The 71613-nt window shown below is 46.0% G+C and overlaps 1 protein-coding gene and 1 long non-coding RNA gene across 2 annotated transcripts; one reads left to right on the top strand and one right to left on the bottom strand.

Annotated features, from left to right (window-relative positions):
* The first annotated feature begins 12435 nt into the window (after window positions 1–12435).
* On the top strand, window positions 12436–66313 carry SLC22A4 (solute carrier family 22 member 4). The gene is made up of 11 exons (XM_055143858.1): window positions 12436–12733; window positions 13304–13813; window positions 34903–35006; window positions 36586–36740; window positions 43471–43642; window positions 48208–48334; window positions 54993–55093; window positions 56976–57190; window positions 58952–59134; window positions 62008–62143; window positions 65296–66313. The coding sequence occupies exons 1-11, from the start codon at window positions 12674–12676 to the stop codon at window positions 65369–65371; spliced, it is 1839 nt and encodes a 612-aa protein (XP_054999833.1). The 5' UTR covers window positions 12436–12673; the 3' UTR covers window positions 65372–66313.
* LOC129406076 (uncharacterized) lies at window positions 58995–66354 on the bottom strand. Its single transcript, XR_008630788.1, has 3 exons — window positions 66258–66354; window positions 59244–59352; window positions 58995–59130 (listed from the first exon to the last, which is right to left on the bottom strand). It is a non-coding gene; the product is annotated as an uncharacterized LOC129406076 (long non-coding RNA).
* Window positions 66355–71613: the final 5259 nt, after the last annotated feature.

Below are 71613 nucleotides of genomic sequence, written 5' to 3'. Positions count from 1 at the left end.
GGGAGAGAGACAGAGACAGTGACAGAGAGACAGAGACAGAGAAAGAGACAGAGAAAGAGAGACAGAGACAAAGACAGAGACCGAGAGAGAGCACACTCACTGGGATGGCACAATATGCAGAACATCCCAAATCCTCTTCATTACCTTCTCTCCAACTCACGCACCTCTCTGTTTCATCTCAGAGATAACCCCACCTAACCATCCATGGAATTCCCAAACTAGCTATTCTCCTACCTCCTCTCCCTCTCTCATCTCCACCTCCAGTTGTTACAGCCCTGTCCTTGCCAGTTCTTAATCATTCTAGAATCAATCCATCTATTTCTTGGCCACCACCACCATCATCTTTTTCCGTGCCTGAAGCTGTCTCCTCCCCGTTTCTCCTATGTCCACCCTAGCCCCTCACTCACATTCTCCTCTTGGCCACAAGAAGGGTCTTTCTGAAACCCAAATCTCATAGATTTTTCTCTGACCTCCATGATGTCAGAATCAAATCTAAAGGCTTTTAATTAAAATTGTTTAAGGTCAAGAATGATCAGGCCTCTTCCAACCTGCCCAGTCTCATCCTTTGCCTGAAACCACTGGTTTAGTGCTCACATGGGCAAAAGTTTATATTCGATTACTCAGGAGCAGGAGGTGGTGTGTGGACATGCTTAGCCCACATAGTTCATTCCAGGTTCTTCAGCACTCAGGGAAATGCTTGGCCTAGATCAGGTCAGACGTAACTTCAGCACAGATATTTTGGGTCTGTTACGTTTCCTTCACAGGAAAGAATTTCAGGAGGAAGCAAAATAGTGAAGCAAGATAGTTTTTATTGAAAGTTTTTTAGAAAGACATGAGGGAAGAGAAAGAGAGAAATGTGTGTTCAATAGAGAACACAGATTTCTTCAGAGTGTGATATAGGTGGACCCCACGGGTGGCTCATGTGAGTCGGGAGGAGAGAAAGACGGTCACTTTCTCCTGATCCGCCTCTGCCACCTGGGACCCAGAGTTAATGGGTTCTTGTCTTGCCTCGCAGAAAAGAATTTCAGGAGTAGTAGACAAGCGGTGAAGTAAAACAGATTTTATTTGGAGGTTTTGAAGGGAAGGAGGGAGAGAGTGGAGAGTAACACACTCAAGAGAGAACCCAGGCTTCTTCAAGGGTGGAGAGAGCTACCACATCCCAGAATTAGATGTCAAAGCATGAAAGTACACATCTCCAGAGGGGAGATGCGGGCGACACATGTGCTCGGCCACACGGGTGCAAGCAGCACATGGGCTCGGGCAGCATATGCGCACCCTTCCTTTGTTCAAGTTTGGCTTTTATAAGTTCTTCTTGGTTTGTCTTGATCCGGAACATTCTGGAGTCTTCTTGCGGCTGAATCACTAAAGTTAATCGGATTAAGGGAGAGGTCTGAGGATTTGAAGAACTTCTTGGAGAGGGGTCCAATCTCCTCAGGGTCTGCTGCTGAAGATCTTATCAGGTCTGTTTTCTGTATCCAGAGTGGATCAGCCTTAGAATTCTTGTTTACCTAAGTTTCATTGCTGAGGGCCTTTCCCTGTCTATCTGCCTACATCAAGTGGAAATAGGCAAGCAAAGAAACAACAGAGTACAGTGGGTAGAGTCCTTGTATTGCACATGGCCAATCAGAGTTCAAACTCTGGCACCCACCCCACATGGTCCCCCAAGCACAGCCAAGAGTGATTCTGATGTAGGCAGGTAGACAGGGAAAGGCCCTCGGCAATGAAACTTAGGTCAACAGAATTCTGGGAGGAAAATCCTAAGACTGATCCACCCTGTGGATACAGAAAACAGACCTGATAAGACCTTCAGCAGACCCTGAGGAGATTGGATCCCTCCTTATGAAGTTTCTCAAACCTTTGGACCGCTCCCTTAATCTGATTAAAATGTGATCCAGTCTGTAGAAGACTCCAGAACTTCCGGACTAAGACAAACTGTGAAGAGCCTATAAAAGCCACCTTGAACAAAGGAAGGGTGTGCATATACTGCTCAGGCTCATGTGCTGCTTGCGCCCATGTGGCCAAGTACATGCGGTGCCTGAGCACATGTGTCACCCACATCTCCCCTCTTGAGATGTGTACTTTTTCTTTTTTATTGAATCACCATGAAAAAAGTTACAAAGCTTTTAGGTTGAAGTCTCAGTTGCTCAATGATCAGACCCCCATCCCTTCACCAGTGCACATGTTCCACCACCAAGAACCCCAGTATACCCCCCTCCCACTCACCCACCCCCACCTGTGTGGCTAATGATCTTCACATTATTCTCTCTATACTTTGAATACATTCCATATTTCAACAGAAAACTATTATTATTTAGAATTTTCCCCCAACAATCAAACCTGCTGAAAAGGCATCATTTGGTAATTTGTTTTCCATTACTGAGAATGAAGAATATATGAGCTTTTGGATGAGGTTTGGATTTCTGGTATTTTAGCTCAGTTCACAGTTTCATGTGCGGCTGCTCCAGATCTTGTCTGGGCGGAGAGTGTGCCATAACACCCCCATCCCAAGATCTCCTGCACACCACATCACTGCAAGCTCGGACCTCTGGGTAGTGGGTTCTAGAAGATTTTGGTCGCCACATGGGTGCTGCAGCTGCCGCCACCTCCATCGAAAGAAAAGGTCGAGAGAGAAAAACCTTTCTTTCCCCTCCCGGGGCAGCATGGGGTTGTAGCTCAGTTCACAGTCTAGATGCATTTCTATAAGAAGCCACTGGTGCCAAAAGTGGTTAGTAGCCCTCCAGGATCATAGTCTATAAGAAGCAGAGGAGCCGTTTCGTTTGTGACTGCTCCGGATCTTGTCCTTAAGATATGTACTTTTATGCTTTCCTATCTAATGCTGGGACGTGTGTAGGGACTTTCTCTGCCCTTGGAGGAGAAGCCCACATATTCTCTCTCTCTCTCTCTCTCTCTCTCTCTCTCTCTCTCTCTCTCTCTCTCTCTCTCTCTCCTCACTCTCTCCCCCTCCATACCTCCAAAAACCCTCCAAATAAAATCTATTTTACTTCACTGCTTGTCTACTCCTGAAATTCTTTTCTGTGAGCAAGACAAGAACCCAGTAACCCTGGGTCCTAGGTAGCAGAGGTGGATCAGGAAAAAGTGACCGTCTTTCTCTCCTCCCGACTCACGTAAGCCACCCGTGGGGTCCACCGACATCAGTTCCTGAGTGCAGAGCCAGGAGTAACCCCTGACCATCACTGGGTATGACCTGAAAATACATACACACACACACACACACACACACTTACGCACACGCACACACACACACACACTTATATATGGAGAAGAGAGAGAGAGATCAAAGAAACATTGAGACAAGCAAGCAAGATATGTGTTCACAGGAGAACGACTTGAAGAGTATGCCTTGAATGGTTTTTGGAAGAAGCTTTTACACAATTCTTCCAAATAAATTTTTTTTCTTGGAGTTTTGCATATACAAAAGTTAATCTGGGGAGCTGGAACAGCAGGTTTGGTGCTTGCCTTGATGCCACCAATCTGGGTTTGATCCCCAGCATTCTATATAGTCCCATGAGCCTGAGCCTGCCAGGTGTTGGGGTCTCAGCAGCCAGCCTGAGACCCTGGCCAAATCCCCTGCCCCTAGAAACAGGAGCAGGCTCTATTCACAGGGTTCCAGGGCCCTGTGCCAGCCCTCCACCCAGAAAGGTACTCTGGTTGAGGAGATAATGGGGTGAAGGACCTGACAGTCATCACTTACCTGAGCTAACACACCCAGCCTTGAGAGCAGGAAATAAAAATCATTAGCTAACATCTATAATGAACTCGAGGTGATAACCAGGTGTGCGCTATATGTATGTAAGCTGCTTTGAAGTCCATGTATAAATATCTTGTGTGAGAGCTAATAAAATGAGAGACGCTTGACCTCCAGCTCTCCCCCCTCTGCATGATTCTTTCTCGGTGGCGGTGGGGAGTCCACGGTGCGCAGAGGGGCTGGACAGAGGCTTCTCCCTCTCCCATTCCCTCTCCCATAGGGAGTAAGTCCGGTGGTTTGGGGGATCATACCCCAGTTTGCCAGGGTCGACTGGCCAGGACCCTGACACCAGGAATGATCCCTGAGCACAGAGCCAGGTGAAACCTCTCAGCACCACTGTGTATTAAAAAAAAAAAAAAGTTCATCCTGCTTTGTCATAAGAAAGCTTTGCATTGTTCATGGTCCTTTCATAGTCTCATGGATTTTCCTGTAGCTTCTCCTTTTCTATGGAGTCCACCTTTCTCTGGGTGGGTCTTTGTCTGCATCTGGGTGATGCCTCAGTTTCTTTTCTCCAAATAACTCAGGATTTGTATGTGTCAAAGGGATGTGATCTTCATGCCTGTGAGCTACTTCAGGGCTAGAAAATCTCTTATCTTTCTTTTTTGCTCTAAAGTACTTTGCCAGGTCCCTACTACCTATCTGTATCACTGTATCACTGTCATCTCGTTGTTCATTGATTTGCTCAAGTGGGTGCTAGTAACATCTCCATTCATCCCTGTCGTGTGGTAGTGTAGCCTGATGGCGTATTGGGGGCTTTTTCAGGATCAGGGGAATGAGGACTGTCGTTGTTACTGTTTTTGGCATATCGAGAACACCATGGTAGCTTGCCAGGCTCTGCTGTGCAGGCAGGATACTCTCAGGAGCTTGCTAGGCTCTCTGAGAGGGATGGAGGCTTTTGGGGCTGTCTCGCTTTTACAGTTGTTCCCAGTCTACCAAATGTAAGCTTTTGGTTGACTGGCATGTTGTAACGATCTGCACACTGACAAACATGCACCTGCCTGCGTCTCTGGGCAGCACCTGGGACATCTATGGCCTCACGTTGATCTCCTTGGGGTTTACAGAGTGCTCCTGGAGGTTGTTGAGCAGCTGACAGGGCAGGACCCTATCACGAAGGGTTTGTGCCAAATCAAACACCTGCGCTGAGTCCCGGGTCACCCAGTGGTTGGGTGACAGCAACACAGTGGATGAGTCACTGCGCACACTGCTGTCACAGCTCTGTGTTCGACGGCGACGCTGCGACGCTGCGACTCAGCCCAGCCAGGGCAGGCAGTAATGCTGCAGCTGCCGCAGCGGTTTCTCCATGCCCCACCGACACCATTCTGTTCAAATCTTGCAAAACAGCCGGTGATGTCCATCGGGAATCATGCAGAGTTCCAGCAGGGATCACACATAGAGTTCCATGCCTGGCATGCTGAGCCACACATTGTCTAAGGCGAGATGGTGAACCGGGTTTGGGACAGTGCGAGAGATTGGGAGGCATGGGCACCATTTTGCATCCAATCAAATATGGTGTGGTAATTATGGAAAATTAGTAGGGAGTGTCTTATGATGTATCATGCGGCCACAAAAGCAGCTGTGTCATTTAGGAATATGTTCATTCATATGTGAAGCTCGGCCCAAACGTGTGGGAAGCGGCCTGGAGCGTGTCAGCGGTTGGGTTGTGGAGGTTGTCTGCCGGGGCTGGGTCCCTTGGAGCAGGGAGGGCTCTCATCTGCCCCCTTCTGGGGCGCCCTGAGTGAAAACAGCCTGGTGCAGAGTCTGGTGGCATGGTTATGGGGACTTCATTTTATGCTCCTTTCCAGGAGAAGCAGCCGTGAGTTCTGGAGGGTGGCTGATGAGGAAATTATCTGGCGCCAGCTGGAGGTGTCTTATGGGCGTGACCTATCTACCTTCAACAAAAGGCTTACTTCTGCCACATAAGAACAACTAGCTTTTCCAAGATGTCCTAGTCTCAGCAGAGGTCTGGATTACATACAATAACCTGCTCCATGCTCATGCATGTGCCATCTAAAGTGAGAGACAGTAAACATTTTGTCAAGTTCTTTCTGATGTCTACTTTATCTACATGGTGCAGAAACTGGTACCCACCACCAGAATTCTTGGGGAGCCATGACTCAGGCAAGAAATTTCTCTTTGAAAAACAAGGAAAATGAATTCTAACTTGTGTCCAGGTTTTCCAGAAACATCACCTTCCCTCACAAGAAAAAAAATTTCATGAGATGAAATAGAGGAAAATATAGTCTCTAAGTAAAACTATTTTTCTTCACTATTTCATATTCTCATGTTCTCTAAGTAAAACTGAGAGAAAAGATTTTTCTAGAGGGAAGACAACCTTGGATGTACATTGAGATGCAGGTGAATCACATACCTCATAGAGAGCATACCATAAAGTAAAAGTTGAGAGATGTGGGGAATCTCCAAGATGAAGAATGTGCACTGCTTATCTTTATAAAGTCGGTTTGGATTTGACTTTTTTTTTTATTTTTTTATTTTTTTTTTGCTTTTTGGGTCACACCCAGCGATGCTCAGGGGTTACTCCTGGCTCTGCACTCAGGAATTACTCCTGGCAGTGCTTGGGGGACCATATGGGATGCCGGGGATCGAACCCGGGTCGGCCGCGTGCAAGGCAAACGCCCTACCCGCTGTGCTATCACTCCGGCCCCCTGGATTTGACTTTTAAAAACTTGGAGGACAAGGTAACTTATAACGCTGTTAATGATGGGATTTCATGCATACAGTGTTCCCACACCACACCCTCCACCAGTGTCTGCTTCCCTCCACACACTGCCTCAGGGCCCCCTCCCATCCACACCCAACCAACCCTTGTTAGTGCAGTTCCAAAGGCCAGTTCTCAGATTCTGTTGCCTTTGGCCATTTGGGTCTTTTCTGACTGCCCCCAGAGTCTGTTATTAGGACATTGTCAAGGGAAAAAGTCTCAAATACTTTTTGTTTGGGGACCACATCAGACTGTGCTCAGGGCTTACTTTTGGTTATTTCTCAGAGATCATGCCTGGTGGACTTGGGGGACCATATACTATGCAGGAGATTGAACCTGGACTAGCATTTTACTGGCTGCACTATCTCTCCTGCCCCATCCTAGATGATCTTTATGATATTATTATCATAACCTCTAGATACTCCTTTCAGGTTCTCCTTTTCAGAGAGTCCATTCTTCTCTGAGTGGTACCTCATCTTCTCTATCTCCAGAGAGCTCAGTATTTGCATCTCAAGGGGATGTGGTCTTCAAGTCTATGGATTGCTTCAGGGCTAGAGACTAGGAAGATTCCAGAGAAGTTCATTACCAGGGGACACTATCTATCTATCTATCTGCAATAGAACCTATGGATAAATGGTGACTCCTAAAACTTAGTCTGAGACCTTCCCCCACCCCACCATATCACCCTAAGGTCCTACACCCGTCAACAATAATATACTGTCTTCTTGTTCCTTTTCTTCTATTTCAATCTCTAAAATCTTTGATTCCTATTGTACATTCCTAAATATAAGGCAACCTGTGAGTTAGAGATACAAAGAAAGGAATTCTAGAGCTGAAACATTTACCTAATAGGAATATGGCAATGGTAACAATGCCAGTCATGCTGCAACCTCACCATGGTTCTTATCCATGCCAGACAGAAGTGAGACACAAGTAGAAAGTAAAATCTTGACATGTATGATTTATAACCAGAGGCCATTTTACCCTCCCTACCCCCACCCTAGAAGACAACATCAATGTCTGGATACATATTTGGAGGGAGAGGGAGGGTTCCCAAGCAAAGAGCCCAGGGACAATTTCTAGTAATATCTGGCCAATGGAGCTAGGCAGTTTAATGCTTGGCCCATATCTGGGGGCCACTGGGGTCACACCTGGTGGTGTTGAAACTCTAATTCACATTCTTTTGCAGGTAAGACACATGCTGAAGCTAGAACTTACCTTGTCTTATTTTGCTGTGGTTTTTTTTCCACATTTATTTGCTATTTTTTTCACATTTATTTGGTTCAAGAGTTGAACCCAGGGCCTCACACATGCAAAACAAATGTTCACTGAGATACATTCCCCAATCCTGAGAGATTGCTCTTTCTCTCACAACTAAGGAATGAGGCCAGGATTATTGCTAAACACTAAAATGTATAGGAGGGCCCTCCACTACAAAGAATCATCATTCCAAACTTCAGTAGTTGCAAGAACTTTGATTATGGCACTTAGAATATTCAAGGATGGTGGAATTGACTGACTTCCATTAAGTGCTCCAAAAACCTTAAAAAAAAGACCCAGGTCAACTAACTTAAATGAAGTCAGAGCTCACTAGGGAAGGCAGGCCTCCCTGAAAGCTTTCAGTCTCACTTCCTGTAGCCAATGGGCAAGCTGTGGTGGAAATAAGGTCCAAGATGGAACTGATTCGATTATAAGCATGGGATAGGCATCAAAAAGGTTACACAAGCAATTTAGAAAGGTCTAGGCCAAAGTTGTGGCCCTGACGGAAAATGCACAGCTCCCTAGACCACAGATTAAGGACATTCGGGGACAGGAATGATCTAGTACAGAGGCCTTGGATTTTCCTAAAGTCAGAAGTAGCAGAGTAATAACTGCTCTGTCCCCTGTTTTGTAGGGAGCAGTCTCTCCAAAAGAGAACCCTGGTGTGAGGCAAGTATCTCCAAACTAATGTCTAGCCTACCCATCATTGCCTCTAGTGCAATAACTGGATCTAGGTCTCAGCACTACCTCTGTGGGGAAATACAGTCCCTGATCCACAAGGAAACAGCATGCCATTAGAAAATGATAAGACCTGTGTTCTGTTAAACATGCTGGGGTGAGAGAATATTTGACTTTTTATCATCCAAGAAAAGTGAACTTGTTACCAGATTACCTCCCCAAGGCAAGTCCACTCCCTTACTGAGGCAATACAAAATGCAGTCTGTGGAGATGGCAGAGGCTGGATGGTGATACTTAACAGAGATAAAGTGGATATAATTACAAAATCAACATAGCAACAACTGTGTCATACTATGGTGAAGGTAGATATGTCTAATAGACAATGGTGTTCCAAGGAGTTAAGTAAATTGGCACTGTTCCAGAGGAAAACCACCCCAGTCTTTGTCAATGTGTTAAATTAGAAGTAAACCCACACCCTAGAAATTGCAGTGATTAGCACCAACATCAAAGATTTCTCCCTCCATATTCTTCAGTAAAATCTAAACCTGTTTGCTTTTATGTGAGGTAAATAGCAGTACGCATTTCTTACTGTCCCTAGGCTATGTTAATTATCCTATAACCACATAATATTTAGTGACTTCAACTGCCATGATATTCCAGAGAACATAATAATGGCCCACTGCATTAATTAATAAAAAATGCTAGTGTAATCTACTGAGAAGGAATAAGTTCTCTTGATGTCCCTGTCAGACACACATAACAGAGGATAAAAGGAAAAAAGCACGATGAGTCAAAGCTTTCCATTTGGAGACGTTTCTTACCTTTTTGTTCTCAAATGAATTCAATGTCATGAGTGAAACATAAAATAGTAAAGTGAATCCATAAAACCACTATCATAACCAATATTTTTTGGCTTTTTCGGTCACACTCTGTGATGCTCAGGGCTTACTCCTGGCTCTGCACTCAAGAATTACTCCTTGCTGGGCTCGGTGGGCCATATAGGATGCCAGAGATTGAACCCAGGTCTGCAGTGTGCAAGGCAAACATAGATGCCCCGCCCACCGTATTATTGCTCCAGCCTCATGACCACTTTTTTAAATCTATATGCTCGGGGGCTGGAGTGATAGCACAGCGGGTAGGGCGTTTGCCTTGCACGCGGCCGACCCGGGTTCGATTCCCAGCATCCCATATGGTCCCCTGAGCACCGCCAGGGGTAATTCCTGAGTGCATGAGCCAGGAGTGACCCCTGTGCATCGCCGGGTGTGACCCAAAAAGCAAAAAAAAAAAAAATCTATATGCTCATTCACTTTTTCCATCCCATATATATTTTTTCTTTTTGGGTCACACCCAGTGATACACAGGGGTCACTCCTGGCTCTGCACTCACGAATTACCCCTGGTGGTGCTCAGGGGACTACATGGGATGCTGTGAATCACACCTGGGTCTGCGTGCAAGGACATGCCCTACCCGCTGTGCTATCACTTCAGCCCCCCAATCCCATATTCTTATGAAGCAGACTTGTGACATTATTAGGAATACAATAGTCCAGGAATATGCCAGTTCAATATGCCCTTATAAGGTAAAAGCTAGTTGTTGTACTCTGAGAACCTTCTATCACTAATAAAAAGACACAGCTTGGTGAGAATATCACCCTGACCATTAATGGGCATCTTGGAAGACTTTCCGTTTTGAGTGAAGCCCAGAGCAAGGGAGAGCTCTATAATTTACACAACCATGATACAATATTTGATTCTTATTACCCAGCAGGTTTGAAAGGGCTACAGAGGATACTAGATAGTCACTGATGGTCACTGATTCAAGATCATGCCTGAGTGCAGACAACTATTTGCCTTTTGTAAAGCAGCCATTTGGCTGCAGTAAAAATAGTGCCTGGCAATGAGGCATCAGATGACTTGAGATGCCCAGTATAATCCCGGTCTTGTTAGATTCCTGCAAGTCATAAGCTTAAGCAGACACACCAGCAGGTCATTGTAATGTATGTGTGGAATGAGGGTCAGAATTGAGTGAGTCTACAGGGCTCAAATAAGTTCATGATGAATGGTTTTCAAGTGCCAGTCCATAGATGGATAGGTGCTAACTACCTAAGTCTAAAAGGTAAAAAACAGCCAGTTTAGACTCCTATGACAACTACCTCATCATTCTCAATGCAAACCTATTGTCTTATCAGGACAATTCTCCTTAACCAACAGAGGAAGAAAACATTCAGCCCTCACTCAGAGATGACTTGATACTAGCAAAGAAACAGATAATTACTGCAACATGGCCCCAGATAGGACCAACCCTACATAACAAAGGTGAGGAGCTAACCCCCAATGGGTCCAAGTGTAAGTAATGCTCTTGTCATACATTTTTATTTTGGTTTGGGGGCCAAACTGTGTGGTGGCCAGGGCTTACTTCTAACTTTGCACTCAAAGGTCACTCGTGGCAGTATTTGGGGAACCCTATATGGTGCTGGAAATAGAAATTAGATTGGCCACATGAGAGGTAAGCACCTTAATCACTGTACTACCTCTCTAGTCTTGCAGTTTAGTTTTAGAACTCACCAGTTCTTAGGGCCTATGCCCAGTTCTCTGCTTGCTCAGAGGACTCAGGAAGGCAGAAGATTCAAGGTTTGGATTTAGAGGCCAAGACAAAGGCAAATTGTTTAGTTGAGTGCCACCTGCTTGACTCTCTCATATGTGCAACCTGAAGTGCAGCGGATTTAACTAATTACAACAAATTAAGCTCCATTCAGAAATGAGTCTCCTCATTCCAGAGGGTTCTTGAGAGGCTCCCAGTAGAATCAAATCCCAATCACTCACTGGTAGCAATAAGGGTCAATAATAATCAAATTCCAATCACTCACTGATAGACAAGGTGAAGTAAGTAAAATATATGGGGCATTTGCCTCTGGTACATTTAATGGGGAGAGGGATGTTAAGAAATTCAGTAAGATAAATATGGGGGTAGTGATGTAGAACAGTGGTAAAGCACATGCCTTGCAGGTATAAGGCCCTGGGTTCAATCCCTGGAACACACATACCTTAACAAAATATTTTTAGAAATCAAAAGCAATGTAAAAATCCATGATGTACAAAAATATTAAAACTTACAGGAAAGATCAGATCAGCATTGCTAATACCTTCTTCGGCCTTCAACTCTAAGCTGTGTCTGATGCTGGTGAGCGCACATGACCTGATCAGTGTGGTCTGTCTGTGTAGGCCTTACACTCTGGCCCTGCTCACAGTTCTTGTTATGCTCACAGTTCTTGTTATTCACGCCTTTCTCTGAGATCACTACTCAAAATAGACTATGCCACAAAGCTTCCTTCCTTGTGTTTGGTTATTGAGGAAGAAGGGCAGGGGAGATGAAATCCAAGTTACAAAGTGACTATATGATATGACAAATATTGTTCAGGACATATACGTCCTTTAGAAAGGAAAGTGCTATTAACAATTTTAGTGCAATGCTAGGCAAAAAATCAGCTGTCTGGGCACACCAGGACAAGCGGGCTGGTTACACACAAGGAAACGAAGGTTCCAAGGAGTGAAAAGCCAGTGGTTCCAAGGAGTGAAAAGTCATTGTAAATAGGTCAGTGGTAGCGCACTTGCCTTTTACACTTGTGAGGCCCTGGATTCCATCCTGGCACTGAAACAAAGGGAATTTTTTTTTTTAAAAAAGGATTCATCTATGCAAGAAATTAGGATCAATTAATCATAAGGCTCTGAATGGAGGGTACAAAACAAATGAGACAGAAATATCCCTCAGCCTCCTGGATTCCCAACAGCAAACACACTTTTACAAAATCTCCAAAGACGTGGAGCCCTTCAGCCTGTCATTGTCCTCTGCCTCACAAAGGCGACTCCCAGGACAGCCCCGGGCCAGATCACAGGACAGCAAGCTGGACCCTGCTCCTGTCACTCTGTCAGATCTGGCACCAAGCTGGACCTCCTCTCTCTTCCTCCCTCCCGCCCTCCCTCTGTTCCTGGACTGGAGCTGTTGGTTCTGCAAAACCGGAGGCCTCGCAGTCCAAGAAGATTCTGGCAGCCGGGCCCAATAAAAAGCCGTGGGAGACGTACGACGAGCAAAGACACCCGAATCAGAACCCGGGGAGCCGGGACAGCAGCGCCTCCATTTCTGAGCTCCCACCATGGCGCCAGGCACCGAGGGACCCTGAGACCAGCCGGCGTCTGCAGCTTCCCCGTCCCCAGCCCACCCCACCCCCATCTCCCCGCGTTCCGAGTCCAGCTCTGATGCAGCGGCGCGACCCTGCGCATCCACTTCGGGGGGTGAGCGAGCCTTCCCTTCTTCAGGTGAGGAGACGCATCCAGTGAAGGGGTCGCCGCCCGGCTGTCACAGCCCCGCGGCCGCCCAGGCTTCCCGGGATCGCGGACTCCCCCGCGGCCCTGCCACCCCGCCCGAGGCCGGCAGACTCGGGGAAACCTCTGGCCGGGGCAGGGCTTCGGGCGACCTCCCGAAGACCTTGGTCTCCGACCTCGGCTCCTCCCTTTCGCCCGCTCTCGGGGTGCGGCCCACACGGCGGCCGGATTCTGAACACTCAACCCTTCCGGGTCGCGGGGCACGGGAGGGCGCGGTCCCCGGCCTTCACCCCGCACGCACACCGGCCACACCACCCGGCTCCGGGATCCCGCTTCCCCGCCGGGGGCGCTCGGGGGGGGCGGGGCGAGGCGGGCAGGGGCGTGGCCACCCTTAGCCCCGCCCCCACGGCACCCCGCGCTCGCTTCCCCAGCCCCGCCGGCAGGGGGTGTGGTCCCGAGCTGCCCCGGCGGCCTCCCGCGCCTCGTCCCGATACCGGGAACGCTCGAAGTCAGTCTCTTCTCCGCTCGGAACGGCCCCCGACTTCGCGCCCCAACTTCCCTCAGGCTGCCTGGCTCCGGGAGAAGGTGCTGACACCCTCAGAGAACCCCCGAGACCGTGCCGCCGCGTCCCCGATCGCTCTTGTCCGCGCTGGTCGCGCGCCGCGGGCGGCTGACGGCGGCATGCGGGACTACGACGAGGTGACCGCCTTCCTGGGCGAGTGGGGGCCCTTCCAGCGCCTCATCTTCTTCCTGCTCAGCGCCAGCATCATCCCCAACGGCTTCAACGGGATGTCAGTCGTGTTCCTGGCGGGGACCCCGGAGCACCGCTGCCGAGTGCCGGCCACCGCGAACCTGAGCGACGCGTGGCGCAACCACAGTATCCCGCTGCAGGTGCGGGACGGCCGCGAGGTGCCCCACAGCTGCCGCCGCTATCAGCTCGCGGCCATCGCCAACTTCTCGGCGCTCGGGCTGGAGCCGGGGCGCGATGTGGACCTGGAGCGGCTGGAGCAGGAGGGCTGCCTGGATGGCTGGGAGTACAGCCAGGACGTCTACCTGTCCACCATCGTCACCGAGGTGGGTGTGCGAGCGACCTTCACCTGCGTTAACACCCCCACCCCCCACCCCGCCGCCTCCTAGAGTCAGCGCCCGGGTCGTCTGCCCCCCTCACCTCGCCGGCAAGTCTGCAACTGACTGACGCGGCTGCAGCCCAGGAAAGGGGGACCCAGAAATAGGCTCCTTCCTGCTTAGCCCTGTCCATTGTAGAGGGGATGGAGAAGGGATTGTGGTCACCAACGGCCTTTTCCTCTCCGAGTTTCACAACACATGAAGTTGTTTGCCAAGAGCCAGGATGCTGCCTGGAGTGAGTAGCCCTAGTCAGGTTCCTGCCTCGGGCTGGGGCTTAGGAGGAGGGTGTGGGAGAAGGTGCTGAACCCAAGTGCGTGCACAGAGCTCCCTGGGCTTCTGCGTGTCTGGCCTGTTCTCCGGGCACAGAAATCTGGAAGCATCACGGGATTTGCTCCCCATCTCACGGTAAGGCGTGGTCCTACCCCAAGCTCTGTCCAATTTTTCTGAAAAGGAGCTGAGGGCCTCCTGCTGCCCATCACCAGGTGCAGAGAGCTAAGGAGATGAAATGGACCCTCTGGCGTAGAGAACCCCCATACTGGGTGGGCAGGGACTCCCAGCCTGTACCGTTAGCACCTTAGCATCCTTTGTGGCTTGGTGGCCCGTTTTCAAAGTCTCAGGAATCTTGATACACCATTATTTGCTCCGTGCATGTCCTGCTTCATGTCCTCACCCCAGGACATACCCCTTAGCAGGGTAGTGTCACAGACCTACCTGCCACTGAGCAGGCAGGTGGGAGTCCCTAGCATCTGGCTCATCTGACTCTGCCTGGTTTCTTCCAAGAAAAAAAACGAAGGCAGCCACTATTACTCATGTATCCCCTCCCCTTAGCACAGTGAGGCCTGTTGTGAGATACCAGGTCACACCTCATCTGGACACTAAGGTTGCAGTCATCTGGGCTTTGGGTTCTGCCTTCCGAGCCCAAATGCCACCAGGCCATATCACAGAGAGAACTAATAGCAACTCAAGTTGGCAAGAAGGTTCTGGAGCCTGAATTCAAATCCTAGCTGCTTGCTGCATGACTTATGCAAATGTATTACCCTCCTTGGAAGAATGACAAGGTTAGAAAATGCTTCAAGGAGAGGAGGCAACAGCATTTGAACTAAGTTAGGAATATGAGTAGGACTTGCCCAGGCAAGGAGTGTAGCAAATTCTGGGGATGGAATCTCCACAGATGGAATTGGGTGGAGTTCAGGGGATGGTTGGTGAGGGGAGAAATTCTTACAGAACAAGTTCCCAGGGAGTCTGGTAGGTAGGTTGAGGACAGTGAGCAACTAGTAAAGTATTCTAAGCCAGGGGTAATAGAGCCAGATTGTGTTGTTAGTTTTCTAAGAAGAAGCAAGACCAGTGAATAAGCATGAGTTGGAGTGGTGGGTATGGAATCTATAGGACCAGAGAAAGTGCCATAAACACCTCTGGATAACCCCAGCGACAGTCCTATTCCTGTTTGGGACTCTGAGATGTCTATGCTTGTCTGTGCTTCTCTAGCTTTGACCCTCTAACAGAAACTCTTGGATGTTTGCCTATGTTCTCCCTTCCCCTCACCTTGCCATCCCTCTCACTGTCTAGTTGGGGAGGGGTCAGCTTATCCCCTCCTCAATCCTGTCTTCAGTGTCTGAGATGGAGGCTAGACCCATTGGCAGTAGTCAATGCTGAAAATGGGTTCATTTGCCCTTCTGGCTGGTTCAATACCGCCCCCCCCCCATTTTTAACACTGTGGTTTATGAAGTTGTTAATGGTGATATTACAGGCATTCACTATTTCAACACCAATCCCACCACCACTGTCACCTTCTCTCAACCATTGTCTCCATTTTCCCAACCACCCTTTAAGCCTGAACCTGTGGGAAGCTCACAATAATTTATTTTATATTGCTTGTTACCAATAAATGACAAAGGGAATGATCAAAAAATATTTCCGTGGAAGAAAATTTGTGAAAATTGTTGTTTCTCAACATGGGGGTATTAAGTCCTTGTCTGAGAATTTACTAAGCTATTGTTGCAAGTTAAGCCTTCTGTGTTAATGTTTTTGTTAGTTGAGATTGGTTGGATTCTACATTACGTCCTCTCTGGTATGCTATCCTGGGATGTCAGTGTTATAGAGTTTGGAGATGTCTCTCCAAAACATTCCGAATATTTTGAAAATGTCTAGCCAGAGGCATGGCAGTGGCTTTAGGATGTGGGAAAGGCTTCTGGAGCTTTGGTGGGGCAGATGCTGGCCCGCCTCCCTCCCAAGATCACCCCAGAGGTCTCAGCCAGGTAAGATATTGTGTTGAAGAAATGACTGGTTTTGATTCATTTAGGGTGTGAGGGGTGAGTTGTTGGGCCTCCAACTCCATGGCTTCTTGGTTGGGTCTCTTCATCAAGGTCCCTAGGGATCGATCACAAATACACGTATGTGAGCTCTTCTCCCAGTATCCTCTCTCTTTCTTGTTTTCTTTTTGGATGAGACAGATGGGCAGTGGTGGTTGGTAGGTAGGAGGGTCTCCACATCAGGATGAGAGGGCAGGGTGGTTCTCCTTCTGGGGAACAGGTGACACAAGGAGGAATTTTTGAATGAGAATACCAGTGGGGTCAGACTCCATTCTGACCCCACTGTAACTGCATGGCTGACTTGAGCCTCGGATTCCTTATCTTAACCTGGGGAGACAAGCTATAATAAGGTTCTTAACATAAGTAGTCATCAAGGAAGCATAAATCAAGACCACAATGAGATATTGCATTCCCATTAGGAAGGATAAATAACCAGAAAACAATGATTTGCAAGGATGTGGAGAAATTGGAATCCTAGTATCCATATGCATCATTTCTTGATGGGAACATAAGCTGATGCAGTCATTATAAAAAGCAGTGTGGCAATTCCTAAAAACAAAAATGAAAACCAAAAAATCCTGACCTAGATTTCTAGGTCTTCTAGGTATATATCTAAACAAATTGGAAGTAGGACTTTTAAATGTTTGTACCCTTTTGTTTAATAACATTATTATTATTATTATTATTATTATTATTATTATTATTATTATTCCCATGAGCTAAAAGGGGAAAACAAACAAATGCCCATGACATGAAAAAAATGTGGGCTACATACACAAAATGGAATATTAATCATCCTTAAAAAGAAAGAAAATTCTGACACATGCTGCAGCACAGATGAACCTTAAGAACATGATGTGAAATAAATTAAGTGAATTACAGAAAGATAAAACTGTGGGGTTTACTCATATATAAAGAGTTGTCAAACTCATAGAAACAAAGTAGAATGATAAATTGCTTGGGACTGGGAGGAGGGTAAATGACTTGTTTTATGGGTATAAAGTTTAGTTTTGCAAGATGAAACGAGTGCTGGAGATTGCACAATGTGAATATATTTAACTCCGCTAAACTGTATGCTTAAAACCATTCAGATGAACCAATATGTGAGCACTATAACCAAGTGTGCACAACCCCTAGTCATTATAATGGTGATTACAGGGAGGGAAGAGAAAGATTAGTTTTCTGCCATGCTTGCTTTACTAGTTTTTTTAATCAAGAGCATGGTGCCACTATTTGTTTGTTTTGTTTTGAGACTAAACTCAACTGTTCACAGGGCTTACTCCTGACTCTTCACTTAGGAATCACTCCTGGCAGTGCTCAGGGAATTATAAGGGGCGCCAGGGATTGAATCCAGATTTGCCACAAACACCCTACCCACTGAACTATCTCTCTGGATCTGTTGCCATGTATCTGAACTGTTGGGAAAACTCAGCAAGCTCAGGTGTCACAATATTCCCCCGTCAGCAGCAGTGGTGACCATGGGCGGCGGTACTGTGAGAGTTGAGAGAGTGGTCTGTCGTAAGGTCTGGTACTGATCACTATAATGGGTGATACTGGAGGCTAAACCTCTTTCCCCTTGGTGGAAATTCAGGGTGCACTGAATAAAACACATGGTTAAATCCATGTTGACTTCGCCTGTGAAATGGCTGGATCCTATTGGATCCAGCTCGGGGGCCCTGATCAGATTCTCTGCATCCCGTCTGACATGATACAAGGAGATAGGTGCATGCATACGCAGAATTTTATCTACTTTTCATCCCTGTGCAGGAGCTCCCAGTGGGCAAATGCTCCTGAACACCTGAACTGACCACCAATTCCTCTTTAGGGTCCCCAAGATCTGCCAGGTACTGGGATGGCATATTCTGTTCTGGAAATAGATAATCAGGTACAGGTTTGCGGTATGAGTTGTGCCTTGTGTGGGCCTTGTGTCCACATGCCTATAATTTTTTTCTTGCCTTGGCAACTGTTGTGAAGTCAATTTGGCTCTTCTTAAACAATGACAAAGAATCATACTTTAAAAAAGCCCTGACAATAATTTTTTTGGTAGAGGTGTAATGCCCAGTAGTGCTCAGGGCTTACTCATGGTTCTATGCTCCCCTGAGCAGTGCTCAGTGAGGGAGGACCAGGAGTGAGGTGCTGGGAAGATCATATTTGGTGCCAGGGATCAAACCCAGATCAGCCGGTTGCAAAGCAAGTATCCTACCTGCTGTACTATCTCTCCAGCCCATGTTTGACAATAATTTTTGTGTTAGATAAAGTTGTAAATAGTACTGAGCATTCACTTAAAGCCTTTACCCAATGTATAGAGTCACCATACATTTATCTAAACCAGGAAATTTGCACAGAGTATATTATTATGAACTAAACTACAGAATTCAATGCATTTAGCTAATTTTTACACTAATGTTATTTTTGGTTTTGGTTACAGTCCCAAATCCTGCCTTGATTTAGCTATAATGTCTTCGAGTCTTCTCCAATGTGTAAAAGCTTCTCAGTCTTTCCTTATCTTATATGTCCCAGACCCTCTTTATGAGTCCATTAATTATTTTAATTAATTTCCCTCATTTTATACCGGTGTTATTTCTCCCATAATATTGAGTTTGTGAGGCTGGAGTGATAGTACAGTGGAGAGGGCATTTGCCTTGCATGCAGCTGACCCATGTTCAATCCCCGGCATCCCATGTGGTCCCCCAAGCACTGCCAGGAATAATTCCTGAGTGCAGAGCCAGGAGCAACCCCTGAGCATCGCTGGGTGTGATCCAAAGAGCAAAAAAAAAAAAAAAAAGATTGAGTTTGTATGGGCTAGAGAGATATTAACAATGGGTAAGGATTTGATTTGTACATAGCTGACCCAGGTTCAATCCCTGACATCCCATATGGTCCCCAAACCCTGCCAGAAGTAATTCCTGAGTGCAGAGCCAGGAGTCACTTCTAAGCACTGCCAGTGTGCTCACCCAAAACTCAAAAGAAAGATTGAGTTTGTTACATGGAGAGATAAGGAACTTGCCTTTGATGTGGCTAACCGTGAATTGATCCCTGGTCCCCTGAGCCCTGCCAGGAGCAATCCCTGAGCACAGAGCCAGGGGTAATCCCTGAGCATTTCCAGGAGTGCCTCCCCTCAAAAAAAGACCCTTCCAGTGAGACTGCCAGGGGAGCATGGTCTCCTCAGGATATCCTGTCAGCAGGTGATGTTAAGAGGACTTCTTACCATGATGGTGACCTTGAATATGTGGCTAAGTTGGCATCTGCTGGGTTTCTCCAATGTACGGTGACTAATATGTTACTTCATAATTAGCACATGTGTTAGGGGAGATACTTAGAGACAGTAAAAATAACCTGTTCTTTCTCAGACTTTTATGACTGATTTTAGTACCCATCACAAAACGTTAACTGTGATTTTTGCTTCTCCCACATCTCTTCTACATTCCTTCTGATCTGTTATTGCAATTGTGCTGTCAAGAGCATTCCCTTCACTCTTGCTTATTTATTTAAACAATTACTTTACATCTGTACAAATTCATGCATATTTATCTTATCGCTTGAGTTGTAATCTAATAAAATTCTTATTTATTTTTATTGCTCCAGCTTGAACCAGTTGTTTTGTAGCAGCTTGAATTGGTTATTTTTCTCTTTAAGAGTAAAGAATGTGGGGGGCTGGAGTGATAGCACAGCGGGTAGGGCATTTGCCTTGCAGGCAGCCAACCTGGGTTTGATTCCCAGCATCCCATATGGTCCCCTGAGCATTGCTGTGTGTGACCCAAGAAGAAAAAAAAATAAAGAATAAAAAATGTGGGCTGGAGCAATAGAATAGCGGGTAGGGTGCTTGCCTTACACACAGTCAACCCTAGATTTGACCCACAGCACCCAATATGGTCCCCTGATCCCATCAGGAGGAATCCCTGAGAACAGAACCAAGAGTAAGCCATGAGCACTGCCAGGTGTGGCCCAAAAATCAAAACTAAAACCAAAAACCAACAAGAATAAAGAGTGTGGGAGATGGTTCCAAGGTTAAGGTACTTGCCTTTCTAGTAGCTGGCTAGTTTGATCTTAAGCACCACATACAGTCCCTGGAGTACCACACTTGGTCAATAGGCGGAAAGTCCTAAACACTGAAAACAAACAAACAAAGATAAAGAATATGAAATCCCAGGAGTCAGAGACTAGAGGAGCTTCTGTTTGCCCCTGGGAGGAGAGCCAGTTGCCTTTCCGTGAAGGTTTTCTAGGGCAGGACCAAGGACTGGTGAGACCTGACTCAATGGGTTGAGACAGAAGCTTCTACAGGGAGGGAATAGATCTCATGTCCACAACGCAGACTACAGGGGTGAGTGCAGTGTCAGGACCCCCAGAGAAAGAGGCCAGCAGTCAGAGTCAGAGGCTGTGCTGAGGCTTCAGAGTCAAGGAGGCAGCAGATGCCCTCTCTGGTATGAGGGGGTTGTACATCAGCCAACACACAACAGTTGTAGTGAGCCTGGCCTCATATATGTTCTGTTTTCCCACAGCTACATAAGGTCAATAAACCCTTCAGTCTGTGGGCTGAGCAGACTAAGCCATCTGCTCAGAGCCAGGCTCTGCCTCTCATAATTCCCAGGTTCTGGAAGCCCCAAGAAGACCATGTTTGGTTGAACCAACAACCAGTGGCCAGCTAAGGACAGGATCTCTGCATCACGAGACAAACTTAGCCATTCCTGCCACAGCTTCATCCTTGAGGAAACCACGGGCAGAACTGGTAAAGCTCTGGCTTTCAGTGGGAGAGAACTAGACAAGAGCCTAGATCCTTAAAGGTCCTTGCCTTGTATCTTTCCTGGCACCTGGAGTCAGAACATGGGCAGAGCAGAACTCACTGATTATTCACCATAGCCCAAAGGTCAAGGTCTGAGGGAGAGAACTGTCGGACAGACCAGTGCCCCCAGCAGCTCAAAGCTGCCTGTTTCCCCTCTTGGTGGGCTCTTTGAGCAATAGTTTAATGTGCTATTCATTCCATCAGGCCAGCAGGCTACCTAGGATGCTGCAGATGGTGGTGAAAGCTCGGTGTGGCATCAGGAGAGCCCAAGTATTAACCAGGTTGCTCTCAGACGGCCTGTGGAAGACTGCAAAGGGGATAAGGTGTGGGCACTTCCTCCTCCCGCTAACATTGGTGAGATTTTTTTATTTACAGTGAATGTTTCAGAAATAATCTTGCCAGAGAATAAATAAAGGAGACTTGGGGCCTTCTCTGGCTCTGGCTTGAATATGTGCCCCTGATTGTGTATCAGCTGCTGCCTGACTCCAAACAGTAGGTCTGTTGCTTCTCAACTGTGTTCCTTTGACAATGGTCACTGGGATCTCAGAATGTGCCTTTGTGCAGAGGCTGTTTCACCCATACTTCCTGCCAAGTTTCTGGATAAACAGACTTTGTCCATCCCTCCTGGTGGGCAGCAGAACCTTCAAACAGAATCCAAGAGGTAGGGTGGTGTGTTGACAAAAACAAGGCGTTGGCAGCGCTAGCCAGAGGAGCTGCAGGTTCTGTAGCCTGAGGGGACTGTCATTTTTCCCTTGGAAGGAACTGGATTCAATTTTTTTTATTTTTTTTATTTTTTTTTTGCTTTTTGGGTCACACCCAGCGATGCTCAGGGGCTACTCCTGGCTTTGCACTCAGGAATTACTCCTGGCGGTGCTTGGGGGACCATATGGGATGCCGGGGATCGAACCCGGGTCGGCCGCATGCAAGGCAAATGCCCTACCCGCTGTGCTATCACTCCGGCCCCTAAGCCTGTCACTTTAATGCTGTCTAAGAGAAAGGCAGAGATCCCTGCTGGGGACAAAGATGGTACAGAGAATAGGAAAAGTCTGAGTTCCCTGGCAGTTGGCACAAACAGCCCCAGGTTGGCAGCTTCTGCTCTGTTCACAGGACTGGAGGGCAGATTCACCGGCCTCCTTCCCTCAGAGTGTTGGAGCTGGCACAAACCCATCCCATTTGCTCATGTTCCCAGAGTGGAGCCTGGATGGGCTGTTGTGGCTAGTGTCAAGAGGCCCTGCGGGAAGCCAGGTTCCCAAGTGCCGCTCCCCTTTCCTCGGGTCACCACCTCTCCTCCACATCGTCCTATCAAACCTCAGATCACTTCAGAACTCTGCACTGCTTCCTCTCCTTTTATGTCTGCTTTTATCTTTATCTGTAATGTGAAGAAACATCTACAGGACATTTTAAGGCGTTGTTCTCATAATCCCTGAACTTGGAGTTGTACAGGCTTAGTTCTTAGGTGAGTGCAGTCAGGAAATCAGGGATTTCATCCTTGACTCAGCCTCTACTATTTGGTAGAGTTTCTACCACAAGTTCCACAAGTTCCAAGTTATTGTCCCAGCTTGTTCATGGGGCTCAGGTATCACAGCAGAAGATCACTGTATCACTGTCATCCTGTTGATCTCCAATTTGCTTGAGTGGGCCCAGTAATGTCTCCATTCATCCTAGCCCTGAGATTTTAGCAACCTCTTTTTACTCGTCCTTCCCAATGGTGCCACATTAGAGGCTCTTTCAGGGTCAGGGGAATGGGGCCCATCATTGCTACTGTTTTGGGCATATGACTACACCACGGGGAGCTTGTCAGGCTCTCCCTTGTGGACAGGAAACTCTCGGTAGCTTTCCAGGTTCTCCTAGAAGGAGAACTAGGCTATAAGATGTCGCAGGCTCCCAGGAGCTTGGTTTTATAGTCTCTGGATGTTTGCCATTGATGGGATTACATGGCACCGGGGGCAGTTTGTGAATGTGGCTACCAAGCTACTGAAAAATGGGGGGTCTGGATGGAGGAGGCCCAGTCCTGATCTGAGCAGGCTTGAAGATCCCAGCCCCAGGTCCTGAACGCCTGGCTTCCTCTGCCGGTTCCTTCATGCGTGAGGCTCATCCGAACATGTATAGAGGGGCCTTAAATAGCTTTTGTTTTACAGCAGAAGATACAAACCAGAAAGATAGAGGCTACCATATTCCCAGCATTCAAAAACCCAGGCATACTCTGAGGCCAGCTCTCTCTGCCCTAGCTTTGAAGCAGACTCAGATTTTGCTCTAGAGAGGTTATCCACACCTCAGAATGGAGAGTTATAAAACCATGCTTACAGAAAGTAACTTTATATGAAAATAGCGTGTGAACATAGCCATCTAAGCATACCTTTAAAATGATGGAGACTGTGATGGTAAACAATGATAAATGTTAGAACAATAAGATAACCCTAGAGCAGCCATTTACTTGAGAGAACAGAAAAAGGAACTAGTCTGACCAGCTATTTGGAGTCAAAACAAATCTCAAATACTTGCCTCAAAAACTACTCCTTGAATTTGCTTGAACTAGGCCTTGAGGGTTATTTACACCCCCAGTACATTGTTGAAAATAAGAAATGGGCTGACAATTAATAGGGCCTAACAGCTGGGTATGATAGCAGCAGTTGCATACCACTTAACAGAAAAACCAAAGAAAGAGACAGCCAAGGAGAACCATCATCCCAGGATGACTGTGCACATACACAAGGCTATCCACTCAGAGGAGCAATTTTAGTGATTTCACACTACAGAAAAAATAGACTTCACAAGGTCCAGCCAAATCACTAAAATGCAAGCAAAAACCTAGACAATCTTCCCCCACCCCCTCTGCCCCACCCCTGACCTCCCAAACACACACCAGGAGTTTCAATATTTAATTTTCACAATATATTTCCTAAAATGTCTTCTTTTCATCCAAAAAAGGGACAAGATATGCAAAGAAACAAACAAATAAAACAAGCAGAAACTTCTTAAAAGGACCCAAATGTGATTTACTAAAGACTTCAAAATAGTTATTATAAGTAGGTCCAAAGAACTAATGGCACTCGTGCTTAACAATGGAATGTATAGGGATTAAGTTATTGTTTGCATGCAGCTGACCCAGGTTCAATTCCCAATATCATGTGTGGTTCACAGAGTACTGCCAGGAATGATCCCTGAGCATGGAGTCAATAGGAAAACCTGAGTACTGCCAGATATGGCCCAAAAACCACGGGGGAAAAAAATAAAAGAATGAAGGAAAATGAACAAGGCCTGAAAGAAATGGGACAGAGGAAGTGGGACAACGTTAAGCATACCAACATATAATGAGAAGCCTGGAGGAGAAGAGAGAAAAATGTTATGACTGGAAACTTTCCAAATTGGATGAATAATGTAAATTTACACAGTTCTGAAGCTCAATGAACTCCAAGTAGAAGAAGCAGTTTCACACGCAAACACATAATAAAGCTACTGAAGGCCAAAGACAAAGGGAAAAAATGAAAAGCAGCAAGAAAATAATGAATCGTTACATGTAAGGGCTTCCCAATAAGATTTACATTCTCATCACAGATAGCGAGAGGCCAGAGGTAATGGGAAAACACTCCAAAGTGTGGAAGTTATACTTCACAGTGTAAAAAGGGAAAAAAAAAATACATCAACCAAGAGCTTTGTTTAGGGCTGGACAATGGCTTAGTGCATGTACTAAGTGCTAATGTACCTTATAGGCACGAGGCTGTGAATTTGACGCTTGGCACCACCCCATGTGCCAAGTGTCACCCTGTTCCACTCATGATTGTGTTCCTGGTGCTGCAACAAAGTGTGCAGAATGCAGCAGACCAGCATCAGGTGTCTGAGCACCAACACTAAAATGTACATGCTCTTTCCACAGTGGATTCTGAAATGGAAGTACATGAACACCAAGCACCACAAACCAGAGTAAAATGTTTTTTTTTAACTCTTATTTTATTATATTTTTTAATAAAAATTATTTATTTTTAATTTTTTTAATTTTTTAAATAAAATTAGAATACTCTTTTTTTATTCCTTGCAAGTGCTGCCTTGCAAGGAATATTAAAGGAAATACTTAGAAATAACTTACCCCCATCTTAAAAATTGAGGTTAGAGACTGGAGAGATAGTACAGTGGGTAGAGCACTTGCCTTACATGCAGTCAACCTGCATTCAATCCCTGGCTTCCCATATGGTACCCCAAAGCTGCAGGGGAATGATCCCTGAGCACCACTGGGTGTGGCCCAAAAACCAAAGGGAAAAAAAATTGAGGTTATGTTAGTTTTCAAAACTATATATGCTTTTGGATACAATTTCATACTTCTTCATGATGCATCACACAACACTGCTAGGACTGAAGTACTGAGCCCTCCACCACTGTCCATTGGGCCTCCTCCATGCATATAGCTCTCCCCACTCCTGCTTTGGTAAGCTCAGTTCTGTGGTCAATCTGAGGGCTTGTTTTTCTTGTACTTTATCTCTTCTCTTGCTCTGTTTCTTATATCCACATTTGAGTGAGATCATCTGGTATTTGTATTTTTTTTGGCTTTTATTTACTTATTTTTGGTTTGGGAGACACACTTGGCAATGCTCAGGGGTTACTACTGGCTTTGGACTCAAGAATTACTCCTGTCAGTGCTCAGATAACCAAATGGGACGCTGAGGATTGAACCCAGTCAGCCATGTGCAGCATTTGCCGCTGTACTATCTCTCCAGTCCTGAAATGAATATAATTCTTTTTGGTTTTGGCACCACATCCAGTGATGCTCAGGGGTTACTCCAGGCACCGTGTTCAGGAATTACTCCTGGTGCTTTGGAGACTGTGTGGGATGCTGGAGATCGAACCCGGGTTGGCTGTGTGCAAGATAGCCCTACCACTGCACTATCATCTGACCCCTTGTATTGGTATTTCTCCTGCTGAATTATTTCTCTTAGCCTGAGCCACCTCACATTATATTCATGTTATCACAAAGAACATTTTTATATTTTCTTGGAGCTGAGCAGCATTCCATTTTTTGAATTATACAACAGCTTCTTTATTCATTCATATGCCATTAGGCATTTCCAAAAAGTATAATTTAAGTGTACAATTTATGTTCTCAAAACTACAGAGCATGTTTGAAATAAATTTTATAGACCAGAGAGTTAGTAGAACAGGTCAGGTACTTGCCTTGCATGTGACCAACCTAGGTTAGATTCCTGGAACCATATACAGTGGCCTGAGCATTACCCAAGTCCCAGGGATAGGAGTCAGCCCCAAACATTTCCTGGTGCCCCCCTCCTGAAATAAAATATATTTATATATTTATATGTATATAACACTCCTCAAACTGAGGAACAGATTCTACACAAAAGATATTTGATACTATTAACATCTAGGGAAATGCAAATCGCAATCACAATGAGATACTTCTTAACACCCACTGGGATGGTTAAAATTAACAGACACACAGTAACAATTCTGTTGGTAGGAATATGGAGAAATTGAAACCTTGTTTACTAGTGTTGAGATTGTGAAATGGTGCAGCCACTTTAGAAAACAGTTTGGGAGTTCCTCAAAAGGTTAAACATAGATTTACCGCATGACACACAGCAATTCTGTTCCTACATATATACTCAAAAGAAAAAAAAAAACATTTAACCATGTTAAATCATGCACATAAAAGTCCAGAGGAGGGGGCTGGAGTGATAGCATAGAGGGTATGGCATTTGCCTTGCACATGGCCAGCCAGGGTTCAATTCCCAGCATCCCAGATGGCCCCTTGAATTACCCCACGAGTAATTCCTGAGTGCAGAGCCAGGAGTAGCCCCTGTGCATCGCTGGGTATAACACTAAAAGAAAAAAAAAGTTCAGAGGAGCATTATACATAGTAGCCAAAAAAATAGAAACTATGAAGATCTCTGCCAACTGATGAATGGCTAAATAAATTGTGGCTATCTGCATAATGGCTATTATTCAAATTTCAAAGAAATTATGTACTGTCACTGGCACTTGAATTAGTCTTAAAAAATATACTAAGGGAAAGAAGTCAGTCACAAATAATTTTATATTGCTTGATTGCACTTATGTTAAATATGTAAAATAGGTTAAGTTCCCAAAGACAGAAATACATTAGTGGCTGGAGAAGGAGAATGGGAAGTGACTTCTATTGGTGATGGAGTTTCAGAGGTGATGAATTGTTTTGAAACTAGTTAATTGCACAATTCTGTTGAATAGAACAAAAACGCTGAATCAGACACATATTAAAGAGTACATTTTATCTTATTTAAGTTATGTCTCTTAACAAAGCTATTATAAAAAATAGCTAGCTCTCACCCCCACACACAATGGTCCTTCTCTCTCCCCCTCTCTTTCTCCCCTCTCTTTTGTGAAGTAGCATTTCATTTTATTTTATGTAAGTTTCAGGTGTGCATCACTGAAAATCATTATGTGTATGAGTGCTACTGCATTAAGTTTTCAGAGTTCAATTCTGTCCTTCACCAGATAGTCGTCCCCTTTTCCTCAACTTAAGCACCCCTGCATATTCTTCCTTTCTAGTAACCACTATATAGGTCTTACAATTCAAATTATTTTTATCTATCTTCTTACCTAGCAGTTCTCAGGACTTACTCTTGACTCTGAACTCTGCAGTCACTCTTGGTAGGGCTCAGGGAACTGAACTTGGGTTGGTCATGTAGAAGGCAAGTAAGCACTTTGTCTGCTGTACTATCTGTACATCTCGAGGAATCTATTTCTCTCTCTATCTCTGTCTGTCTGTCTGTCTCTGTCTTTCTCTATCTCTCTGTCTCTGTCTCTCTCTGTCTCTTTCTGTCTCTCTCTATCTCTGTCTCTCTCTCTCTCTTTCTCTGTCTCTCTCTCTCTATACCTGGTGGTGCTCAGGAGCTCAGGGCTTACTTCTGGCTTTGAGCTCAGGAATTACTCCTGGAAGCGCTTGGGTTCTATGCAGGGATCAAACCTGGGTCAGTTGTGTGCTAAGCATGCTTCCTGTCCACAATACTATCTTTCTGGCCCTATTTTTCATTCTTAAATGGACTACTGCTAATTTTCCCTCTGTCATTTCTGAGATTGAAGTCTATTTGTAAAGAGATTTTTACACCTTGTGGTAAAAGCTATTCTAGTTTGGGTGCTGGGAGATAGTACAGGGTTCCTGTGTCCAAACCGGGTTAGACCCCTGGTACCACATGGTCTCCAATGCATCACTGGGTGTGGCTTAGGGACCCCTAAACACCACTGGGCCTGGAGGGCTATGTAATCTCTGACCCCACAGGGCCTGAGCAGCACTGCATCCTCACACCCTAGAATTGAGCCTGCAGCCTACTTGGCTTCTGATTCCCCTGAGCACCACTCCAGAGCACCCCCCAATAAAAAAATATTCTAGTTCTATGAGTTCCCAGGGATAGCTTGGGGTAGCGTGCCCAACTTAAAAGCATGAGTTTGAATCCCAGTGCCACCTCCCATGTGAGCCCAGTAGCACTGCACTGCCATTTGTGGTCCCTGGTGTCACAGCAAAGTTAGACTTCTACTGTACTGCAGAACAAGTGTGTGTGCAAGCACCACAGCCAAAGTGTGACCCCTCATTTGTGACTGCAACAACAACAAAATGAGATGGCAAGGGTAATGCATTTTTAATTTGTTTTTGGTTATGGTTGTTTGGTTTTGGGCCACACCTGGATGTCTCAGAGATCATCCTGCCTCTGCACTCAGGGATCATTCTTGGTTGGCTCCGGGGACTATATACAGTGCAAAGGACCAAAGGTCCTCAGGTCAACTGTGTGCAAGGCCTTAGTCACTGTACTATTCCTCTGGCCCCAGGATACAGTTTTTTTAAATACTCTTCTAGTTTTTAGTCATTAAAAAATATTCTTATTTCTAAGAATTTTTTTCTCTGCTGCTCAGGTTTAAGTGTAACTGGCTTAGCTTATTCATGCATGCTGTTTGTTCTAGGTCATGGTTTTGCTTAGGACAAAGGCTAATAGGGAAAAAAGGATTAGAGAAAGGGAACAGCCATGTAATGAGGACACCATGTCAGACACTTTACTTACATTTCCTGCCCAATGCTCACAAGAACCTCAGGGGAAGTATTATGATCACTTCTTTGAAAATGAAAAGACAGGCTGATAAAAGCAATTACGTGCCCCAGCAACACACAACTTAGTTTGGCAGAACCCAAGAGAGCATGAACTCTATTCAACATCAAGCTTTCTTCAGAGTTCTCAATTAGGGGTCAAGAAGATAGCTCAGTAGTGCATGCCTCACATGTGGGAGACCAGGGTTTGAACCCCCCATTCCACTCGATCCTCCCAGCACTGAGTTGGGAATAGCCCCTGAGCAATGTCATTCAAAAACAAACAAATTTCTCTATGCAAGTAAGAGGGAGACACTTATCTTTGTGGTCTTTTATGGCTTTGGTAAAGGTCACAACCAGTAGACTTTGCCTACTTGGAAGAGTTCAGGTTGACGGTGATTTTCAAAGGCCAGCATGTGATAACCCACATTTCTCAAACTCATTTTCCTAATTGTTCAACATTCATTCATCAGCAGTTTGTTAAGCAGTCACCAGATTTGTGGTCTTGTGCAAGTGTTACTTATCTACAATCACTGTAGACGATTCAGATACGTTTGGGTTTCAGAACTCTGTTTATCTGGAGTCGGATGGGGGGTGGGGTGGGTGGAAGTTGCCTCTCTCACTCTCTAGCCAGAGAATAGAGGCAGAGTGGTCTGAAACAGACCTTGCCCTTCCCAGAACCAGGCTTCATGCCTGCAGAGGGGCACAGCTAATCTGCCTGAACAGCATGCCTGACCTTGAGCATTTGTGGACGCAGTGACTATGGTGGCTTCGTGCCCCACACAGAGTCCAGTCTCAGCAGGTACCAAGGACATTCGCATCAATGATTAAGCAGTTCCTTTGCCACTCCACTAGAACCTGGGTTGTTCGCTTCAGTGCTCTGTGCCTTTAGTTCCTCCTTTGTCAAATGGGCATGAAGAGTCTCCGTCACATGGCAGTGCTGAGATCCTATGGGATAGTGCCAGGTGTTCAGGGAGCAACACACTACACTCCCTATTCCCACTGCCATTCCCTTCCGAGCAGTGTGAGGGCACCCTCTGTGTGGCGGAAGTAACCACCAGTTCCGGACCACCTGTGACCTGGCTTTTGTTCCCCCCAGAGCTGAAGGCGAAGCAGCTTCATGGGACTCAGCATGCTGTGTTAGGGAAGGTTGGCCTAAGGCCCTGCCTGTGAGACAGACCCCCCAGGGCATATCCAGCGGCCCACTGGGCACAGCTCAGGCAGGTGTTCCCCACATTCCAGTCTCTGTCCCAAAAGTTTGGGGGGTTGTGTGGGGGACGGTGTTTCATATTTGACCTGAAAGCAGAGTTCCAAAGTATTACCAGTCAATAATTTGGCAGGCCGACTGCCAGTAGCATCTGAGTTGAACACATGATGCACGTTAGTGTGTGTAAATGTGTGTATGTGAGCAAGTATGTGCATGTAAATGTGTGTATGTGAGTGTTTGTGCTTACAAATAAAGAGCGTGTGTGTGTGTGTGTGTGTGCGTGTGTACACATGGAGAAACCACAGGATCTACCCCATCAATGAAAAGACTCTCCCACTGGGTCTACCATGTCCCTGTTAACACAGAGAGGTCTCCAGAATCTGGCTAGTGAGACACCCCTCAAACCTTAGGGTTAGGGGTCAGGCAGGGTCTACCAGTCCCAACAATAATGCTTGGAGGGCTGGAGTACTGCATGTAGGGTGCTTACCTTGCATGTAACCAGTCTGGGTTCAATCCCCAGCACCCTATATGGAGCCCCACCAGGAGTGATTCCTGAGGGCAGATCCAGGAGTAAGTTTTGAGTACCACTGGGTGTGTCCCCCTAACTCCCACCCCCACAAGACACAAAGAAAAACAATGCTATGGACCAAAGAGTGTCTTCATATTGGCACTTCGCTTACTGGACCCCAGTCCCCTGAGTTGCCACTGGAATTGTCATGTGTCCTATTGCTGCCTCCCCAAAGGACAGCATCAGGCACAGGAATTCCCCAAGAGTGGGTCCAGTCTGGCACTCAGCACCCTGAGGTCCAGCTGCCTGTGGCTGGGGACAGCAGGTCTCCACAGAGAGCTGGTATACTGGGGCCGTGCCATGCTGCCTTAGCCTGTCTTCAGGGATAGGGTGCTAGAACCATCGCTGCTTAGTTTCCGGTAAGAGAGACGGGGTGCTGGCCCTCACCCTTCCCAGTGCCTCAGTACCCCAGGGTGGCTCTGCCCACGTCATTCCCCAAAGATGGGAAGCTCAACACTCGTGGACTGCTTCCTACCACAACCCCACAACCTGCATTGTCCCCCACTCCCCCCCCCACACCCCTGTTTTGATCAGTTATTGACCCACTGAACTGCTGGATAATTTCTGCACGAGGCACAGCACTGGTTTTCAGCTTGCAATTGAAGCTGGTGGATCTGCAGGTGAGCTCACCAGTCCTGCCCACTTCCTGGGCTCACATCACACCATCTCCGAGTCTGACCGCTTTCCTCTATATCTATTCTCCCTGCAGGCAAGTTCCAACAGAAAAATAGCCACAAAACAAAACAAGAAGCAACCAAGGAGAGCACACTAACCTCAGCTCCAGGCAGCTGGAGTGGTGAGGACAGTCGGGACTACCCTGAGCCGCCCGCTGGCCCTAAGGTTGTCTCTATTCTGAGCTGCAGCCTGCAGGAAACACAGTCCTGGTTTTATTAGTTTATTTATATATATTTTTGGTTTGTTTTTGATTTTTGGTTTTGGGGCCACACCCAACAGTGCCCCGGATTAACTCCTGGCTCTGCTCTCCGGGATCACTCCTGGCCAGCTCGGGGGACCATACAGGATGCCCGGGTCAAATCCGGGTTGGCAGCATACAAATCAAATGTGCTACCTGCTGCACTATCACTCTGGCCCCTGTTTGTTTTGTTTTAGGACCACCCTGGCAGCGTTCAGGGGCTACTCCAGACTCCTTGAGCATTGAGGGGCAGGGGATCATCCTTGATGGTGCTCAGGAGACCATGCTGTGCTCGGCTCAGACCCGGGTCTCCTACATGCAAAGCAAGTGCTCTACTTCACTGAGCTCTCTGCCAAAAGTACAACTTTGGACCAGATAATCTTGAAGATCTTAGCAAACCTTTTTTTTTTTTTTTGAGGTTCTGGGGACTAAATGTAGGGCCTCACACATATTGACAAGTACCCTACCACCTAATTCCACCCCCAGCCCATTGTTGCAGAAGTGAAGGGTGGGAGGTAATCAGATATTTTGTCTGGCTGTTGCAGGTCATGTGCAAAGCAGGTCATGGATGCATCTGATGTGAGTGGATTGCTGGCTATCGGTTTATGTATTATGACTTCAGACAGACACTAACCTCAGAGACTTAGTTTTACTTTTCTGCAAAATGGGTTGCATTCTACAAGTCTTTGGGACCTCATTTGCTCCGTGTTTGGGGTCCCAATCCCATCTCTTTCCTGACACTTTCTGATCAGTGATTTTTTGAAAGTGGATGATCATTCATTCAGCCCATGCCCTCCTATCCCTTCTGCCCAGATGTGGCTGGTAGGACGTGATTGTGCATATGATTTTAAAGGATTTTACATCCTCTCCCCTCAAGTCCATTAAGGGGTCCTAGATGTGACAACCCTTCTCTCAGTTTGATCTCGATTGGCCCATGGGTAGTCTGTCAGGAGTTCCTGGCCCTTGCTCTTGCTGTTTTCCTTCTGTGGAGCTGTGCTTGGGTGGCCCGCCTGCAGTGGCATTGTGGCCACCACCCCAGGCAGCCTCATAAATCTTGTTATTGTCTCCTGGGTGGGTGTGTTCTCTAGGACATGATCCTCAGCATTACACAGTGACCCTGTTGTGGAGTGATTTCTCGTAGGTCTTAGTACTCAGAAAAATCAAGTCTCTGCGAGTGTGCTTAACCATGTGTGTACTTTGATTCTGCTGGGAGCTGAGCTGCTGAGGTACTTGGGCATCCAGGCGTTGGTCAAGCGCACGCATCCTCCCTCCCCCCACCCACACACACATGCATGCAGTTCCACAGCCTTAGGCTTGTCTCTATAAAATCTCCCCTCCTCTGTAATTTTGTGTTTATACTAATTCCCTCAGCTTTTTTGTTTTGTTTGTTTTGGAACCAGACCTAAAGTTGCCTCAGAGTTATTCCTGGCTTAGTGCTTGAATGTTACTCCCATGGTGTTTAGGGGATCATGAGATGCCAGAGATCAAACCTGGGGTTCCCACATGCAAAGCATGACCTCGGCCATTTGAGATGTCTCCCCAAGCGTCCCCTAGTGTTTTGACATTTTCCTCTTGGATGAGTCCTTGTAAACACCTCTCTGGTGAAGAATAAAATATGACGTCAATGTGTGGGTAAAGAGGGCAAGATGATGTTTTTGCAAATGGGAGCCCTGGGTTTGGTCCTTGGCATTTCATGTTTCCCTGAGCACCTGCAGGAGGGGACCCCCAAGTAACAAGCCAGGAATAGCCCCTGAGCACGGCCAAGTGTCCCTCTCCTTGAAAAAATAACCTGTGAGTTCAGGAGGCAAAGTAATAGGAAAGTTACGTAGGGTATTTGTAGCCTTGCACATAGTCAGCCTGGGTCCCAGCACTTCATATGGTCCCCTAAGCACTGCCAGGATTGATGTCTGAGTGCAGAGCCAGGAATAAGCCCTGAGCACATCTGGGTGTGACCCAAAAATCAAAACCATAACAAAACAATATGTGATTCATTTTAGGATCTATTTTAGGACTTGGTGTGGATTAAGGAGTTTCTGACTCTCCTTGTGAAGCCACTGAAGCAGCAGCATCACTGAGCTGCAGGCAAGGGCTCTGTCCTCTTGGCTAGACCATCTTTCACCTACTCATTATTTTGGTTTGCGGGGAGGTGTCTCCCTGTGAAGTGCTCACAAGCCTGCCAGGACTGTCAGTGAGTTTCTCAGGCTGTTAGTGCTGTGCCGCTTGGACCTAGAGGTGGCTGGGGCCCAGCAGGGTACACCCAGCAGTGCTCAGGGGGTCAGGCCATGCCAAGGATCAAACTCCAGGCTGGGCACATGCCAGTCATGTGCTCCAGCCCTTTGGGCAAGAGCATGTACACAGCAAACCCTGACCCACAGCCCCCAATACTTGGCACCTGCTAATTTCGAAAAGAAATGAAAACTCATTGACTATGCTTGGAAACGTTTGCAATCTTCCTTGACACTTATAGCAAATTGATCTAAGAGCCGGCTAATGAAAGTTGGCTGAAATCCTCCTTGATGGCTCCACCAGCAGGGACTTGTTGGCACGGGCTCCAGGGAATGGGAGGAGCCCCTCTGGGAAACATGTGGAGCAGAGATAAGACTCAGAGGCAGGGGTGGCTGGGCCCCAGCACCCTGGGCTCTGGATCAAACACGGCCTGGGGTGTGACTAGCGAGCTCGGAAAATACAATCAAGACTCCTGAGACCAGCTATACTTGTTTTGTGTTTTGGGGGCTACACCTGGCACTTACCACACCAGAGCTTACTCCTGGCTCTGCACTCAGGGATTACTCAGGCTCAAGTGACCATACAGGTTGCTGGGGATTGAACCCCATTGACTGTGTGCAAAGCAAGCACCCCACCTTGGTTCCCACCTGTACATTTCAACAAGGCCAAGAGAATTTTCACCCTAGGTCAAGTACCCTTGCCTCTGGATTGCCCAGTTCCCCAGGTCCCACTCCTGTCTTCCAGGCTTGGGGGCTGCTGGTGGGGGTAATCATCAACCACCCCCCATTTCTTCCCAGGGTGATGGAAATGGGACCAGAACCACCTCCCTTTCAGAAGAAAGCTGGTTCCCCACAATGGCAGTGTTCAGAACCTTCCCCAAGGCTGAGGGGACTGTCCCTTAGCACCAAGACCACCACTGGGTTGGGGGCAGCCTCCCTGGGTGCTGGGCTCACACCTGCATCTGGTCTCCTTGCAGTGGAATCTGGTATGTGAGGAGAACTGGAAGACGCCCCTGACCACGTCCCTATTCTTCGTGGGTGTGCTCCTCGGCTCCTTCGTGTCCGGGCAGCTGTCAGACAGGTAAGGAGGAGGGGGACAGGGCCCCTGTCGATTCACTGCCTGTGTCGGGGTTGGTGTGAATTTTAGGGGTTTCTCCCAGAGAAAGGTATGGAGCCACGGGACACCTGTTCTCACACGCCTTACTCAGCCCCCTCTCCCCCGCCCCCTTGCTAGAATGTTCCTTGGAGCAGAGCTTCCAGTTTGTTTTGTCTTTTTTGTAAATAAAGGTAGTTTTTATTTAGTTTTTAAATTTCATTTTGTTGTTGCTGTTGTTTGAGAGCTCACAATCTGGAGAGGACAAAATTAATGGATGCAGAGAAGTATTCGCTGACCCTTGAATGTTTGAAGTGGGGCTAGAGTAGGAAGAGGGGTACTAAATGGCAGATTGGGGGAAGGCTTCAGAGCTGGGGTCTAACACCCAGAGGCCTGAGTTCGGGAGGCTCTTCTGGTAGGAACTGGGTTTTACTCTGTCCATCAGCCACCCTCAGAACTTGAACTTAAAACTCCAACAACACTAACCTGACTGATGGCTAAAGCTCTGAACTCACTGCCCAGAGCATTGGTTGCAGTTTTGGTTGTAGAATTTCACCCAGGACACTTTATTTTGCTTATTATTTTGGTGTGGGGGCTACACCCAACAAAGCTCAGGGCTCACTCTTGTTTCTGCTCACAGGTCACTCCTAACAGTGCTCAGTGCTCAGTGATATCTGGTATCAGGGGTCAAGCTGGCACATGCAAGGCAAAAAAAGCAAACCCTTTTGCTATATCTCTGGCCCCCACCTGGGACTTTTTTTTTTCTTTTTGGGCCACAGCTAGCAAAGTTCAGTGGTTACCCCTGGCTTTGAACTCAGGAATTACTCCTGGTGGTGCACTTATGGGATGCCGGGGATTGAACCCAGATCAGCCGCATGCAGGGCATATGCCCTCCCCACTGGACTACCACTCTACCCCCAGACATTTTTAAAATTTGGGGTTTTTTTTTTTTTTTTTTTTTTTGCTTTTTGGGTCACACCTGGCGATGCACAGGGGCTACTTCTGGCTCATGCACTCGGGAATTACTCCTGGCGGTGCTCAGGGGACCATATGGGATGCTGGGAATCAAACCCAGGTCGGCCGCGTGCAAGGCAAATGCCCTACCCGCTGTGCTATAGCTCCAGCCCCCAGACTTTTTTTTAAACCCTGGTATTCAAGCTGCATTGCAGTCATGGGGCTGGCACCAGTAACTTTGGAAGTTCACTGGATGCAGCAAGGTTGAAGGCCCCTGCGCAAAGGGACAGGTGTGAGCCAAAGGGATTTCTCTTTTGTCCCTTCTGGAGTCTGCGTTGCTCCCGCCTCCCACAGGCTCAGTGGCAGCTCTCTCCCCCCGATCCTGTATCAGCTGCTCAGTCTGGACTAGACGGTGAAGGTCTCAGAAAGGACCTCCTGGGCAGAGAGATCAGGGAGGACCCTGGCAGGATGTAATGGGGGGAAAAAACCAGCTTTCATAGCCAGTCAAGGCTCCAGCGGTGCCTGGCGCAGGGCAGACCCGCCTCCCCGGTGCAGCCCACAGAGACACGTCCTGTGGCTCAGGCCATGGTGTGTGTCGTGCTCTCCCCCACAGGTTTGGCAGGAAGAACATTCTCTTCGCAACCATGGCTGTGCAGACTGGCTTCAGCTTCCTGCAGATTTTCTCCGTCAACTGGGAGATGTTCACAGTGCTGTTTGTAATCGTTGGCATGGGCCAGATCTCCAACTACGTGGTGGCCTTCATCCTCGGTAGGAATGAACTTCTCACTGCCAGGGCGCCTCTTTCTGACCTGTGAGAGGCCCAGGAAGTGTGTGTGTGTATGTGTGTGTGTGTGTGTGTGTGTGTGTGTGTGTGTGTGTGCGCGCGCGCGCGCGCGCGCGCGCGCGCAGAGAGAGAGATGGGAGGTGCTTAAGAGAGCCTCTGGGAGCTATTACTCAGCCTGGAAAAAGTGGCCCCCATCCTTGTGTTATGCTTCCAAAACATAGTTGGCTTTGGATGTATGCACGACAGGGCTGTCGTCCTGGTTCTTGGGCCCTCACAGGGAGCCAGCTCTGTGCCAGGCCCTGAGCAGTGGTGGTGAGTCAGGGCAGAGCTGGTCAGGGCCACACAGGAAGTGACTCATTTCGGGAGCACTGGGGCTTAAGAGAGGCACTCATGAAATTGTGGAGGAGATCTGAGACAAAAGGTATGTTTCTGGCAGCCGGACAGTCCATGAAGGGGTCTGGGATTTGGGGTAGCTGGGGTGGCTCGTACACAGCATAGGAAGTGACGGGTACCTGTGTCTGCGCGCCATCGCGGGGCAGATAGGGCCTCACCCCGTTCCTGAACCACTCCAGGAGCATATCAGCTTCATACAGGCCCTGCCCCTCTGCCCCGATAATGTGTATCCTGCCTCCTGACTGGTATTCTGCCTCCGGGGTTTCAGGCCGCGTGGGGTGGGGAATCATGGCTCAGAGCCAGAAGGAGATCCCCAGGGCCCTCAGTGGCTTTTTTCGAAAGCGCCGGGAGCCCCTCGCAGGCTCACAGGAGCAAGAGCCCCGCTCATGCCCTCTGAGTGGCTGGAGGTGCCTCTGGAGTAAGAGCTGCCGACTCCCCAGTCTCTGGCACAGCGGGAGATCCTTGGTGCACTTTGTGCTCACGGTTTGCCCCTTTGGGCACAGCGGGATGAGGGGTAAACTTTCATGCGAGTCTAGCGAGTCTTTATTATCTGGGGCCTCTAAAGCAGTGCTTGGGGACCCAAGGACCACTTCCAGCGACACTTTGTCCAGCTGTGCTGGCCTAAGAGTTCAGTGCTTGGGCCTGGCAATGCCATACTGCTCTGCCCAGCCGTGCTAAGGCCACGGGCCAAGCCAGGCAGTGCTGCGGTGGGGTGAGATGTGGCACTGTTATTCTCATGTTCAAAACACCCCAGAGTCCATCTTCCTTTGTGGGGACCTGTCCTCATTCTGAAAAGCGCAGTGTGCCGCTCTGCTTGGGCCAGAGGCAAACTAGAGGCGAACCTCCCCCCAAACAGAGGAACTGTCCTGAGGCCTGCAGAGCCTGATGGGAGCACTCACAGGCCCCCGGGAATGGGTCAGGGTGAAACGCTGTGTTCTGATGGGAAGCCGGGAGGAAGAGTGCCTCCGTTTCTTGTGAATGGCCGGTATTGAGACAGGTATTTCTGGGGGTGCCCATGTCCCTCTCCTGGGTGAGGGAATGGGGGTAAGAGAGCTGCCTCGCCTTGCTCCCTTCCCACATGAAAGCCCTGCCCAGCTGGCCCTGAAATTGCTGTGGGCGCCCCACCCTGCTCTCAGAGAGAACAGAGAGGGCCCAGGGCAAACCAGATTAGTGGGTGGGGTGGGCACACACAGCCTTCCCCTGGTGAGACTCTCTGGGAGCTTCCTGAGCCTCTGTATTCCGGAGTATTCAGCAGGAAACCGCTGACTTTGTATCTTGCTGTGAAACTCTGTTAGGGTCTCAGATCTGAGCATTTGAACTTGTCACTGAAACCAGGTGGGGAGGGTTGGAACAGCGGCTGTGAACTCGGCCACAGCAAAGCAGCGCCCTCTGCTGTTGTAGAGCGGAAACACTCAAAATAGAGTTTCCTTTGGGGTGCGTGAGGAGGGTGGGAGGACCAGAAGCAAGCGTGGGATCTGGCCAGAGACCTTCTTCTGGACCTTTGCTTTTACTACAAGGGCTGGCGGCGAACAGCTGCTCTTATCAGTCTTCGCGTTCATTTAGGAAGCAGAATTATGCCTGCTTTCTGAGCAGCCAGACAGACATCCTTCCTGGCTTTGCACTTAAAAATAAAAGTTACGGAGGTTGCCGTGCCAGTAACAGGGAAGGAGGAACAGTGCCACCCTCAGGAACATAAAGTGGGTACAGCTGGATGCATGGAACCTGTCAGAAAGAGACTGGTTTAGAGGAAACCCTCAGAACCAGGGACCCTGACCCTGTCTGGACTCCAGAACCTCTTCACTCTCTCTTACGGCGCCCCCAAAGGACCCTTATTCCCTATGCACAGCCTCTTAGGGAAAATGCTGGCAGCATCTCCCCATCTCCCCACCTTATCGTCCACATAACCAGCTGCTTGAGTTAATATGCTCGGCTGCCTTCCGCCCTCCTACTGGCCCACTGATTCAGCATCTTCCCGGTCCTCCCTGCCCTGCCTCCACAAGCCTTCAAGCATGCAGAGCTCTGCTCCTACTCCTGTATAGGTGGTTCTCCCTTTCTGTCAGGGTTGGTGTGGGACATCTTCCATTAGAACCTGCCTACCTGGGGCTGGAGAGATCGTACGACTGGTAGACACCTGCCTTGCATGTGGCTGGCCCGGGTTCCTGACACTCCATATGGTTCCCTGAGCACTTCCAGGAGTGATTCCTGAGCACTGCCAGGGTCCCCCATTTTCTACCCCATAAAAAAAAAATTGAGATCTAACCATAGCCACTAAGCAACCCTTATCAGCTACATATTTGAAAACTATTTACAAAACGAGGCAGTATATATGTCTTTTAAAGTATATCACTCTTTTAAAGCATATAACTCCTTTAAAGTATATAACTGATCATTCGTATAGTCACAAAATTGTGCTTCAACTTCAGAACATTTTTATCACCCTCAAAAGAAACCTTGTATCACTAGCAGCCGGCCCTGGCCTGCCACCCCTCTCTCCCTCTTTCTCCAGCCCCTGGTCCTCATGCATTGGCTTTCTGTCAGCATGGATTTATCTACTCTGGACATGTCTACTGAGGAGGTGGGACAGACACAGTGACTGGCCCCGGGGAGTTTTCCTGCATATATATGCAGAGTGAGGAAAGGTTACCTTTTTTTCTTTCTTTTTAGGTCACATTTGGCAGTGCACAGGGGATACTTCTGGCTCTGCACTCGGGAATTACTCCTGGCAATGCTCGGGGACCCATATGGGATTCTGGGGATCGAACCTGGGTCGCCCTCGTGCAAGGCAGACGCCTACCCACTATGCTATTGCTCCAGCCCCAGAAAGGTTACTTTTGACTAAGATAATCTGTGAAGGTTATCAGAGAGAGACACTATACAGGGAAGAATCTGTTCATTGGAAGAGAATTGAGAGCATTTTTCAGGGAGCAGAGAGCTTCTGCTGTCTTGCCTCGGATCCCTTGGATCCCTTGAAAGCCTTTGCATTGTGCTTTCCACCAATCCCCTGACCTCTAGCACATCCCACCTGTTTGACTCAGATGAAAGGGTCAACTCTTGCTGAGCGGTGACCACCTGCCAGGCTTTCTACCAGGCACTCAGCAGACATGACCACAGTCTTCCTTATCATGAATCCAAGAAGTGGGACTTTCCAAATTGCTCTCACAGCACATGAGTGTCAGGGAGCCCAGGATCCACTCAGTCCAGTCTTGGTTCTTGGACTCAAGTTCTCCTGCGGGTGGCTGCTGGTCCCTCTTGGAGGAGTAGTGAATTCCTGGATCCCACAGAAGCATCCTGATAGACGTGGAAGTGACGGTCTAACTGAGGTTGTGGTGACATCAAAGCCCCTTTGAAACTCAGCCAGATCAAGAGCAACTGGGCTTTGCCCCAGGAACAAGAACTTGGGGTGCAGAGGAGCCAGGATGCGGGGTCTGGAGGGAGGGATGCAGGGGGCTGTCCCCAGTCAGCAAAGCTCGAAGTCTCCACTGTCACCTGTCTGCTGCCAGGTGCGACGGCTGCATACTCAGCGACATGCTAGATTAAGGTCTCTTCCTCCAGGGCTCCCCACATGAGGCTGGAGTAAGAGGCAGGGTGGGGGCTCTGGTTGATCCAGAGGGTCCCAGGAAGGGACAGATCTTCTGTGGAAGTGGGGGTGGCCTCACCATCCCCCCCACATCCTATACATGAGGATCTTGTTGAAGAACTGTTTCCTCTAGCCAAGGCTTTGGTCCCAGGTGATTATTTTTCTGGAAAGCATTTATCCATAGGTGGGGTGTCAGGCTCTAGTCCTGGCCACCGCCATTTAAATGTGTATGAATTTAGGCAGTTTGTTTTCATTGTTTTAGTCACATCTAATTGTGTTGGAAAGTGGGACTCTTATTAGTTCTTACGTAAGCATGATGGAGATTCAGAGCAATAATATATGTAAATGGTAGCTTGGAACCTGGCTCAAAGTGCCTTTAAGATCGACAGCTAGTGAAGAAAGTGATGACGATGACGCTCAGGAAGGGTCATCAGGATGCTCAGGAAGGGCTGAGGCATCCAGTGAGAAACTGCACCACAGGGAAGGATTCAGGCTAGTGCCATCCAACTGGCTCTGCACGAAGGTGCAGGGAGACATGGAGGCTGGATCCGCTCATCCCCACAGGCTGTCTGCAAAGTGAGAACCCCTCTGTTCTGGTCTGAGACCCACGCTTAGAGATGAGAATAGCAGTGTGCCCTACTCGGTGTAACCACCCTCTATTGATTCTCAGAGTCCTGGAAGCCTCAGGGAATGCCCGTGGCCTTCCCATCCTACAAGCTATCACTCTTGGTCCTGTCTACTTTCTCTTTTCAAGAATCAAATTATCTGCTGCTTCCCTTCAGACTCTTCTTAGGAACAAAGCCCACCCTACTTATCCCCATCTTATGATAATTCCAGACGGAGTGTTTAGAATTCATGGCCTAGTGAGTTTTCCCTGGGAGGGCTAGGAAGGATAATAATGAGGGAAGAAAAGATCTGGAGATTGCACTCATAATCCTCAAAAAAGTCAGACCCTATCCTTTGGGATTAGTGGCGGAGAAATGCAGAAGGTGTGAGTCTAGTGTATATTCCTGGGTGCTAGGGGTAGGGGCCCAGCAGGCAGTGAGCATAGAAGAGGAGCCAAAGTCAGAATTTTGCACCTTGTCTGGAATTAGCCCTTAAGTAATTAGTCCCTAACATCTAATGTGACTGAGAAAATGTTTCTTGAAAGCCAGGCCTGAAGAATCTTGGCATGGTCATTTTTGTGGGGGGGTTGTTTGTGTTTTGGTTTGGGGGCCACAACTGGCAGTGTCCAGGGATTATTCCTGGCTCTCTGCTTAGGATCACTCCTGCCAGTGCTCAGGGAACGATTTTGGGTGCTGGGGATTGAACGCCAGTTGGCCTCATATAAGGCAAGTACCCACCCGCATTACAATCTCTCTGGCCCTGGCTTTGCATTTTCTGGCACTACTTTGCGGTGATGGGCAGATCTCAACTCAGAAGTGGCTGTGTGAGGGGGCTGGAGCAATAGCACAGCGGGTAGGGCATTTGCCTTGCACGCGGCCCACCCGGGTTCGATTCCCAGCATCCCATATGGTTCCCTGAGCACCGCCAGGGGTGATTCCTGAGTGCAGATCCAGGAGCAACCCCTGTGCATCGCCAGGTGTGACCCAAAAAGCAAAAAAAAAAAAAAAAAAAGGTGGTTGTGTGACCACTGGTGGGTTCTGTGCCCTTGCTCTAGGCAGCCAGAGCCCCATGTCCAAAGAATAGAACTAGTTTTCAGAGTCCCAGCCCTGAACTGACAGCTGGGGTAAGGAGGCAGGGGGGACAACATCTCTGGGGAACTGGAGCCTATCAGAATAGCAGGAGCCAACAGCCACCAGTCACCTGCTGTGTCCTTTCTAAAAGCAGGACAGTGCTGTGCAGTCTCAGGCCTGTCATGTGCTGGGACACTGGGGCAGCTCTGGGGCCACATCCTACCAGGACAGTGGGTGTTGCTTTCTTGGGATTTAGGGTCTGTGTCTACCTGGGGATAATCTCTGGGTGCAACGTGGCTCTGGGGAGGCCTACCCTAAGCACTCTTAAGATACCCTAAGAATCCAGAGAGCCAGCTGGATTCTCTGTATCCTTTCTCGGGGCTCTGGGGTGGCTAAGGGTACTCTTAATATGTTTCAGATATGTGGACTCTTGGGTTTCTCAATAAACCAGACCTGTTTTTGGACAGTGCAGACCCATGGGGAAGGCTTAAGGCATCCCGCACAGCCCCCCTAGAAGAGTCCCTGTCCCTTGGACCCTAGGATACCCTCTCTGTGCTTAACATGTGGTTTTCCTTGAGAAATGAGGCTTCTCCTGAGGGGTGATCGCTCGGGGCTGGGCATGATATTCTGGGACAAGAGATGGCCTTGCAGGAGCTGGAGCCATAGTACAGTGGGTAGGGTTACTTGCCTTGCAGGTGGCCAATCCTGGTTTGATCCCTGATATTCCCCCTGAGCCCCCTGAGCACCGCCAGGAGTAATTTCTGAGGACAGAGCCAGGAGCTACCCTGAATATCACCGGGTGTGAACCAAAAACAAACGAAGAGATGATGTTGCAAAATAGGGACCTGTGGCTCCTTAAAAATCTCATGAAAAACCCATCCTTGGAAAAGGTGCTGTCTCAGATCACATTCCACCTCCTCCACCCTGAATTCTCTGCTCTGGGCCAGAAGGCAAACATCTTTTCCCTTTTCAAAACGGTTGGATTTTAACTCCAACTAGGTAATAATGTAAAGAGCAAATGTTAAAGTGAGTGAAAAAATGCTAACACGCCTCCCTTGTTTTGAACAGGAACAGAAATTCTTGGCAAGTCAGTTCGTATTATATTCTCCACGTTAGGAGTGTGCACATTTTTTGCAGTTGGCTACATGCTGCTGCCCCTGTTTGCTTACTTCATCAGAGACTGGCGGATGCTGCTGCTGGCGCTGACGGTGCCGGGGGTGCTGTGCGTCCCGCTGTGGTGGTGAGTGTGGCCCGGTCCCAGACAGCCCCTTACAGAGGGACCAGAGTGCCCGGAGCCAAGCCTGGCGTGGACCTCGTGTGCGCATGCGTGATCTCCTTGTCATTGGCCGCGCCCAGGTCTCGAAGCCCAGAGTATTAGCCACCATGAGGGGGGTGCTGTGGCCTTGGGTCTCATACTTGGGTCTTATTCTCCTCTGGCCCACAAAGTACTGTTCTTGGAAAATGCAGCCCAGAGGCTGGAGAGATAACACAGCGAGTAGGGTGTTTGCCTTGCACGCGGTCAACCCGGGTTCGATTCCCAGCATCCAAAATAGTTCCCTGAGCACCGCCAGGAGTAACTCCTGAGTGCAGAACCAGGAGTAATCCCTGTGCATCGCCGGGTGTGACCCCCCCCCCAAAAAAAAAAGCAGAAAATGCAGCCCATTCGTGTCTGTTGTGCCGTTGGCCATTGTTTTAAACTCTGCCTGTGTCCCTCCCTCCCTCCCTCTCTCTCTCTCTCTCTCTCTCTCTCTCTCTCTCTCTCTCTCTCTCTCTCTCTCTCTCTCTCTCTCTCTCTCTCTCCTCTCTCTCCCTCCCTCCCTCCCTCTCTCTCTTTCTCATATCTCCCTTATTTATGTATTTAACCAATATAATTTGCTCAAACTTCCCTATCACCGATGATTCACAGTGAAGAGATGTCGATAGGTCTGGTCTGACTGGGAGAGAATTACTTGTTTAATGACTTGCTAGCAGAGTATTCTCTCCTTTTCCCTCCAACCCTTCAACTCGGTTTTGACACAAGTGGGAATAACAAAGAAGTTTGGTGACAATGAGCCCACTTTTATGCAATATGATTATCTGGGATGTTACAGACAAGAAAAAAGACTGGGAATAGTGGAAGCAGGGGACGTGGCTCTGGTAGTAGAGCATATACCTAATATGTTCTCTGACTGCAATCCCTAGCACCACATGGCCCTCCAGGTACTACCGGGTGTACCCCTGGTGGCCCCAGAGTGCTGGCAGGTATCCCTTATTAAAAAAAAAAAAAAGAAAAATGGAATAAGATTCCAGCCACACCCTCTCTTTTGGAATTTCCCTCTTCTTTGGTCTGTCATATTTAAGCAAGAAGAAAGGGGGTTTCTTCCATTAGTGAATCTGTTTCTCTCTTCATCCATTTTTCTCCTCAACTAATTCTTCCCGTTTGGTTTCCTGGTATCCAAACGGAACCTCCCAATAGTGGCTGATTTCGCTGAATGGCTTGATCTCTATGAAGGACTCTCTTCCCGGTGAATCTCACCCGTTTTATCGACACTGCAGAGCTGTGGGAAAGGGTAAAGGCACCCCACACCGCCCCCAAGAGCTCCCTCTCTTTGTCCCCTGGGACACCTTCTCTGGGCTTATGCTGAAATTTTCCTTTCGGAAGTGAGATTTCTCCCAAGAGGTGACCATTTGTAGCTTCATTTTTTGGAACTCACAGTTTAATCTTCAGGGCTGCCCCATCTCTGGTGTCTTCGCCTTGGAAGTTTCCGTGAAGGGTCTTGACTTCTCTAGGAGTGCAAGGCAGCCCCCGAGACTGATAGCCTTCACCTCTGGGTCTCGCTGACCCAGCTAGCAGGTTGGACCGCTCCAAGCTACTTACTGTTTCTCATGACCTCTAAGGCAGATGTGGCTTACCAATGTTAATTGTTGGCATGGAACATAAATGGGGGAAAGAATGCTTTATTTTTTTCCTTAGTTTCCTGGAATTTGAGAGACAGAGTGTTAAAGGTTAGATATTGTTGGAGACTTCCTCTGGAATGGAACACAAGTTTCAAATAAAGCAGGCTGTTTTCTCCATAGCACTGTTACCAAAAAAGCACACCAGATTCACAGCATTCTGGAATGATATTCTGGAATGAAATCATTACCATCATTATCATCCTCACCATCGTTATCATCATCATCATCAGTCTCAGTTCCTCTCTCCGCAACCCCCTACTAACTGAATTGCAAAAAATCAACATTTTCAAGTGATTGTGGTTCTCTCAGCACATGTTACTCAAAGATTATTGTATGTCTCTTTAAGTCAATGATTTTGCTCATCTTTGTTCCCTGGCTCTGAACTAAGAGACCAATACTTTTAAACTATGTTTTAATCAAACTCGTTACTGTATCATTCTGTGTGTGTGTGAGAGAGAGAGAGAGCCAGAGCGGGGAGAGACAGAAGTGGGGGAGGAGGAGAATAAAAATAAATAGAAGGGCTCTGATCCCCAGAGAGGAAGGGCTTTAACTTGTAGGATTTGTACCTTTGCCTCGGAATGAATCATCACAGCAGGGAGTGAGTCTGGTGTCAGCTGAGACCGGTGTCTTTCCCTGGGGACTTCCTTACTCTTGCTCTAGGGACAGAGTTGCTTACCAGGCAGTCCTTGTGTGTTCCTGGCCTCGGGCACTGCCCCAGACTGAGGGCCAGCACTCACCAGTCAAGTGCGCATCTGGAAAGCTTGACAGCAGTCTTATCATCTTCCTATAAAAACGTCTCCTTGAGGGGCTGGAGCAATAGTACAGCAAGCAGGATGCTTGCCTTAATTCTATCTCAGCACCCTATTTGACCCTCCAAGCTCTAAGTGCAGAGCCAGGAATCCGCCCTGGGAACTACTGGGTGTGGCCCACCAAAGGAACAAAATAACAAAACCATCTTGAGGGTGGGACTTTGTAGAGGAGTCTTCACTAGTGCTGAGATGCCTGGATGGTGTGGGGATTGCCTGGGCTCCCTGCTGACTGAGCGGTGCTTCAGCAACACCCTCCTGTCCTGTTTGAACTCACTCCATGGAGAGGCTCAAGTTCATTTGGCACTCCACTGCCTTTGAGATCATCGGCCGCCGCACTTGGGACTTTGCACGCCCAAACCTGGCAATTCCAAGGTGGCAATCCAGCAGCCCTGGGTTTAATGGACTGGAAATAGGAGGAGAAGTACACGGAGCCTCAGCGGGCATGTGGGCACTTTTAGACCCCGGGTTTCCTTTAAACCATTTGGCCGTAACTGAGTGGAGTCCGTGTATGAGACTGGGGAGTTCAGATGGCAGCAGAGGGAAAGCTCAACGCTAGGAACCCTAAGCGCAGTGATGGCTCTCAGGGCTTCTGGCAAGGAAGATGGATGTTTCTCAGCACGACCTAACTGGGGAAATATACTAGTCAGCAGCAGAGGGATCTCGAGAGAGTAGTTGTGTGGTCAGATCGAAGCCTGCAGGGCTGCAGTGCAACCATTTACAATATAATTAATTTAAATTAAATTGAAGATTTGTTTCTTCACCACTTTACTCCCCCTGGTGTGATAGCCACTGCTGGTTCGTGGATAGCACAGGGAGGGAACAATTACAAAAGTCCCCTGGGAGAATTTAGCCTTAAGTTGTTGGGAAGATCCATGCCCTAACATCTCCACAATGGCTTCAGGAACTAAAGGTTATTCTGGAAAATGTAAATGTGATTCATTTTCAACCTAGTGTCCTAGAAGCTTGGGGAAGGGAGCTTAGATCTGCTGTCTGACAGCTGTGTTTGGCTCTGAGTTTAGCCTGAAATTTTGGAGCGGCCTCTCTAATCCATATAATTCATTTTCTAAGATAACTAAGTCCTGATGAAGAATAAGGAAACAAGAGGTGGCAGAAGAGTGTCAAGAGATTTTGAGAAATATATAATAGGAAGGAGAAAACTACAAATAAATATGTGATTAAAAATTAATAGAAATAGAAAAGGAGAAAAGAAGTCAGCTTTTTTTTCAAGTATCATTGTACATGTAGCTAGATTACTTTTAAAAATTAAATTTCTAGAGGCCAGAGAGATAGGACAGGGGTTAATGCATTTGCCTTGCATATAGCCAACCCTGTTTTGATCCCCAACATATAGGGTTCCCTAAGGCCCACCAGGAGCAATCCCTGAGCATAGAACCAAGAGCAAGCCCTGAGCACTGCTAGGTGTGGCCCCAAAACAGCCAGAACAAAATTAAATTTATGGACCTTAAAAAAAAAAAAGACAAATGTTGGCTGTTTTCTCAACACTGGTTTGAGTGCTTGCTGACCTAGGAGACGTCAGCACTATAGGGAGAGCTCCCAGGAAGGAGGCCGGCTCCTCACCTCCTGGCATCATTAAGTCCAGGGATGTGGTCGCCCGACCATCCATCCCTCAACAAACCTGTGCACTTCACCAGGTGGGGCCTCAGGATGCTGCCAGGTTCTCTGAGATAAATGTCACGTACTAACCAGAGGCTGAGTGTCTGGCAGGAGCCCACTGCCTGGCAGGGCTCAGTGGGCATCTCTGGTACCCTGACCCTGGCACCCCCTTAGCCACATCCCCTGTCTATTCCTGTCTTACAGAACAACCCACCATTTTTCTTGTGATTGGATCAGAACTTTGAGACTTGAAGATGCTTTTCTTTATTCCTAGAAATAACTTAATCCTATAGTAATAGAAATCTTAGGAGGCCTCTTTCCCAAGTTTCTTAGAAAGACAAACTAGATTGGGACAAAGTCAGAATTATTTGGGGACAATGGAGGGTTGGGAGTATTAAACTCAGCAATTGTGAAAAAATTATAAACCCTTCAAAATGAATTCTAGGTTTATTCCTGAATCTCCCCGATGGCTGATATCCCAGAGACGTTTTACTGAGGCTGAAGATATCATTAAAAAAGCTGCAAAAATGAACAAAATAACTGCCCCAGAAATAATTTTCCATCCTGATGAGGTAAGCATTTGCAGCTGTTTCCTCCTGAGAGTGACTGTGCATTCTTGGTTGGGTGGAATTTAATTTTATTCAATTATTTTCGGGGTATGGGGGCCTCTCAGGCAGTGCTCAGGAGATCCAGGAGACCTCACCACTGAGTCTCAGCCAACCGCACCCTAACTCAGCACCAGGGCCTGAGGATGTGATGCTGCTTGCGCCCTGAGTGTGAGGATTTCCGGGTTACCCCAGGAATTAGGGGCCTCTGAAGTTACACCTGGAAATGCTCAGAGGACTACATGGTGCTGGAGATGAAACCTGGGTTGGGCATATACCAGGCATGTGCCCTAACACCTATACATTCTCCCAGCCCCTATTCAGCTGGGGATTTTTTTCTTTTTTTTTCCTCTGTTTGTTCTTTTTATTTTTCTTTTGTTTTTTTCTTTTCTTTGGGTTTTATGGAATTTAATTTTAATCCCACCCCTTCTTTAACTTTTTTATTGAATCACTGTGAGATAGACCTTTACAAAGCTGTTCATGACTGGATTTCAGTCATACAGTATTCCAACAGCCATCTCTCCACCACTGTATATTTCCCAGCACCAGTGTCCCCAGTTTCCCTTCCATAACCCCCACTCCCCACTCCCTGCCTGCCTCTATGGCAGGTGCTTTGCTTTCTCTCTCTCTCTCTCTCTGTCTCTCTCTCTGTCTCTCTCTCTGTCTCTCTCTCTCTCCCCCCCCCTTTTGCTGTCCCCCGTTTTTTTGGTGCTCACTATGTTCTATGTACTCTATAGGGTCTTGGGGACACATGATGATTAAGCTTTGAGATAAAACTCACCTCTAGGGGCCACAGAGATAGTACATCAGGAAGGGCGTTTGCCATGCAGCCAATTTGGGTTCAACCCCCATGTCCCCATATGGTTCCCTGAGACCACCAGGAATGACTCCTGAGTTCAGAGCCTTGAGCACTGCTGGGTGTGACCCCAAAACCAAAATGAATAAGTAAATAAAAAACATCATCTCTAAGGGCTTGTATGAATTAAGTACAATAATATGCAAATTTCTTGGCATACAGCAAGAATTAATAAAATATCAGTTCCCTTTTATTTCGAAAGCTTACCTGCAACTTTTTTTTTGGGGGGGGGAGGTAATTGCACTACTTATAAATACACCAATCATATACTGTGGATTTTTGCTTGCTGTGAGGATGACACAGGACAGTGCTGGGGGGCTGCTTCACTCAGTGCTATGGACCATGGGGTGCAGGGGTGGAGGGGTAAGGCACGCCCTCCCTGAGCTTGCTCTTTCAAACCCATGTGCTCCCTTGAAAACATATTCCTCTCTTTCTCTCCCATCAATTTCATTCAATAAAAGCTATCTTGCATTACTTTAAAAAAGAAAACAAACAAACAAATCAGCAGCCTTCCCACAAATAAGGCCTGTACTCAACCCTCATCCATCATCCATCTCCCTAGTTTTTGCTGGTGATTTTTTCTTTCTTTCTTTTTTCTTTTTTTTTTTTTACTTTTCTTCTTCGTCTTCTCTCTCTCTCTCTTTTTTATTTTTGGGCTGGTGATTTTTTAAATATTTATATTAAGTAGCAAAAAATGTATTGGAGGGGCTGGAGCGATAGCACAGCGGGTAGGGCATTTGCTTTGCACGCAGTCGACCTGGGTTCGATTCCCAGCATCCCATATGGTCCCCTGAGCACTGCCAGGAGTAATTCTTGAGTGTAGAGCCAGGAGTAACCCCTGTGCATTGCCAGATGTGACCCAAAAAAGCAAAAAAAAAAAATGTATTGGAGGAGTTGGGAGAGATAGTACAGCAGGTGGGAACTTGTTTTGCATGCAACTGACCCGGGTTCAATCCGTGGAACCCTGTATGGGCCCTGAACACCACCAGGGGTGACCCTTGAGCATAAAGTCAGGAGTAAGCCCTGAGCACCATTGGGTCTGGACCCCCAAAAAATGTATTGGAGGCCTGTTCTGCTCATGGGCTCCCCACTGTATCCTGACACGCCCTGATCTAGCTGATGAAGCTGTGCACACCTGTGCACCCCAAACCTGCAGCGCTGAGGGCCCCCGCTGGCTCCCTGGGATAACAAGTCAAGTTAGACTGGTGCCTGTGCTTCACAGTAACTTAGAGCGTCAGGAGATGAAGGAGAAGATGACTGAGTACAGGTTAAGTTTCCAAGAAGTGGACAATATGTGCCAGCCAAAGAGGGTAGGCATAGTTGCTCAGGGCCTGGGGCAGCTTCAGAGAGGGGAGGGAATGGGGCGAGGGGTGGGAAGGCAACCCAGTGGGGGGCTGCTCAGGGCACTGTGAGCAGGTGGTCAGCACTTCCCCTGCTCAGGTGTGCCCCACTGCAACCCCAGAAAAAGGAGCCCTGTGCATACCCATGCCCCCTCCCCCTGCCCCCAGGGCATCCTTCTCAGGCCTGCAGGACCTTTGACAGAAACATCTTCCTGAGCCAGGGCTGGGGGACTATTTACAGTGGCAGAACAGAGCCTCTTAGGGCTGCCAGAGCAAATAGCTCCTCACCTTCTTCTCAAGAATTTCACTCCCAAGCTCAGACAGTTAAACTGGATGCAAAAATAACACTGGGAACGGCTAATATTCTTGCCCCAGGGTTGTGCCTGATATCATTCTATATGAGTTGGATTTGTGAATTCTGTTTCAGAGAAACTTACAGATATCAGACCTCCGTGGATCAGGTAATCATGAAACATGGAAGAGACGCAGTGATGCAGACAAAACAAGAATAAAGTGCAGTGTCAGACACATGCATTTGGCAAGCCAGGTTGCTTCCTGACATGAGGAAGTTCAGGTTCACTGAACCTTCTGGCAAGCCGGTAGGGGGCAGAGAGCGGTGCTGGCCCAGGGTCGGCCTGACTCCTTTCCTGGTGAGGGTGAGGTTGGGGGCTCTGGGATCCAGCAGTCAGTCCTCTCAGAAGGATGCTTCAGAGCCTGGTATATGCCAGGCACAGAGTCCTGCCCACTTGCTGCTAGGCTCACCTTGGCTCACAGACCAGTGTTTCAGAGGGATGATCAGGTGCAAAGTTCAGTCACTTCCCAGGACCACACAGCTAGAAGTCAGTGGGTCTGTCTAGTACCAAAGTGAATGCTTTTATCAGTAGCGTTTCCTACCTCCTGTTGGATCAATGACATTAACCTGAACAGGAAATAACATAATATCTTAAGGGGCCAGAGAGCTAGTACAGGGAGGGGGTGAGGTGTCTGCCTGGCATGCTGCCAACCTGGCTTCAACCTCTGGCTCCTTTTAGCCTCCCAAGCACCACCTGGTGTGGCCCAGAAGGTCCACAAAGCTATAGCACCTGAGTAACAACGCAGGCTCAGGTTCCACTGACCAAGTGTCACTGGACCCCTAGATACTGCTTGGGAAGATCACCTCCCAATAAAGCATCTTAAAAGTAATTGGTAGTCACAACACCCAATTGGAGAGAGAGAACAAAAGGAAATACCCTGCCACAGAGGCAGGGTGGGGTGGGGGGAGATGGGGTTGGGAGGTGGGAGGGATGCTGGGTTTATTGGTGGTGGAGAATGGGCACTGGTGAAGGGATGGGTTCTTGAACATTGTAAGAGGGAAACATGAGCACGAAAATGTATAAATCTGTAACTGCACCCTCACGGTGATTCACTAATTAAAAACTAAATTAATTTTAAAAAAAGTAATTGGTAGTCCTGGGGCTGGAGTGATAGCACAGTGGGTGGGACGTTTGCCTTCCACGCGGCCGACCCGGGTTCAATTCTCAGCATCCCATGTGGTCCCCTGAGCACCACCAGGAGTGATTCCTGAGTGCAGAGCCAGGAGTAACCCCTGTGCATCGCTAAGTGTGACCCAAAAAGCAAAAAAAATTAAAAATTAAAAAAAATTTTAAAAAGTAATTGGTAGTCTTGTCGGCCAGGCAGGTCAAGTACTTGTCTTTTTTTTTTATTTATTTTTTTGCTTTTTGAGTCACACCTGGCAGTGCTCAGGGGTTACTCCTGGTTCTGCACTCAGGAATTACCCCTGGCAGTGCTCAGGGGGCCATATGGGATGCTGGGAATCGAACCTGGGTTGGCCGCGTGCAAGGCAAATGCCCTACCTGCTGTGCTATTGCTCCAGCCCCTCTTAAAATTTTTTTTAAACTTTTTACTTTATTTTCATAAAATTGTTCACAACATTTGATTATATTTAATATTCAAACACCAATCCCACCAACATTATACCTTCCCACCACCATATTTCCATTCCAAACCACAAACCCTGTTCCCCAAGCAAAACCAAAGTAATTTATTTTGTGTTACTAGTACTAGGTATGGAATCTCCACTAAAAATGAGACCAAAAAGGTTTCTTAGAGGAAGGTGTGTGAAGATTGTTGAATTTCATCCCAGGAGCCATTAAGCCCTAATGTAAGAGATTGGTACATGTTGTTAAAGGTTGAGACTTGTGTGCTTATATCTATATCTGTATAAACATATTTCCCCCTTAGTTCAGTTGCCTTCTACTTTAAGCCCAATCAAATGTGGTATGCTACTCTTCGTATAATAGTGGTGTAAAGTACAAGATGTCACGAGGTCCAGGAATAGATTCACTCATGGGTGAGCTTGCCCGAGTGTGTGGAGAGTGGCCGTGAGCATGGTGGCAGTTGAGTTCTGGAGGTTTTCAGCTGCTGGGACTGGCTCTGTTGTGGCGGGGAGGGACCTCACCTGCTCCCCTCAGGGTTGCCCCAAATGAAGCAACCTGGCGCGGGATCCGGAGGCAAGGATATGACGTATGGACTTGTCTTGTTTGTATGAGCCCCTGGGTTTAATGCTCAGTATCCTGTGGTCTCCGAGCCGTGGCCCAGGTGCCCCTGAGCACTGCTGGGCGTGGCTTAAACCACAATAAAAAAGTAACTGTGGAAGCTCGGGAGATGATCAGTAGTGGAGCCTGTGCCTACCATGTACAAGGCCCTGAAAAACACTAATTTTAACCTTGGTGGTCCCAGGCACCAGTGGCCGAACCACTGGCCAAGCATCACTGAGAGTGGCCCTATACAAGCAAGTGACCTTGGGTCCTCTGACCTCCCTCGGAACCGCCTTCAGCATACTGGGGGTGCTGACTCCAAAGGCATCTTGGTGGCTGTACCCTGGCCAGAGACAACCACGGGAAAAAACTGTTTTTTCCTGAGCTTGCCAAACTTGGCTGCTTATAACAGTCATCCAAGGACCTCTAAGAATACAGTCCCCAGGCCCCATGAAAGACCCAACAGGCCCAGAGAGGGGCACAACAATCAGGGTTCGGTGAAGTATCCAGTATACCCTGTCCCATATGTGGCACCCTGCCACACCAGCAGGAGGGCTTCTCTTTAAAACTTGCAACATTTTAGTTTCAGTTGGGAGAACTGTGTTTATCAGTGTTTCTAATATGTGGCAAGTTGAATTTTGTTTCTTTTCTTTCCTTTTTTTTTTCTATATGTGTGTGTGTGTGTGTGTGTGTGTGTGTGTGTGTGTGATACCCAGTGTTGCTTAGGGCTTATTCCTGGCTCTATGCTCAGACATCACTCCTAAAGGTGCCCAGGAGGCTATATGCAATGCTAGGGATCCAACCCAGGTAAGCTGTGTACAAGGCAAGTTCCTTGCCCACTGTACTATCTCTCCAGCCCCTACATGTGGAAAGTGGCAAGTTAACTGTAATAAATTGAAACTAATTGAGGGAAGTCCACATAGAGTGGTAAGAAATTGCAACTGACAGCTTGCATCTATTCCTCAATTAGTATGTAATGATAGTAATAATGCTACAGTTAAAACATGTTGGACCTTCACTAGATTGTAAGGTAAATTTAATCATGTATATATTTGTCTTATCTCAGCATAGTTAACATAAACTTTTGAAATTCTTTAAAAAAAAAAAACATGTTGGACCTTTACAATGGTTCAAATACAGTGTTGCTAAGCTTTATACATATCCCATTTTGTGTTCTCAGTACCCAATTAGCATATCCATTTAAAAAATTTTTGTTGTTGTTTTTTGGGGGCCACACCCAATGATGCTCAGGGGTTACTCCTGGATCTGTACTCAGGAATTACTTCTGATGGTGCTCAGGAACCATATAGGATACCAGGGATCAAAACTGGGTCTGATACAAGCAAGGCAAGCACCCCACCTGCTGTAGTCTCACACAGCTTCCAGCATACCCATTTTCCAGAGAGAGGAACTAAGGTTCAGAGAGGGTAAAATGTGGCTTGACCAAGGTCTCCAAGGATATGATCAGGATATGATTGTTCTGAGCTAAGCAAACACTAGATTGTTCTGATGCTAGCAATAAGACAAGTATATAAAGCAGATATATATATATGAGCTCTATGGCCTTACCCACTCAAGCAGCCCCTAAGGAAGCAGCCCAGTGGAACTCAGGCCCCTTGGAGTGTCAACCAAAGAAGTATGAAAAGCTAGGCTTTCTAAGAAGAGACAGGGATCAGTGTTATAAATTTAAAGGGCTTCTGTCAAAATGGGCCACACAGGTTTCATAGTGTTAGAGTAAATATCCCATATGTCAATGCCCTTTTTCCCACCAAATTTAAGACTTCTATGTCTGTTCAAGGTGAAGAGACAGAGCCTTTGCAAATTTCCCTGTGTTGCTATGGTTGGAGTCCTACTCACTCCCCTCCTTCTTGTGGTTATTTGCATCATTTTAGCTACAGGAGCTGACACCCCTGAAGAAGCAGAAAATTTACATTCTGGACCTGTTCAGAACTCGGAATATTGCCACAATCACGATTATGTCTTTGCTGCTGTGGTAAGTGGCATGGAAATGGGGTGGCAGTCCATGATTATTACAGCTTCTGCCCTGAGGGAAATTGGGCAAGACCTGGGTTTTTGTGACACAAAATAGAAATGATAGGATTTGAAATGATTTGTATGTGCTCCCAAACTTCAGGCATTTAGTCCTGTTATGGGGGACATTTCAGGCCCAGGGAATGTCTCCCCTAACTGGAATCTGAAACAACCCCCCAGGAAGAGTATTTAAGTCCTGCGGCTCACAGGGAAAGGTCCCTCCCCACTCTACCGGGATAGTGATGTAAGGTGCCTATATCTGACATGCAAATTCAGCCACAGCTCCCTGGAACTGTGTCTGGATCTTTATACTGGTTAGTAGGTAACTGACAAGAGATTAGGAGGCAGGAAAGTAATGAATCAGAGCGGGGAGCTAAGTATAAGGACCTGTCTACCAAGAACAGAGGAAAAAATCGAGAACATTCTCATCACACATAATGAGCTGGTTCAGAGTGCAGCTCATCAGTTTCTAGGGCCCTGATGTCTTGCCACCAGAATGCAGTGTCAGAGTTTCTGCCTCTGAGTCGGGCTTGTCTGTCCAAGGAACAGGACTTTTCTCTCTGCAGGCCAGAGTTTGCAGGTACCTGTGCCTTGAAGTTTATCCACAGAACTGCCACAGCTGAGCCCGTGATAAAGTAGTCAGCGGGTTTATCTAAGCTGTCCTAGAAACCAACGTGGAAGCCACTAAGCTTCCTAGAAGACTGTTGTTTGGTTTCAGATTAGCCCTTGAGCTTCCCAGCCTCACTGAGTAGGTCTACAAAGAGTCACTTTTTAGGTATCCTATGCTCTTCAGTCAGATTAATAAGAAGCAGATCATTATGGAGAGATCACTGTAAGATCACTTAGAGGAGAAACTTCTACCTGGCAGTTCACTGACAGGCTGGGCCATGCTCTTTGCAACTTTTTGATGCATTATAGGATAGTGATCCCCCTCCCTACAGTGAGTTTTACTTCATCAGTTGGAATTTACTGGAAGTGAAGGTATTGAATGTGAAGCAATATGACCTCCACTATGACTTCTTCCTTTTGCTGAAAATGGAGTTGGAACTTTATTTTCACTGAGGTCACTGAAATTTTTTCTTTCTTAAAATAGGAGCTCTAAGATAATGATGATGTACAACAGTTCATGAAAAGCTGAAATTATAAATTAAGTGGCTTGGGATAAGTGTTGATGAATGCTGGTGTATCTAGACTAGTGCCGTCCCATAGAATTTATGAAGCAATTCAAGTAGATTTGTATCGCCAGTACCTGACTACTCAGTAATGAAAATGTGGCTAAGCATGACTGAGACATTGACTTTTAAACTTTTATTTAATTCTGGGTTGGAGAAAGTACAGTCAGTAAGGTCTTGTCTTGCACTTGATCAACCCATCTTGGATCCCACCACCCCATATGGTTCCTCAAGCACTGACAAGATAGATGCCTGAGCAGAGCCAGGGGTAAGAGCTGAGCACAGTTGGAGTGTGGTCCAAAATAACAGAGAGAAAAAGATTATTTAACTTTACATTCAGCTGACAAACTCCCAGTGGCATCCTATTTCATAGGAACACCTACTGCCAAATAGAGTAACAATGATAGGTCTCATTCCCCTGACCCTGAAGAGCCTCTAATGTGGCACCATTTGGAAGGACAAGTAAAGAGAGGCTGCTAAAATCTCAGGGCTAGGCTGAATGGAGACCCTCGAGCAAATCGATGATCAACGGGATTACAGTGACAGTGATTCAGCTGGCTAGTTGTCACTTGTATGACAGCAAGATGTAGCTAATTTCTTGACATCATGGAACTTTAGAGGAACTCAGGGAATCCTCTTGTTAATTTTTCACTTTTTGGTTTTGTCTTTCAGGATGCTCACCTCTGTGGGTTACTTTGCTCTGTCTCTTGATTCTCCTAATTTGCATGGAGATGCCTATTTGAACTGTTTTCTCTCAGCCTTGATTGAAGTTCCAGCATACTTTACAGCCTGGCTGTTACTGCGAACCCTGCCCAGGCGTTATATCATAGCAGGAGTGCTGTTCTTAGGAGGCGGCGTGCTACTGTTAGTTCAGTTGGTGCCTGCAGGTATGAAATTTTAACCAATATTAACAGCTTACCAGAGATTTCTTTGTCCAGACAACAAGTAATCGGGGCTCCTTTTTATGAAGCCTTTACTTCATAAACTATTTGGCTATCACAGTCACCAGTTCATTAAATGAGTGATTATTGCCAAGCCTTTTTCCAGGTTTATAATAACTCCCCTTAAATAGAAACATCAGGCTTTGAGAATCAGAAATCACTAACTGCTTTAGAAGATGAATTTTCCTTGGCATCCTATTCATAGGAACAGTTACCTAAACCCAAAGACTTTTTCATTTATTTTGTTTCTTTTCTTTGGGGGCCACACCTGGTGGTGCACAGAGCTTAGACCTGGTTTTGTGCTCACGGATCAGTTCTGGTGGGGCTCGTGCCCCATGTGGGGTTCCAGAGATTGAATCTAGGTCAGCCACATGCAAGGCAAGCACCCTACCAGTTATACTATCATTTGGCCTGTTTTTAAATTTATTTAAAAATTTTTTGTATTCGTCCCCTTCCCTTCCCCTTTGTCTTTGTTGCTGCTGCAATAATGCAACGCATCACACATAGCTTCTGTGGTGGTCTGAGTGCGCCCTTTGTAGGTGATATTTGTGGCAGGTATCCCTAGCGTCAGTACAATTGGGATGTGGTGTGATGGGAGTGTGTGGCCTCCTATTTGCAGATGCCTTGCCTCTGAGCCATTTCCTGCACGCTCAACCCTCTTTCTGTACCTGGTTTCATGGCACCTTCTATCTTTTTTCCTGAGGTGCATATTCAAGTGTTAGAGTTGTTGGGACATGCCAGCTCCAGAATAAATTTAGTGATTTTTGTGGTCTATAATCTTTAAGTAGTTAAAAAAACACAGAAGAGACATAAAGAGCTTTCATTTACTCCTATTTCTGACTTTCTTACATCATTACAATAGAGGGTTGATACATAGAATGATATGTGGAAATACATGTTTCTTAATAGGATAAAAAGGATTGGTCTTTCTCTTTGATGATAACTTGCTGACAGTTTATCATGAAACTGTTATAACAAGTAAAAGTGGACTAAGGTTATTAGATGCATAAATCATCTTAAATAACAGTAGAGGGAGAGGCTGGAGTCATAGTACCACAGGTAGAGTGCATGCCTTGCACTGGACTGGTCTGGATTCATTCCCTGACACCCCACATGATTCCCTGAGTCTCGCCAGGAGTGATCCCTGGCACAGTAGTAGTAAGCCCTGAGAACCCCTACTGTGGTCCCAAAACTAAATCTGTACTGCCACACACAAAAAGAGGTTCTTATAAAACAAAAGACAAAAAAACTGTATACACTGGGTTTTTAATTTTTTATTTTTGAGTCACCAAGACATACACAGTTACAAAGTTGTTCATGATTGGGTTTCAGTCATGCAACAGTCATGCAATGTTCCAATACCCATTCCTTCACCAGTGCACATTTCTCATCACCAGTGTTCCCAGTTTCCCTCCCATCCTCATCCCTAGCCTGCCTCTATAGCAAACACCACTCGCTCGCTCGCTCTCTCTCCCTCCCTCTCTCTCTCTCTCTCCCTCTCTCTCTCTCTCCCTCTCTCTCTCTCTCCCTCTCTCTCTCTCTCTCTCTCTTTCTCTCTCTCACTCTTTCTCTCTCTGGCATTATGATTTGCAATACAGGTACTGAAACGTTATCGTGTATACACTTTACCTCCTTTCAGCACTCAGTTCTTAGTTCTTGTCCAGAGTGATCATTTCCAGCTAACATTGTCACTGTTTTTTTTTCCAGAGTACAGTAGTTTGTCCATTGGTCTGGTGATGCTGGGGAAGTTTGGGATCACTTCCGCTTTCTCCATGCTGTATGTCTTCACTGCAGAGCTCTATCCAACCCTGGTCAGGAATATGGCAGTGGGGGTCACCTCCATGGCTTCCCGAGTGGGCAGCATCATCGCTCCCTACTTTGTTTACCTTGGTGAGATACAACGCAGAAGCTTGTTATTTTTCCAGATATAAAATATGAATGGATTTTTATTGTGAAAAATTCAGTTTATATAGAAAGAGCTGGAAAAAAATACAAGTACCTTTTCTCTCTCAGCTCCCCATATGACAGCCCTAGAAATCATGAATTTTAATCATTTGTGAGTAATTCTTCATAAAGTTTGTTTTGCACCATATGCATTTATTGTGTGTCTGTAATGAACACAAAATTATATTAGCTATATTGTTTCACAACATTGAAAAAACTTTAGTATAAGAATATCTTTGCCTCTTGTTATGTAACACTCTCTCATGGTCTAGTTAGTACATGATTTTCTAAGATGATATGTCCATTATTTATTTAACCGGCTTATGGATGAACATTCAGGCCTTGCAGGGTTTTGTTACTGCAGAGATCACTGCAGTGCACGTTCCCAACGCCCTCATACTCTTTGTTTCTTTTTTTTTAAATTTATTTATTTTTATTGAATCACCATGTGGAAAGTTACAAAGCTTTCAGTCTTAAGTCTCAGTTATACAATGCTCAAACACCCATCCCTTTACCAGTGCACATATTCCACCACCAAGAACCACAGTAAACCTCCCCCCCACCCCCCCAGCCCCCCAACCCCCCACCCCGCCTGTGTAGCTGATAAATTTCACTTTACTCTCTCTTTACTTTGGTTACATTCAATATTTCAACAAAAAACTCACTATTATTGTTTGGAGTTCCCTGCCCCCAACAAAGTCAGACCTGCTGGAAAGGAAGCATTTGATAATTTGTTTACATCAATTTGAACTCAGAGTCACTGAAGTAAAATTTCTGGAGCAAAGATAAAATGTCATAGATAATTCCAAATTGACTTCTAAATATATCTTACATCTAACTATCACTTTATGAAAGTGCCCATTTCCTTGTGTCTAATAACCAACAATGGGAAGAATCAACATGTTTGTTTGTTTTAAGCACTGATAATCTGTTATGTAAAAACTGGACATCATCAGTGCTTTCATTCCATTTCTTTAATCATAAGTATGATTGGAAATTTTTTATATGTATTGTTAACGTTCCAGTTAACTTTTTCAGTGACAAGATTGCTCACATCTTTTGGCCTTCCTTCTTATGGGTATTCAACATTATCATATTGATCTGTGAAAGCCCTTTATAATCAAAAGAAATTAGTCCTTTGTATATATATGTTCCAATTTTGTCCCTTTATTCTTTTTTTTTTTTTTTGCTTTTTGGGTCACACCTGGCAATGCACAGGGGTTACTCCTGGCTCTGCACTCAGGAATTACTCCTGGCCATGCTCAGGGGACCATATGGGATGCTGGGATTTGAACCCGGGTCGGCCGCGTGCAAGGCAAACACCCTACCCGCTGTGCTATCGCTCCAGCCCCATTTTGTCCCTTTATTCTTCACATTTTTATTTTGTAAAATGTTCTGTGCAATGCAGCAAACTGATTTTTATGAAACCATACTTCTTGATCTGGAGTACTACCACAGAGGAGTTTAGGAGTTTGAGAGGGATGTTTAGTAAATAGATCTGCCATGCCAAGTCCTCATTTAGGGATCTACTGGTGAGAGATGTAGGCTCTGTCTTCATTCTTTTCCATCATGCATTGCTCGTCTGTTGATTGAAACACACAGACACAGATTCACACCTCCCTCTTTATATTCTGAGACATATTTAAATAACCAGCACGGTATTTTTCTCTTAAAGGAAAAACATTTTCTTATCTTAAACATAGTCTGCAGAACTCCAGCACTCTCCCCCTGAGAGTTTTATTATATAGAATGGTGTTATTTTCCCTCTATTCCCCACTTTTCATGCTTTTGAGTCCAGTGGTAGAGTATTAATATATAAGAAATGAAGGTGTCTACAAGAGAGTTTTACAGTCCACATGGCTACTGCCTTTGTGAGACAGAGACCTCAATGAAGCTTCAAGGTAAATGCTGATATTTTTGGTTTTTCTTTAACTAATTGCATTCTTGGGTGTGTTGTTACCCTGCAATTTCTGCACACAGGAAGGAAGCAAGGTGAGAATGATTGTTGAATGATTATTCTCCCATCTGAGTATTGCCAGATGAAGAAGGGTTTGAGCGGTTCTTCTAGTTACATGTAATAATGGGTCATAGGGGCTGGAGAGATAGCACAGTGGGTAGGGCGTTTGCCTTGCATACGGCCGACCCGGGTTCAAATCCCAGCATCCCATATGGTCCCCTGAGCACGGCCAGGGGTAATTCCTGAGTGCAGAGCCAGGAGTAACCCCTGTGCATCGCCAGGTGTGACCCAAAAAGCCAAAAAAAAAAAAAAACCAACAATAATGGGTCATAGAAATTCATCAAAAAGAAACCAAGGCCTGGTGCCTGACATTTATTGACTTAAATGAAATTAAAACTAGTACTTAGGTTTCTTTGTTTGCTTGTTTGTTTTAGAGTCTCATAATTCTGTGGACCTAGAGTTTCACTACAGCCTGCTGGTTTAACAAAAGCAAAGGTCGCTCTGCTCATAATGACCAGCAGCCATCCCTGCCACACCATCCTTTTCCTGTCCTTCCATCCCCCTCCTCTAGTTATCTCCACCTGAGGAGGAGAACTTTGGTAGGCAACAATTTCTATCTAAAGAGCATTGGTCACACATGAGTAAGTGATAGGTTAGAGAATGCCAGCTGATACAAAAGACCTTTTGATAGTGCAAAATCAGGGAAGTAAATGATGAGAGGAATGTTGTGACAGCAGTCTATCAGATGTTCAGATCTAAAACTGCTCTCAAATACTGTTCGCCACCATGAAAAGATAATTCTCCAAAGCATCTGGAAGATTCCTTTGTCTCACTGTTGTTTCTTATGTCCCACACCTCACAGGTGCTTATAACAGAATCCTGCCCTACATTCTCATGGGCAGTCTGACTGTCCTGATTGGACTCATCACTCTTTTTTTCCCTGAAAGTTTTGGAATGCCTCTACCTGAGACCTTGGAGCAGATGCAGAAAGTAAAAGGGTAAGTGGAAAAATGATACCAAAGGGCCAGAAAGATAGTACATAGAAGAGCACTTGCCTTGCATGCAATGAGGCCAGCCTGAGTTGGAATCCTGAAACCATATATGGTCCCCTGAGCACCACTAGGGGCACCATCAGGTATGGCCTAAAAGGAAAGGAAAAGAAGAAGGAAGGAAGGAAGGAAGGAAGGAAGGAAGGAAGGAAGGAAGGAAGGAAGGAAGGAAGGAAGGAAGGAAGGAAGGAAGGAAGGAAGGAAGGAAGGAAGGAAGGAAGGAAGGAAGGAAGGAAGGAAGGAAGGTCTTAAAAGATAGCATATTTTCTCAGAAAGGATAAACATGCAAGAAGAACAAGGAAAGGTCTGAAAAAAGTATAATGTGCTTGATCCATTAATAAGCATAGAGTGAAGCAATGGAAATTAGAACAGTGTACTAATGGGATGGAATATAAATTCGTGGATTACAATAATTTGGAATTAAGCCTCCAAAATATGAGAAAAAGTATGTAAGAAGTAGCAATTTAGATTCAGTGGGGGAGAGGAGAATGTGTCTATTCAGTAAATGTATTAGAAAATTTACCTAGCCACTTGGAGAAATAAAAAACTTAAATCCTGGGATCAGAGAGATTAGTACATCAAGTAAGGTGCTTGCCGGGTATGCAGCTGACCCAGGTTTGATCTCTGGTACCCCATACGGTTCCCTAAGCATCACCAGGGGTGATCAGTGAGTGCTGAACCAGGAGTAAGCCCTGAGTACTGCAGTATGTGCCCCCAAACCAAAACCCAAACAAAATAAGCAAAACCATAAAAAGCTTAAATCCCACTTCAAAAAATATCTAGGATAGGGGCTGGGAAGATACCCCAAAAGACTGGAGCGTATGCCTACGTACACAGGGCCCATGGTTCAATCCCTGGCACTACATGCTCTCTTGAGCATTTGTGGGTATATTCTTGGCAACCCCCAGTACTGCTGGGAGGCTGCTCTCACCACAAAAGGCATGGTAAATTCCAGAAGGAATAAAAAGTTCAGCTGAAAATATGAAATCATAAAGGTACCGGAAGAAAAATATGTTTATAGTTTAGAAAAGGTCTTTTTGAACATGACCTGAAAAACAAAGAGCCATAAAGGGACTAGATGGAAATATCTGATTATGTAACTTTAGATACTGTTGGCACAGCAAAAGAAGAAACCATAAATAGAGACAAAGGTCAGCTCGGGGAGTTTTTTTGCTGCACAATATAGACACGGGATTAATATATCTAACAAACAAAAACTCTTAGCAATCAGTGGAGAAAACTCAAGCATTGTAGTAGAAAAACTAGCAAAAAACACAACCAGCAGCTTACAGAGAAGTACGCTTCAGTGGCTGATCCATACAGGAAAAGATACTGTCCACGCTAATTTAAAAATAAATAAAATAAAATAATTCTATTTAAAATTGGTTTTGTTTTGTTTTGTTTGGGGATCACTCCCAGTAATTCTCAGGTATTATTCCTGCCTCTGGGCTCATAAATTACTCCTGGCAGTGCTTGGGGGACCTTATGGGGTGCCAGGGATTGAACTCCACTTGGCTGTGTGCAAGGCAAGTGCCTTACCCACTATACTATCTCTCCAGCCTCTTGATTCTGTTTTATTATTATGTGTGGAACTATATGATTATATGGAGTACTTCCTTCAGACACCCCCTTTTTTTTTTGCCTCCCCAGTAATGCTCAGGAACCCACAGACACACCACATACCTGACACTTGGTTCAGTGCTCAGAGTAGGCGACACTATGGTGCCAGGAATGGAACTTGGGGCCTTCTGCATACAGGCTGTGCACTCATCCTTTTGAACTTTTTCCCCACCCACCACGTTTTTTTTCTTTTTGGGCCACACCCAGCATGATCAGGGGTTACTCCTGGCTCTGCACTCAGGAATTACTCCTGGCAGTACTTGGGGGATCATATGGGATGCTGGGGATCGAACCTGGGTTGGCCGCATGCAAGGCAAACACCCTACCCGCTGTACTATCGATCCGGCCCACCAACTGCTTTTTATGCCAAATGGGAATCCCCTAAATTAGTTTAATTCTGACACTAGCTGTGGGAGTTTGTGTCAGACTTCACAGGTTTCTGGGGTCAGGTTCACAAGACTGACCTCTCTTCAAACGCCAGGGCAAATATGAGGGTCCCCCAAGTTGTCCATACTTCCTTCTCACCTGGCGACAAAGTCAAGTATTTCCACACCCTACTTCCTCCTTAAATTCAGTACATTCCTAGAACTCAGGAAAACACGACTTAGCATTCTGGGTTTATTGTGGACCTGAGGGTGAGTTCTGAAAGGTCCAGACACAGAAGCTTCTGTTCCCGTAGTTACGAAGGGCCACTCTGCCATACACGCATGAGTTTGCCAACTGGAGGCTCTCCAAATCCCATTGTTTAGAAGTTTGTTAAGACATTTTCATCACACAAGCACAATCAATTATTAATTCAATCTTCAGCCCTCTGCCCTCCCTGGAGTTGGGAGGGAGGCTGAAAGTTTCAGGTTTCTAACCACACTTTATCTTTCATTGACCAGCACCACACCCCAGCAATGGCAGGGCCAGCCAAGAGCCACCTCTTTATAATAAAAGACGAGAAACTCTCGTTACCACATGACCTGGGAAATTACTAAGGGGTATAGGAGCTCTGGATCAGGATTCAGGAGGCCCAGAGGGATAGTACAATGGGCCGGAGCACATGCTTGGCATGCAGGAAGCCTGAGTTTGATCCCCAACACCTGCAGTAGCCCCTGTGCACTGCTGAGAGTGACTCAAAACACAAAAGAATTATAGAGGGAAAAAATTTTTAGTGCCTGGACATGATAAAGTTTATATATTGTGGATGGATTCTGATTCCTAACAAAGCAGATACAGCAAAAGGTAGCAGTTTTGATAAGTTTTTTTCTTCTGATGCTACATAACTACTTCACTATCAGCTTCAACTTTCAGAGTACCCCCTGCTTGCCTCTAGTCTTTCCTTGAGGAAATTGTAAGGGTTTAAATTGTGGCGTTTTTTTCTGTCTAATGAAGAAAATAGCTCCATGTTTTCAAAATGATAAACTGCTAGTCTAGACTAGCATTTTTGAAGAGGGTCTTGAATATTTCATTTTCTTTAGCACCTATCTTATTTTCAGGTTCAGATCCGGGAAAAAGTCAAGACATTCAATGGAGAAAGAGGAAAATCCCAAAGTTGTAATAACTACATTCTAATAAAAATTTCCTTCCCATTTGGTGACCTGGAAGACAAATGCATGAGACTCTGAAGAAACCCAAGTCCTTTCCGGCAGGCGGATCTTTTTGTGGGCCTTGCTGTTGAGAAGTGTGTGTCATCCAGCGAACTCTGTATAGCCCTCCCAGATAACCGTCTGGTTTTTAAAGGCCAACTGTTTCAAGAGAGTTCTCTTACTAATTAATAATGAATGAGATGAGTTTCTAAGACCTCTTTTTGAAAATGTGTGTTGGTCAAGATTAGTGAATCCTTATCAAGATTAACACTCATTTCCAAGCATACAAATCAATCCAGATAAAAAAGAATGTTATTGTATTAGCACAATAATCAGGTGACAATGGTGGGTGCATGTGTGTGTGTGTGTGTGTGTGTGTGTGTGTGTGTAAGGGTGGTATGTAAGTGAAACAGCACATTCAAAATGATTGCTATGTTTAAAGTGAACTTACTGAAGTAACAAAATGATTATATGTAATATGCCTTTCCAGAAATATTTATGTACTCAGAGAAGACTGATATTAATTAAAAACATTTGAAAGTGAAATGCAGCAGATCTGAGACCTGGTTCCTAGAGCCAACAGAAGAACCTGAGGCCACTCTGAGCGGTGTCGGCAGAGGAGGCCCTCACAGCCAATGGAATGGGGCTGTGCTTTGTGCTCTTTTTGAATCTGTGACTAAATCCTCTGTTTCCTAAGACTATTTCCTAAGAGAGATTTTGCTGGCAAAAAGAATGACGAAAACTGTCAAAACCTGTTAGATTGGTAAAGATAACTTGCTCATCTGTGTCTTACAGCCAACAAGGGCACCCAGAAGGGCAGCCAAGCCAGCAACCCGCAGAACCTTTTCAAACACCTTTCCATCCGTTCTTACCTTTCTGATACTTAGCTTTACATGCAGCTGTTGCCTTCCAGGCGTGCAGCTGGTCTGGAACGGGGAACCTGAATTCCATGAAGGAACATCATAAAAAATAAAAGTCACTGAGGAGATGATGCATTTCCTTAAGATCAGAAAATGGCAATTAGCTATGTCATAGGGCTTGTTGAGACGGTACCATGGCAACAAGTTCCTCTCAGACACTCAGGGACAGCATGTTTTTGTTGAAAGTGAGCACAGCAGGGTTACCGCCAGTCCTTTGAACATGCCCAGAGCTCAGGTATGCTTGTCATATCCACCGTCACTGACCTCCTGCTTGGCGGCAACGTCTCCTAGAAATAATTACCCCCAAGTGCAAATTTCCACTCTCAAATATTTTTCAAAGGAACCTTTGATCCTTGTTCAACTATCCTTATTATATCATGATCCTTCTCTTGAACCTTTCTGATGAACTCAAAGAATACTTTTCTCTCTATGGTTTGGTTTCTTGTACATATTTTACGTCCAAATTAAGAACTCACCAAACCTACCTTTTGACTATCACTACAAACTTGCTTGGATAAATAAGGGTAGTGTAGGTATCTGTGGGGACCCAGGTGTGCAGCTCCAGCTAGCAGTCTTGTGGCACCCTTCGGGGGGCTGGCATTTTTTCCTCTGGTCAGGACATAGAGCACTTCACGCTGCCTCCTGAGAAGCTCTCAGCCAGCAACCACTGCCCGCTCCTCTGGGCTCCACTGGCATTTGTGACGCTCTTTCATTTGGGTTCTTGGGGTGCTGCACTGCCTGGAGTTTCCCTTACTTCTCTGCTCCACAACTCTCACAGGCTTTTGATACATTAATTAAAAGAACGCCCAAGTCCAGAGCCAGGGAGACAGTTCATGGGTGCTGAAATCTTTCCTGACTTGGATGTTTCCCACATCAGGATGACTTGGATGTTTTGTTTTTTTTTCTCTCAACTTGCTAAATTCCAGAGTTAATCTTTTAATCAGATTCCTTTCCTCTTTCTTAATCTACCTTACTCTTTCAGGTAAATAACAATGCTGATTATTCCCAACCGCACTTTTGTTCCCCATTGACATCTCCAGCGATAAATGTAACTGGAAAAGTAAAAATAACAAACATGCTGACCTTAATCATTTTACTTTAATTGTCAGACATTTCATCAGGAACCTTATTTCTCACGACAGCCATGCTTTCGTGAGAACAGACAGTTAATCCTAGTCTGTTCCCACCAACCTTGTTCTTTAGAACACTGTCTCCTCCCCTCTGCTTAAATTGGGCTTGCTTCCTAGTTCTACAGAAAAGAGCTGCAGGGGCTTGAAAGCTTGCTTCAGTTTCCGATCATCACCAACATGACCCAGGTAATCCTGCCACTACACGTCCTGAGCAGGACCACATCCTTGTGCCCCAACACTGAACTACTAGCCCAGCTGGCAAGAATCACTGGGAGAGGCCTCAGGTTTCCAGTGTACAGATTGGGAGAACTACACTATCCCATATACGCACACAGAAGCTAGGGGGGAGAACTACTTACTTATTTTAATAATCCACTAATCTAATTCAATGTGTACCTCCACACTCTCTCTATTTTTCTGTTAGTTGAAATAAACGGTCTCCGCTTTTAGCACAGGGCTTTATCTGTCTCTCTTATTAAGAAAATAAGATAACACACCCCAACTGTCATCATTTATGCAAAGACCACAATACCAAACCAGAACTTAGTATCCAACCTAGTTAGGACTAGGGATGTAGGTTGCTTATCTTGTATCTGAGAGGCCCAGGTTTCAACCTTCAACAACACACACATACACACACACACATACACACACACACATTAACTTAAACATAGTTTCAACTCCTCCCAGGAATTATGGTCCCAGTCAACACTGGAAAATGTCACATAGACTCCTTAGTTTCCCACCAAAGAAGACAGGCCTTGCTGTGATATTTTCTTTTGCTATAACCCCTAGCCCTGCCTTATCCTTCTTCTGACCATAGAAATTCAATTTGTAAGTTCAAAGCTCCTACTAGTTAGGTGGGAAACTTATAAATTGTTGAATAAAGCCAATTAGATCATCCAGTTTATTTAGGTAATTTTAAACTCACTGTATTTCTTTATCCAGATCTCATTCTTTCCTTTTGTACTTTGTGCCTGGACTGCACACTCTCCTCTAAGCCTTTGACTACTACTTCTTCATAATCACTTACTCCAGTGATTTTCCAGACTCACCAATAATTTCCCCTCTCTTCCAAACTTTTCTCATTCAGCATATAAACATGTTGTTATTTCTACAATGGTTTTTTGGTTTTATTTGGTTTGGTTTTTGTTTGGGGGCTACACCCGGCAATGCTCAGGGGTTATTCCTGACTCTGCACTCAGAAATCACTCCTGGTAGGGCTCAGGGGACCATATGGGATGCCTAAGATTGAACCTAGGTTGGCCAAATGCAAGGCAAGTGCCCTACCCACTGAACTATTGCTCCAGCCCTATTTCTATTTCTACAGTATTTAAGAGCTCTCTCTATATATCTTTCTGTCTCTCTCTTTCTTTCTGTCTCTCTCTTTCTGTCTCTCTCTGTCTCTCTCTCCCTCCCTCTCTCTCTCTCTCTCTCTCTGGTGTTTGGGCCACACCCTGTGGTGCTCAGGGCAGTCCTGGCAGGGCTTAGGGGACCACATGGGGTGGCAGGGTCAGTCAGGTAGGCAAGTGCCCTACCTGCTAGTATCTCTCTTGACCCCACTTTGCCTTCAGCTTATTCCTCAAACTCACCAAAAGATTGCTCACTATTTGGCACTTCCAATTTTTTCCCATTTTCTCTGAGCCCTCTCTAATTAGGCATTAGCCCTCAGCAGAACACTTTTCATCAAAGTTCTAAGTGAGTTGTATGTTCTGAATTCAGATATCAGTTAGATTACTCTGACTAATAAATATCTACTTAGTTAACTTACCTGACCTCTCAAGACATCAGAGACCTTTTTAAAAAAATGTTTCCCAGAACCTCACACTTGCTTAGTTTTCCTCTAAGCCTTTGACTACTCCTTCCTTCATAATCTCTTTGGCCCTGCTCTCTGATACCTCAGACTGGGAGGGAATTCTTTTTCCTTGTGGAGGTTATATCTCATGAGGAGTACTTCTCTGTCCCTAGCAGTCAGAACAAATACATCACATAGTAAATGTTCAGTAAATATTTATCACAAAAAAGGGTAAATTTATTATTGCCAGGATTATTGTTAAATAGGCAAATACAATTAGTTTTCAAACAAGAAAACATTGGTTAGTATACAGTCTTCTGCTTTACAAATAATCAAAAGAATACTAATTGAAATGACAGTGCCATTTTCAGCTAACACATGAGTGAAATTGCAGAGTGATAGAATATAATTCTGATGGAAATATGGGGAGATACACTCCCATAGTTTTCTAGTGAGAATATAGACTGGTTTATAATTTTTTATGAAAAACAAATTGTCACTATTTCTAGAGTTTTAAACTTATAATGCTTGTATTTTTTCTACATGTCACCTCCACAATGAGGAAATAATCAAGAGATATAAATAAAGGACACATTTTTTACATAGATATGTAAATATAGATATGTATCCATGGCAGGCATCATTTGCATATGTATACAATAATAATTAAGCATGGCATAATATAGAGATTTAAGACTTGTACTTTAAGACACTGTTTAAAGAAATTGAAGATACAAATCACTGGAATGATATTTATTTATCTGTGCTTGTGGACTGGAAAACTCAAATGTCACCAAATTTCCATGCTAACTAAAGCATTTTACAAACTTAATACAACTTCTATCAAAATCCCAATAACATCTTTGTTGAACTAAAGACTGTTCTTTTCAGCAAATGGTTTTAGGAAAACTGGCTGTTCACATAAAAAAGAATGAAATTGTATCTATACCTTATACCACAGGCAAAAATTAACTCAAAATTGATTAAAGCATAAATGTAAGACCTATAACTATAAGCTAGAAGAAAAACTTCAGGACGCTGGTTTTTGCAATGATTCCTTGGCACCAAAAATAAGACACCATAAGCAAAAATAGCCCTAATGGTACAGATGCTATTCATCTTGTGCTATACAAATTCTAAGGCTTCTATGTATCAAACGAAACATCAACCTAAGGACTAAGAGAAATTATTTGTCAGTCATCTATCTCATAAGTGGTCAGCATCTGGAATATATAGGTAACTTCTCAACTCTATAACAAAAGTGACAAATAATTTTAAAATTTAAAATTGGGCAAATGACTTGAAAAGATAATCTTCCAAAGAAAATAGGTATGCAGATGCAAATAACAAGCAAGCATATGAAAAGATGCCCCAACATCAAATCATTGGGAAAATGCAAATTAAAACCACAATGAACTCTTACCTCACACTCACTAGAATTGCTATAAAAAGAACTGAAAACTGGTATTGACAAAGAGATGGAGAAATTGCAAGCATTTGCATTGTTGGTAGGAATGTAAAATGATGAAGTCACTATGGAAAACTGAATGTCAGCTCCTTAAAAAACTAAGAATGAAGAGTTACTACATGATCCATCAATTTCACTTGTGGGAATAAAGCCAAGATAATTCAAAGGAGAATCTCAAAGTGATGGTTACGTATCCTTGAGAACTATTCAAAATAGCCAAGAGCTGAAAGTCATTGACAGATGAATAGATGAAGAAAATGTGGTTTCTGCATACAGTGAAATATTTTTCAGCTTTAAAAAGAAGAAAAATATGTCACATGCTGTAGCATGAATGAACCTCAAAGACATAATTAGTGAAACAAGCCAATCTCCAAAATGACAAACATTGTGTCATTCCACTCATGGAATTATCTGAAATAGCCAGAATTATAGAACCAGAAGATAGAAATATAGTTATAAAATAGGGAAGGGATGAGATGAAGGGAAGTTAGTGTTTAGTGGTTTTTAATTTTGCAAGATGAAAAAGTTTAAGATTTTTGCACAAAAATGTAAATATACTTTATGCTACTGAACACTTAAAATGGTTAAGATTATAAATGTTAATGTTATATGTTTTTACCACAATAAAAATAAGTATGAAAATAGTGAAATAGAAAATGATGTGTCGTTATGGAAGAATATTATGTATCATTATTCTGTTTGTTTTGTTTTTGTTTGGGGGCCATACTGGCTCTGCTCAGGGCTTTCTCCTGGTTCTGTGCTCAGGGATTACTTCTGGCAAGGCTTAGGGGATCATATGTAGTGAGTGCTTAAAACCAAGTTCAGACCAGCGTCTCAGGCTGGTCAAATTCAAATTCCTTACCTGCCTCTTATTATATGACTTTTAAAAGCGGTGTTTAAGAATTTTGGGGAAGA

The sequence above is a fragment of the Sorex araneus genome, chromosome 6 (genome assembly GCF_027595985.1).
Source record: "Sorex araneus isolate mSorAra2 chromosome 6, mSorAra2.pri, whole genome shotgun sequence".
In the NCBI taxonomy this organism is placed as follows: Eukaryota; Metazoa; Chordata; class Mammalia; order Eulipotyphla; family Soricidae; genus Sorex; species Sorex araneus.
The sequence above is the reverse complement of the archived record's forward strand: the minus strand, read 5'-3'. Positions and strand labels throughout refer to the sequence as shown.

What these genes read in the sequence shown, in the direction of transcription:
- SLC22A4 (XM_055143858.1), top strand. Translation starts at nt 12,674, where the DNA reads ATGCAGCGGCGCGACCCTGCGCATCCACTTCGGGGGGTGAGCGAGCCT. An exon ending in TCCGGGCAGCTGTCAGACAG is followed by an intron (nt 35,007 to 36,585) that starts GTAAGGAGGAGG and finishes TCTCCCCCACAG; the next exon opens with GTTTGGCAGGAAGAACATTC. An exon ending in CAGATGCAGAAAGTAAAAGG is followed by an intron (nt 62,144 to 65,295) that starts GTAAGTGGAAAA and finishes TCTTATTTTCAG; the next exon opens with GTTCAGATCCGGGAAAAAGT.